The following is a 62,275-nucleotide window of genomic DNA, read 5'->3' as shown; positions in this document are numbered from 1 at the left end:
TCCTCCTCCTCCTCCTCCTCCTCCTCCTCCTTCTTCTCTCTCTCCTTCCCTCCCTCCCTCCCTCCCTCCCCCCTCCCCCCCCCTCTCCCTCTCCCTTTCTGGCTTTCTAACTTTCGATAGGGAAAATGTCATCTCTGTGTGTTTAGACTTGGTGTGCTATCAGTCCCTTTACTATTGAATTTCTGAATGGGCAGCAGGTAAACATCAGCAGTTTTGGTGGGGGAACTCTGACTTGATTTGGAGTAAATAAGTTACAACCAGAGGCCCTAGGCATTTTCCCAGTTACTCAGTGACCAATCTTGCTGTTACCCTGAGTTTGTGATAGAAGTAGAAACAAGACATCAGCAACCTGGCTAGAAATTTAACGGAGAATTGTAGACTCCATCGGGGAAGAAAATCAATTCAAACTCTTCTACAATATATTTGTGTTAACAAAAAAATCTGCATCAACAGGAATTGCACAAAATCATTACCCACTTAAACTCTGGAAAAGAATCAATAGAAAGTGTTATAGAGGGAGCCTTAATACACAAAGACGTCAACACAGCTTCCCTAAATGTGCTTCAGTCACTAAAGAATACCAGTTTTCAAAATCAGATGAAGGTGTATGTGCACAACATTTTGTAAAAACCAAAATCACTGATGAAGAAATGCCACTGAGTTGCAGAATTTAAAAGTGAACAAAAGAATTTTGGAATTAAGAATGTAAGGTGAATCGGAGAGAAAATTAAATGAGAAACAAGCCACTAGTGACATGAAGTCCACTCTGGAAATAAGCATGGAACTGAAATGTCAGGTGTAAGAAATCAGACTGCAGCATTTAGGCTGGGGTAGTTATAGGCTGAAAAGGGGCAAGAGGACTGAACTATCCCCATTTTAATTCCTGGTTGGTTGTCGCTAGTTAAGGAACTTCAATGATAGATCAATGCTGTGTGATAGATGAATAAACACCACTCTTGGCTGCCCCTTATCAGTGGTGATAGGGTGGAGGAGAGGAAGAATCTAGAAAAAGCTAGTTAGATACTGGAATTGTCATTGTTTAATCAAAATAAGTGGGCATTAGAACGGCCCAGTGGGGGCAGACGGAGGAAGTGCCACTATAATGAAAGATATACAAAAAAGACGGAAGAGCAACTGTGTGTGTGTGTGTGTGTGTGTGTGTGAGGAGAAGCAGAACTGGAGACACTCAATTGTGAAACTTGTCTTTGCCTAGCGGCTCCATGTGCTGCAGTCTAGAGCTTGCACAGAGGCAGACTCAGCCCCCCTACCCCCCCCCCGACACACCTACCTGACCGTGGGATCCTTCTGTCTCTGGCAAAAGACAGAGGCCTTCCAAGGACCAGAGTGGCAGTTATGACACTGGAGGCCATGTTGGTGTCTGTGGGCCATGCTGGGGTTTCAGGCTGTGCTATGGTCCAAGTTCCTTGTGTATGTCTGGTCTGTGATGAATCTTGAATCCGTGTTGATGATGCTACCATGGGCCATACTAGTATGAGTAGTCTGTGCTGCCACTTGATTCTATGGTGATGACCACAGGCTGCCTCTGAGAGTTTTGTCTCGGTCTATTGTCCTACTGAAACTGGGGACCTTGTTCAGGGTCTATGTTGTTGCCAGAAATCATGTAGAAGCCCGTGATCTTTGCTTCTACTGGCTGCAGACACACAGATGAGAAAGAGAGACGTGTACAGCTTCTGTGGCCACCCCTATAAATCCCCCCAACTCAATAGTAACAGCCTGAACAGGAAGCCTTTGAAGAGAACTCTTAGAAAGTGTGATAAGGATGGTAAAGTGTAGCTTTCACTGATGGTTTATAGTGGGCATGAGGGACAGAAAGGGCACAGCTCTATTTAAGGGCAGGCCACTTATAGTTTGACTATGCCCCAGTTAGTACACAGCAACATGATCTGAACTCTATTGCATCAGGTAGTACCTATGATGGGAATCTCCCAAAGAATCAAAGAAAAAAATGTTGAATAAAAAATGGAATAGAAGCGAATAACATCTGAAATGTAAATAAAATACTTCTAATTTAAAGGAAGAAAAAGAAAAACCAGGAAAAAAAATCTGATTGTTGTTGATGTTGTTGTGGTGGTGGTGGTGGTTGTTTTTATTGTAACTTGAATGAGAAATTCCCTCAAGAGACTCAGCATCAGACTTAAAATGGTAGAAGTAAGTAATCAACAGGGTATTCTGAATGAAAATATGTCACGCGCCCACGCTTCCCACCGCTAGGAACAGGCGTGCAACAAACAGATTCTTCTGCGGATAACCTTTATTGTACAGCACTTTGAGCAGGGGGCTTCTTGAGCAGGAAACTTCTCTCTGAGCCGGGGACTCCCTACCGGGTTCTACTGTCTAGGCGACCTCTCACGCTCAGTCTCCCACGTGCGATCTCTTTGTCCAGTCTCTGTCCACGCAATCTCTTTTATCGGGTCTCTCTCCACGTGGTATTTCTCTGCCATCCCTCCACGTGGGGTCTCCCGCAATCTCTCCACTATCTTCCTCTCCCTCGTGGGGGAGAAAATGCACTGCTATATATGCCTAAGAGACTTGTGTTGCTACCTGATTGGTGCATCCTCCTGTAGCTCAATCACGTGCCCCAAGAGTGGGCTGTGACTATGTGGTTGCCAAGCAACACGAGGGGAAAGGTTTTTGTAGGCTGAACAATGGGCGGGAAGCTGGCGCCATCTATTGGCACCAACGGCTTCCTACAAAAATATTTTATCTGAGAATTGCAATATGAAAAAGCATAATAAAAATACTCAGGAAATGTGTGGTGCTTTTGAGCATACCAATATATTAAGTAATAGCTGCAGCCGAGGGTAAAGGATACTAAAATCCCCAAAGAAATGTTAGGGGCTCTGTCAGTTGAGAGATGGCTTGCCACATAAACTAAACCTTGTGATGCAAAATTAAGATTTTAGTACTAATGAGGAGGAGACAGGAAGATCAGAAGTTCAAAGATAGACTAACAATATCCTTGTTTTAGGCTAATCTTAAATAGTGGAACCATTTCTAAAATTAATAAATAGATAAAATCTGAAGTGGACATTTCCGGGTATGTCACGTGACACAGACTTACAAGGTGTTTTGCTGAGCCAAGGCCTGTGGGAGGACACTGACGTTTGCACTTGTGTTCCTAGCTTTGCAATGCTTCCTTGGTCAAGTCTTCACAGATCTTCGCTGATCTTCATCGAGAGAGGCATCCTCAGTCTCGGGTGGATCTCCTGCTGACTCATGTCAATTGGGGGAAGTCTCATAGTTTCTGCTAGATTGTTCCATTGCTGCTGATTCCAGATTGACACTGCTGAACAGGACTGCTGGTGTCCTGACAAACAGAGATTAGAATCGCCCCAAGGAACTACTTTTAAACAGGTCCATATCCCCTTGTCCTATTTACCATCTTTTCTCCCCTACCTTTGGACAGTGGGCTAGAAAGTGGGTTTGAAGTGTTTGAGAACCTTTATTAAAAATAGGTTGAATTAGGGAAAAGCTGGAAAAAGCTGAGGAAAAGGGTGACCCCATAGGATGACTGGCAGTCTCAACTAACCTGGACCCTGAGATCTCTCAGAAAATGAGCCACCAGCCAGCCAGCATACACCAGCTGATAGGAGCCCCACTCTCTGACACATACACAGGAGAGGACTCCCTGGTCCAGACACAGTGAGAGAAGACACACCTATCCCTGGAGAGAATTGAGGCCCCAGGGAATAGCGAGATCTGGTGGGGTAGGGGTGGTGACTTCCTCTGGGAGACAGGGGGTGAGAGGAAGAGAAATGGGATGATGAACAGTCAGAGGGTAGACCAGGAGGGGGATAACAACTGGACTGTAAAAATGATAAATAATAATTATTATTAATAATAATAGTAAAATAGGTTTAAATAAAATCTAGGCCAATAAAAATATCTAGGCCTACAACGATTAAACAGCAACAGGAAGGCAAGAAACCTGGATGAGAGACACCCACATGTGTTGAAAAGTTCAGCTTATACAAGCAAAAAGACCATGAAACTCTTGATAAAAAAAAAAAAAAAAAAAAAGACTCTTACCTTGCATACCAAAATTCAAGTTATTGAAAGGCCAAGACAAAATTAAAACTTAGAAAATGCAAATTCACACACCACACACAGAAGTAAAACAATATAATAACTGAATTTTATATTACACTAGTATCTGGAGGCAAAAGCCCGTGAAGAAATGATGTGCTAAGAGGAAGAAAAAGGTCATGGAACCTATGCTCAGCAAATATACGAGCCAAATGTTTTGGTAAGGTAAAGACACATGCAGATAAAGACTGAAAGAATGTGTCTTCTCTATTATCAGAAAAAGAGAAGACAGAATGAAAGCGGACACAGTTTTAACTAGTTCATAAAAAATATGAAGAGCTAGGAAATATTATCACAGAGTACATATTGGCTGGCTACCTTTACATATGTTTTTCTTTTCCAGATACAATATCTGATAAATGCAACTTTAAAAAGAAGCGATGAAAATAAGAGAAATTTAAGCTATACAGCAAATAAATAAATACATGAAAACTCCGCTGAGCAAGTTTGTTTTTTGCCTTTTGCCAGGAATGCCAGAAAGGTCTGTCAAGAGGTAATGATTTAGATCCTGATTTCTGATCTACTGTGGAACAAGACCGGGAATGCCAGAAATGTTCTCCTAGTGTGTACTAGAATCCCTGTTATAGGATATAAAGATTCATGGACAATTTATTGCTGAGCCAACTAGACTGACCAGTTCTTCCTATACCGCAGTCCAATTTCTTCCAGAAATTCTAAGAGAAGTCCCACACTAGCAGCTCAGTGATGCCCACCGCCACCTCCTCTCCTGCTGCATAGGCACTCTGTTTTTATCCACAGCTCCCACCTACAAACCTGTAATACATTCCTTTGTAAATGCTCACACTTCCCGTGCATAGGCTGGGTAATTCCTCCTTTGAATTTATGAGACAGGAACTCATGGCCACACAATGTAAGTTCTATTTGACAATGAACTTCTTGGCATCCTGACTCTTGAGTTAAGGCAATCAGATCAGAGAAAGCCTCCTCTTGCTTTAGATGGGTTCATTTTATCTCATGGTTGGAGGAGAGGGTGAAGGCATCCCAGTGATTAATACATGAAGCACTCGGTCTACACTGGGAACCAAGAAGCAGAGAATGAATGCTGGTACTAAGTTCATAATTATTTTTAGTTCTTAGTTTTTGTTTCTGTTTTTGTTTTTAGTTTGTTTGTTTGTTTTCTTTTGATTTCTTTTGTTTTTTAATTCAGCCTGGTCCCAGCTGACTACAATGCTGCTGTCCACATTCAGGATTGGTCTTCAGTGAAACCACTCAGTGAAACAACTTCAGAGACACACTGAAAGGTATGTATGTCCCCAGGGCTGTAACCAGTCTAGGTAGGACAACAATGTAAACTTGACAGCACACAGAGAAGAATATAAGATTATATTTTCTCATTTATTTTTACATGCAGACATGCTAATTTTCCACACACAAAACAAAGAAGTCAGCCAAGGCATCATACCACATGGAAAATTCAAATCGTATTTTAAGTATATAACAAGTCAGAGGAACAGAGGAAAGCTGTGTTTAAAGCACTAAGACAGAAATTAAAGCATAAACCTTCATAATTTGTGATTACACAACAGTCTTCTAAACACAAGATGGAAATCCCAGTGACTGTGTGTGTGTGTGTGTGTGTGTGTATGTGTGTGAGAGAGAGAGAGAGAGAGAGAGAGAGAGAGAGAGAGAGAGAGAGAGCATATGCATATCTCTTAGAGATCTCTTAAGATTCACGAGTGGAAAGGCACATATACAGATGAAAATGAGCAGATGTTGACCAGCCCTTTCTCTAGAGGAGATGGATAGAACTGGCTGTAATGGTTCACATCTATGTCACATCATTGTGGCTCAAGACGAGAAGGTAGGAAGATTATGTTTGGTTCCATAACATGTCTTAGGCTAAGCAAGATCCTTTCTCAAAACAAACAAAAACCAAAGGCAAGATACTTTGTTTACCAAAAGAGACAAATTTAATATAGAAAGTGTAAAAGAAATAAATACCAAACTTTCCCCCAGCCCCTGCTCCAGGAATGACAACTCTGAGACTAATCATCTATTAGTAAATGCTAGGTCATAATCTTCAGCTCCTTTCTGACCAGTTTGTAACTTATTTAACCCATGCACACTATCCTATGTCTCCCACATGGTTAGTAATCGCTCCTCCGTTTCATGTACTCAGGTCGTGACGGATCTCTTTATTCAATCTTGAGTTCAGCTACCTGCTGGTGTCTATCTGTCCCCTTGCTGTTCCCTGCCAGACCTCCCCTTCATTGTATCTTAAGTTTCTCTGTGTGGCTGGTTATCTCTGCTCAGCCCCTATACTTCTGACCTCCTCTATGTTCCCCAGGAGAATCTTCACATCGCCCACAGTTTCCCAGAATTCTCTCTCTTCCTGCCAGTGTTCCACTTCCTATTTTGTGCCTTAGCTCATTGGCCACAGGCTTTTATTTTTTTAATACACAGGTGATGCTTGTAAGATTCTGTCTACCATGAATCATGTCATTCTTTCTAAGCCTGAGCTCTCTAGAAAAGTGGCCAATGCTAAATTATATTGTGGTCCTTAAACTAAGTGTGGTTCACGATAGTTATGAATGTGGACCAACACAAATTGCATTTATTTTAAATGTCTTTGTTTCTTTTTTTATTTGTATATGTTTAAACATTGTTCTTTATTTCTAAGTTTTAAATTTAAGAGAATACAAACACAATTTGGAGACGAAAAGAGGAGAAAATATTGGAGCATTTTTCTGTGGTCTGTAGCTTTAATGGGGCTTCATTTTTAAATGTAGACACCTTTGGGAGAGAGCCAAGTGCGATGGTAGAAGAGGAGAAGAGGTCTCAGGAAGCTGGGAAGTAAAGGGAAGGGAAGGGATCTTTGTTAAATGTCACCAGTTCTTTTAGCGAAGCAGCAAAATCATTACAAGATGCCACTTGGTAAATTCTTTTTGTTTTCTGCATTTAATGAGCCACTTCAGCAGCCATATGAATGTAACACTACAGGATGTTCCGTGCCGTGCTAGGAGAATGGTAGGGCTGAGCAGATGCAATCATATGTTGATGACAATGTGAGACATTCTAATATGGGGGCGGGATAGATTCGGCGTGATCATGCTGTGGATGGTAAAGACAGTGGCCACTGTGATGCGTTCTGACACATGCTCAGCATCTCTTCTGTATCGCAGGGATTGCCATCCACTAGTACAGAGCAAATGACTGCTCACACTGTCAGCTTGTAGAGTTCTCTGGCTGCTCTTTTTGCTGGTTGTCAGCACAGCCATTGTCTGCATATGGAAAGGAGAAAGAAACAACAGCATCAGAGTGTCTGAATGTTTCTCCTTTTCCTCGTCCTACGATTGGCTTCTTTTTGTCTTGATTATATGGATTACAACTATTCTTGGCTTTCCTCTCATATAAGGAAGTGATGAGGGAATAGCTAACTTGCCATTTTGTTGTTGTTGTTGTTTTGGTTTTGGTGTTTTGAACCAGGGTTTTCTTGCGAAGCTCTGGCTGTCCTGGAACTTGTTCTATAGACCAGGCTGGACTTGAACTCACAGAGATATGCTTCCTGGGTTGGTCTGTGGATCTGAAAATGATAAACCTTTTGCAGAATACTGCCCACAAAATTCACTTTTGAGAAAATGGAGTTAAGAGCAGATCATTCTGGTGAAGTTGAGCACTTACTGCCAGTCACTGTGAGGACAGGAGACCGAGCTTCATGTAACATAACTTCCCACACTGTTGTCTACAACAGCATGTCCCCACACAGGCTAACCCCAAATTCCTGGCTTAAAATCAGAAAATAATTGTAGGATAAGCTGCTATAAAATAGACCTGAAATTTATCACTAGAGATTTTAATGTAGATTCTAAGCAAGGGATAAGAAAAAGACTGTCACCACAGTATAAACACAAATACACCCCAAAATAAGGATGTGGTCTTCTCAGAGGGGGATTCAACTATGCTGTCTTTCCTAGAGTCAAACATGCTTTAGTCTCAGCACTCAGGAGGCACAAGCAGGTAGGTCTCTGGGTTCAGCCTAAGGCCAGCCTGGTCTAACTTAGAGTTCCAGGATGGTGAGAGCTACACAGAGGAACCCTGTCAAGGAAAACAAAACAACAACTACACCAAGAGTCATATATAGGATTTTGGAGTTTTCTTCAATAAGATAATTATAATTGTATTTGAATATTTAATTGAAATTCAAGTAATTTTTAATGAGATCACAGTGTGATTACTGAGCATACCTGACAGAATTAAACTGCTAAAGGAACATTCTAGAAAACCAGACTATAGGAAAATCACTGCAGCCTATCCCAGAAAATATCTGGGAAAGGTGTGCAGAAGTAATTGCCATTTTAATGTAAAAGATCTGCATTTGAAAGAAACTTGTCTTAGTGTGGGCAACTTTCACAGCACATTTTACTTGTGCTGGATAATTGCTTCTCCATTGATGTGAAACATTAGCCAGCCTCAAGGTGAGAGAGTCTTCCCCTTCTTCCTATTAACCATGTTCCCATAATATTTCCAGTCTTTCTGTTCTACTTCAGTATTGCACATCTACAAAATACTGTGGAATATGACACATGTATTACATTTTATAAGACAAAGACAGGGAAATTATATTATCAGGGACCAAAGTTAAAACTGTAAAGAATGTCCTCCAACTTGGGGTTGAATAAGCAGTAAGACATCCACACAATAGCATATGAAACAGGAATCAAAACTATTGATACCTCCAGTGATATGGAACTCAAATCTATAATTTATAACTCATTATTCTCAATAGTTACATACTATTATATTCCACTTTCAATTCCTTTCAGGAGTCAAGCTAAAAAGTGAAAGCACAAGTCAGTGACTGTCAGGGTGAGAACAAATTTGACTATAAAAGACCAGGCATGGGGGAGGGGGGCTAATAGAATTCTTCTATCCTGTGTTAATGATTACTCGTCTTTACCCATTTATCAGACCTTATACATCTGCATCTATCTTGAATGGCAGGTTTAAACGAAATAATCTAAATACTTAGTCCCATAAAATAAGCCCCCTGTGTGACTTCAACAAAGGACCAGGAAAGGTCTGTGCCTACTAGGACCCGAGGATGGGGACAGAACTATAGGACAAGGGGACACAGTAAGTTTGGGGATAATGCCACAAAAATTCTCTACTTGATTATGGTGGCAGACCATCCCTGTTGATAGGTGTCCAAACTTACAGAACGTAAAATCATAAAGTACGGGATTTACTGTATTAAAATGATTTTTAAGAAAAGAGTAAAGACCCAAGAACTTGTTTTAAGAATAAATATTCACACATGACAGCAAACACTTGCACTTGGGAAGCTGATCAGTGGACTAAGACGTGAGGCCCACACTGGGTGGTATGCGGGAGACCCTCTCTCTGCGCATGCACCTGCTTCCCCTGCCTTGAGATACAGTAGAGTTGGAATATCTAGAGTTCTACATTACTGTGTCTTGCTTTGAGACTGCCTCTTCCTCTGCAGCCCATGCTGGACTCAGCTTCACACCATCCTCCTGCTTCAGCATTCTGACTGCTTGGAGTCCTGGTGTGAGCCACCGGCCTTGTTTTCTTTCTATTTTATTTTGGTATGATGATGTTCCAAGAATCTAGATGCTTTTATTTCTAATACATTATTGTCTACTGAAACTTAAGATGATATCAGTGGATTAAGTTGGACATCATTTAAAGACATTTAGGAAGAATAGTTTTTTATAATATACTACTTTATTTTAAACAATAGAGAAAACATATTTTAAATACATGATAACAGAAAACACTACAGAGTGGGGATCCTTTGCTGAGAAGGCAAAATAACACAAAGCAAAGGCCAGCATACGACCTGACTTAGACTCCTGTGTTAACCCAGCGCACCACCACGTCACGGTGAGGTGAGCATGTTCTGTCAGCTCCTTGAGCCTCACCCCTTCCTGGTGGGAAATATTGACGGTTAAAGGCAGAGTTTAGTAGTTTTTGCTCAGCCCCTAACAGTCCAGAAAACAGGTACAGTCTACATTTCCTGAACATCCTGCAGCCAATGACTTTCTACGATTCTAGAATCTTCATCCTCAACCCTATCTCCAGACACTTCCACAGACAGAAGACTCACCACTGCCCTTCTCTACTTCTACACTACCCAGATGAGGACCTACCTATTGATTTGGAAAATACAAAGCAAGAGGCTTGGCATTGTAATCTTGTAGGGCAATAAAAAAAGGGGGACAGACCACCGTCCAGGGACAGTCATCACCTCTGCCGCCATCAGGTTTCTCAGCTGTCTAGCCTTTAGAACATTAACCTAAGAGGTTAACCCTTATCAGCCTACTCACAGGGTAGGTCACAGGAATCTAGAGCACAGGGTGCAATGTCAGCACTTGGACTCTGCTTATTTGCTTTCTAGTAATTACAAAATCCTTTTGTTGTTTCATTGCTCCTTTTTTAGTGCAGCCCAGGAGGTGCTGGAACTTGCTCTGTAGACCAGGCTGGCCTGAAACTCAGGAGATTCACTTGCCTCCGCCTCCCGAGTGTTAGGATTAAAGGCATGTGCCCAACTACACTCTGATTATTTGCTTTAGGCTCTGCTGGATAGCTCAGGCTGGCCTATAGCTTACAGTCCTCCTAGCTCAAGGCTCCCAAGTGTCAGGGTTACAGGTATGTTGCCACCATGCTGAGAGTCTGCTGACATTATTTACCTTGTAAAACACAGCGGGAGCTGGGGATGGTGACAAAATCCTGTAACCCCAGGACTGGGAGGCTGAGTGAGCAGACTCCTCAATGCTAACATGGATGGCGATGATGAAAACACTACAGCTTGGTAATAGAATGGCTGTCTAACATGTGTGAGGATCTATTAGGTTCAATTCCTGGCACCATGCACAGACACAGAGTTATTTTCAAAGACAGGAAGGATTAGGTAGAGGGTATTGGGGTTTGGCAGCTCCAGACCTTTGATAAGAACGGACAGAACCCCAGCAGAATATACTTGCTATGAAGGTGTTCTAACGTAAGTACATCAGGGAGAAAGGGAAGGCATCTGGACTCTCCCGTCCCACAGGAAGCAGCAGCACTTGCAGTATGAGGGGAAGGTCAGCTGCTCAGTCACCAGCACTGTCATCAGAGTAGCCAGAGAGGTCAAGCATAGACATCCTAGAGTCAGACAACTAAGTGTCAATTTTTGTCTGAACGCTTCTGCACTTTTTTCTTATTCTTAAAGAAGATGCCAGAGCCTGGCCTCGTTGAAGTGGGTCTGTCTCCAGGATCCTCTGCAACATCCGGCGACGGTCCACGGAACTGACTTCCATTACACAGTTATTTTGGGGGCCATGGTGGTCCACATTGCTTTAGGCCACATCATCTGATGACAGTTGAGTTTCATGCAATACCCAGTGAGATTTCCAATCTTCTACACAGTGGTTTTATTTTCCATGGCACCTGCTATTTTCACCAGTGGAGAACGGAGCCACCTGACCTCCATTTCTTGTGAGTCAGTGTCACCCAACAGCTCATCAGAATCTCCCACGGCTAAGCATCCCATGATGTCTTCGCTGGCCTCCTTAGTATTTTCTACATCGAAGACCTTAGTCCTTAACAGTCTCAGCAGTGAGATGGGTGGGCAGAGTGGGAATGGGTGGTGGTGGTGTATCGGAACTGATCTTCCGACTCACTCAATCATACAGCACAGCTTTGGCAGCCTGTTCTTGACGCTATATACCTGCCTTCTTCTCTCCCAAGCAACGGGCCACTGCAGACAGAAAAGTGCTCAGTGGTCTGCAGTTGGGAATCTCCAGCCTGCAGCGCTGAAGGACGGTCTCCACCGGGGTCACACGGTCTGCCAGCCTCTGCACATTTACTCAGAATGGATCCTGGGATAATGCCTGGTGCATCCAGCAGCCCGATAAACTTGTCTAGGTAGACCTCCTGCATGGATTCTGTGACACCAGGAAGAGCTCCCACACTACATGCACGGCTGAGCTTCAGGCTATTGATCAGACTGCTCTTCCCTCCAACCGGAAGGCCTACAACATTCAGGAATGTGGCTACGTTCTTCCCCCAGGTGGCAGCAGTTCCCCAGAACCCTCATGATGTTTTCGGCTCCAGAGGATGCTCAGTTTTTTAATAGGGACTCAGATGCCTGTTCCACTGGGATTTTTGCACAGAGTCAAGCTTTTGACCTGAAGATACAGGATCCTGGCCTTGAAAGCCACAGCTGGCAGTTCGCTGCGAAGGTATTTGAGCCACTTTCCCACACTCTCCTTGGGAACCCGATCTGTTTTATTCAAGACCAAGACCAGCTTCTTGGTGCCTTCTGACCAGAGGACAGTCCTCCATCCGGAATAGCAGCAGCCCATGTGTCTCTGGTATCTAGGACTTCAGTCATCACATCAGGGTACTCTACCACCGGTGTAATTCCTTCTAGGCCTTCCTTGAGGCCTCATCATCCAACTGAGGAAACATATTTAATTCCTGAAAAACATCTTCCCTTTGTTCAAACTCCCGCTGAAGTTTCAGATCATCCTGACAATAACTCTTCATGATCCCGTGTCTTTGTCTCTCTTGCCTCTGGGCAACCTGATGCTTCTCCCTTATCTCCATGACTCTTTTCTTCTTTAATTCACCCTCCCGACTGGCATGGTCATCGCCATGAACAATCTGGAAAATCAGATAATGGCCTGGAGGTTACGTTCTTCCCATTTTGCGGTGCGGGCTTCTAATAACCTTTAGAACCTCTACCTGTGTTTTGTGTTTGTGTCTATACTTCACCGTGATGATCAGTGAAGCTTGAAAAGAGAGATGTTCAGATCTGCCTGCGTCTCCCACACTTCCGGCACAGATCTCGGAGAGCTGCTAGAAGCCCAATGTCAAAGAGTGCGCAGCTAGAATCCCAGCCCAGCTCTTTCAAAGGTAACTTTTTAGATTAAAATGAAAAAAGCTTTTAGATAAATGATTCTAAAACTCAGAAATGATATTTCAGTAGGCAATTTTGAGGCTCTAATTATGAAAAAAATATAAATTTAATAGCAAAACAGTTAAAATTTTCGTTAAGACTGCAATTTTTATTTGACCACCAGGTGGCGGAATTGTTCTTATTACTAGGATAACAGATAGCTTCTTTTTTCTTTCTTTTTTTAAAAATTATTTTACTGGATATTCCCCATATTTACATTTTAAATGTTATCCTCTACCCCCTTCTCACATCTTCCCTCCCTCCCACTTGCTCGCATTGAAGGTGCTCCCTCTCCCAATCACCCTCTCCTCCTCTGCCTTGGCATTCCCCTACACTGGGAAAACACACCTTCACTGGATCAAAGGCCTCTTCTCGCAATGATGCCAGAAAATGCTATCCTCTGCTACATATGCAACTAGAGCTGTGGGTCTCTCGTGTGTGCTCAATTGTTGGTGTTTTAGTCCCTGGGAGTTCTGAAGGGTTTTGTTGGTTGATAATGTTCTTCCTATGAGGTTGCAAACTCTTTTAGCTCCTTCAGTCCTTTCTCTAGCTCTTCCATTGGGGTCCTCGTGTTTAGGCGATGGTTAATTGTATCTGTATGACTCTGGAAGAGGCTTTGAGAAGGCATCCATATCAGGTTCCTGTCAGGCAGCACTTCTTGGTATCAGCAATAGTGACTGGGTTTGGTGGCTGCAGATGGTATGGGTCCCCGGGTGAGGCAGTCTCTGAGTGATCTTTTCTACAATCCCTGCTCCTCTCTTTGACCTTGTATTTCCTCCAGTGAGTGTTTTGTTTTCCCTTCTAAGAAGAACTGAGGCACCCATATTTTGGCCTTTCTTCCCTTTGAGCTTTGTAACATCTGTGAATTGTTTCTTGGGTACTCAGAGTTTTTCTAAACCTGTTTTCTGTTGTCTGCTTGGTTGTTTTGCTGCTTTATGACAGGATCTTCATATGTAGTTCAGGACTGACCTTGAGTTTATAACCTCATTCTCTATTCTGGGACTACAGCTATGAGGAAACAAATCCAGCATCTGTCCTGGTTCATGATTCAATAGTTCTGTCCCTTTTATAGAAATTTCACTTTGATTTTTCTCACCACCATTATTTGTCATTTTCTATCTAATTCTAGGAGAATCATTTTCTCCTTGAAAATAATTGGAAACATTGACAGTTCAAAGAAAATGCAGTACTTTAAAAAATTATTTTGTAAATTCAGCTTTTATAATAACATTTTGTTTTCTTTTCTATTTAAAAATAGAATGGCAATTTCTTTGTTTTTGTTTTAACTTTACAGGGTTTTGTTTGGAGAATCCCCAACCATGGATGTTAGATGCTAGTATTTTAATAATTAACTCATTCATTCATTTATATTTGATTTTTTTATTGACTAATTATATCTTCACTTTATATCCCTGGCATGACTTTCCTTCCCACTTCCACTCTTTCACCCCCCTTCATCTGCAACCTCCCCCTTTCCCCTTGTTTCCTCCGGAAAGGGGAGGCCTCCTGTGGACATCAACCAACCCTGGCATACCAAATCTCACAAGAGTAGGAAAGGACATTTCCATTGAGGCCAAACAAGGCAGCCCAGTTTGGGGGAAAAGACCCAGAGGCAGTCAACGTAGTCAGAGATAGCCCTATTCCTGCCCCAGGACTCCCATATAAAGACCCAGCTGCACAGCTACTGCAAATGTCCAAAGGGCCTGGGTCCGTACCAGTCATGTTTTAACATTGGTAGTTCAGTCTCCTAGAGCCCCCATTGACCAAGGTTAGTTGGCTCTCCATATTTTCTGGTGCTGTCCTTGACCCTTATTGTTTATTCAATCCTTCCTTGTGATGCCTGCACCATGAACAGCTACTATGAATTGGACAAAAACCTGGTAGAGTTTGAAAGAAAGACACAACTCAATTATTTGTGTTACCATAAATATTTTACTCCATCTCCAACTCCAAATCCAACTGGCTCCAACTCCAGATATATACTTAAAAAGCAGTTACAATGGCAGTATGCAAATTTCCTAGCTACCCGGTGGAGGTGTCACCTCCTGGGGTGAAGGCTATATCCTGAAGTAACATAAGACAGAAAGAGGAACATCATGTGGAGTAGGGTTGTGACTGGGCATTAGTATTACAAAGGAAGGTGTGTTTTCCCAAAGTCAAGGCAGGCAAGTGGCCAGTTCTGCCAACCCTTAGCAGATGGGGGTTGGCCATAACTTCCAACACTTCCTTCTCCTCTTCTACTTATTTTTCTAAATAACTATATTTTATAATATAAATATTACTTGGGGACTGAATGATCAAAGGTGGGGTAGAAACTTCCAGTTAACTTGTACCATAATAAGGCTGTTTCAATTTCCTTTTATTCATTGAGACTGGCTTTGTGATGAGTTTATGGTCAATTTTGAAAAAGGTTCTGTGAGGTGCTGAGAAGATATATTCTGTAGAATTGAGATGTCATCTTGGTGGATATTTCCTTTGATTAGTATTAAATTATTTCTCCACATCTTCTGATTAATTTTGGCTCATAGTTTAGTTCATTAATATTAGAATGGCTACTCCAGCTTGCTTCTTTGGTCAGTTTGCTTGGAAAATGTTTTCCAGCCCTTTATTCTGAGGTAATACCTATTTTTGATGTTGAGGTATGTTTCTTGTATGCAGCAGAATGACGCACCCTGTTTCTGTACCTATTCTAATAGCCTTTGTCTTTTTATTGGGAAATGGAATCCATTGATATTGTGGGGCTTTGCCGATCCCAGCTGGCATTTAATAATACAGACACAGATGCATCTGTATAGCTGTCTCTCAGCAAGCCTCTAACTTCACCTGATTCACTCCTCTGCCTCTCTTCTCTGTTCCTGTGTTCCCTTCTATCTCTTTGCATTTGTCTTTCTCTCAGTACTTCTGCCTTAGCTCCAGATACCAGCCTTTTATTATGGAAAACGTGATACTCCTTACTGAGGACTGGAGCAGCTTGCCTTTTCCTCTTGGGCAGATGTGAAAGCACCAACTGTTTACATACCCTGCTAGCCTGGCACCTCTAGCCCAGCAAATACCAATGGAGAATACAGGGACATACCTAACAACATATGTGGGGGTGAGTTATCCCAACACATTAATGTTGAGAGATATTAAAGGACCAATGGTTGTTAATTCCTGTTATTTTAATGTTGTTGTTAGTGGTGTTGTGTGTGTGAGTGTATGTGTGTGTGTGTTTCTTCTGGTGTGAAATTGCTTATTTCCTGTGTTTTCTTGGGTGTAGTTAATCTCTTTGTATTGGAGTTTTCCTTATCGTATCTTCTATAGGGATGAACTTGTGTATATTTATTGTTTAGATGGGGCTTTTGCCTTGGAATATTTTAAAGACTGAACATTTTTCTGGATATAGTAGTTTGGACTGGCTTGTTTGTGTCTCTGAGAGACTGCAAGACATCTGTCCATTCCCTTTTGGCTTTCAAAGTCTGTTGACAAGTCAAGTATAATTCTATTATGTCTGCCTTCATATGTCACTTGGGGACTTTAATTTTCTTTCCTTGTTCTGCATAGTGTTCTGATTATTATGTGGCATGAGCATTTTCTTTTATTGCTCAATCCAATCTACTTTGTGTTGTGTTAGCTTCTTGTATGTTTATAGGCATCTCTTACTTTAGGTTAGAGAAATTTTCTTCTATGATTTTACTGAAAATATTGTCTGGGACATTGACCTGAGAATGTTCTTTTTTTATTTCTATTATTCTTATATTTGGTCTTTCCATAGTATCCCAAGTTTTTTTTTTTTTTTTTTTTTTTGTCAGAAGCTTATGATATTTAAGTTTCTTTGATGTATCAATTTCTTTCATTGTATCTATGTCCAAAATTCTTCTTTCTCATATATTCTGCTGTTGTTGGTTACATCTGAAGTTTCTGCTCTCTTATATACATCTCCATCTCGAGGATGGCCTCAGTTTACAATTATTATTTTAATTGCCACTTTTCCCATTTTTTTAGATCAAGGGCAGTTTTATTTATTTCCTTCCCCTGTCTAATTGTAGTTTCCTGAACTTCTTATAGGTATTTATCCATTTCCTTCTTAAAGGCCTCCATCCTCTGTGTAATATTGAATTTATGGTCATTCTCCTATGGTTCACCTATGTTAGGACATTGAGGGTTTGTTGTTGTAGGATAACTGGGTTCCTGTGGAGCCTTATTACTCTTACTATTGCTTCTGTTCTTATGCTGGACTTTAGCCATCTTGTTTTTACAATTATTAGAGGTTTAGATGCTTATTTCTAAGTTTATCTGAGTGGTTTGTTTCTTTGTTTGCTTGTATTTGGAGGCTATTTCTCATGGCTTCTGTTTCTTCTCTGTCTTCTTTCCTGAGTACCCTGGGGTTCTGAAGGTTAGTGAGTACTCAGGTCTAGTAGGGTCTCTCCCCTAGGTAACTTGTGGTCTTTATGGCCTCTGTGGTCAGGTAAGGATGTGCTTCAGGTTGCCTTCATGGTCACCATCCTTTAGAATATAGAATATGTTCTTTGTGCTACCAGGCCTCCAGTCTGATTCTCTCTTCAGGATATCATAACTACAACCCTTTAAGGGTTCTGTCAGAAACTGTGATAGTCTAAAAAAGAGAAAGGCATATACACATTTGCCTCACTGCTGGTATCAGACTATTGAGAAAATAGATCCCAAGGACCCAGAATTTCACAAGAAGTCCTATGCTTGGAGGGAGGGGAAAACTGAAAGACTGAAGCCTGTTTCTAGCCAGAGAAAAAACTTGTTACTAAGAAAGAGATTCCATATAATTCAGACAAGTGATTAGAACACTTTGGAGGTGTGTGGTTTACACCTTGACCACAACTGCATAGGTAAACATTTGTTGTGCCTTTTGTTTAAATCTGACCTCATGACAATATCTAGAAGACAAACTCGAGGGTTATTTTATTGCTTTATTTGGTTTTTTTTTGTTGTTGTTGTTTCTTTTATGTGTTTGTAAAAATGATTGCTAATATTCTGTACAATTTAATTAATGCTGAAAATTAATATATTGGCAGTTATTCCTTAACCAATTAGTTCCCCAAAAAGAGTCCTTTTAACATTAGTGTGGGCCTTAACTGGGCAGACTCTTAACTAGCTGATCTAGGTTAACCTGACCACCTCACCCCATCCAGCCCTGTGACTAGCTATAACTTCCTGAGATGTAGTCATGTCCATCTCTTTTCATGTCTTTTGGAAAAAGGTCTTTCCCCTTTTTTTCTTCCAAGAGTTCCTTTACCTCTGTACCAGGAAGTCCCACCTTTCTCTCTTAACTGGCCAATAACAAGCTTTAGACTTTATTGACTAACCAGGGAAGCAAGGTTTACACAATGAAAGCAGCTGTACATAAGAATTTGCTAACCCCAGAAAGCTCTGAATAAGCAAGAAACAATTCACAAACCTTACTAAACTCAAAATCAAGGAAGGCCAAAACATGGAAGCTTCAGTCCTTCTTAGAAGGAAGAATAAAACACTCCCTGGAGGAGGGACAGGATCAGGTAGAAGAGCAGGGATTGAAGAGGGGATCATTCAGGGGCTGCCTCACTTGGGGATCTACCCCATGTGCAGCCACCAAGCCCAAACACTATAGCTGATGGAGGAAGGTGTTTGCTGGCAGGAACCAGATAGTGGTGCCTCCTCCAGGGCTTCACCAGAGTCATGCAGCTGAGTATCATTGCAGCTAACTATCACACTGAGCATGGGGACCCCAGTGGGTGCCTGGGTGGGGGAAATAAAGGAGCTGAAGGGGATTGCAGTCTCATGGGAAGAACAACATTGACAACCATCCAAATCCTTCATAGCTCCCATGGACTAGAACACCAACCATTGAGCACAAATTGAGAAGCCCATTGCTCCAATTGCATATGCAGCAGAGCATAGCAGTGTCTGGCATCAATGTGAGAAGAGACCTTTGGTCTAGGGAGGGCATATTTTCCCAATGTAGGGTAATGCCAAGGCTCTGAGGTGGAGAGAATGATTGGGAGCTAGTGTACCTTTGTGAAGACAAGTAGAGGAAGATGAGGAATGGGAGCAGGGTGGGCAAAGGGGATAACATTTCAAATGTAAATGCAGAGAGTATCTAATAAAAATAATAAATTTGTTCCTGTTGGGCAACCAAATTGAAGGGTATAAAATTTGTTAGTTGGATATATAGCAGCACTAGATCAACTCTAACACCTTTGTTCAGTGTGGTATTGCAGAAAAAAATGATTTTATCTGTTCTTCACTATCTTTAGTTAGTCATGGGTGTTAGGGCCTAGCTTGTTAGTGATACCAATACCCAACAAAGAAAGAAAACTTCAGACCAGTTTCCCTTATGAATATCAATGCAAAAATGCTCAATAAAACTTTAGCAAACTGAATCCAATAATACATCAAAATGACTATACAACATGACTAAGTATCTTGTATATTGGCTAGTTTGATCTTTGGAGCTGATATTTACTTATCAGGGACTGTATACCATAAGTGTGTATTGGTGATTAGGCTACCTCACACAGGATGATATTTTCTAGATCCATTCATTTGACTAAGAATTTCAAGAAATCATTGTATTTCATAGCTAATTGGTACTCCATTATGTAAATGTACCACATTTTCTGTATCCATTCCTCTGTTGAAGGACATCTGAATTCTTTCCAGCTCCTGGCTATTATACATGAGGCTGCTATGAGCATGGTTGAGCATGTGTCCTTGTTGTATGTTGGAGCTTCTTTTGGGTATATGCCCAGGAGAGGTATAGCTGGGTCCTCAGGCAGTACTATGATCAATTTTCTGAGAAACCTCTAGATTTATTTCCAGAGCAGATGTTGAACATTTCTTTAGGTACTTCTCAAGAATTCAATACTCAGTTGAGAATTCTTTGTTTAGACCTGTACTCCATTTTTTAATAGTTGTTATTTAAGTTGCTAAAGTCTAACTTCTTGAGTTCTTTCTATATACGGGATATTACCCCTCAATCAAATGTAGGATTGGTAACGATCTTTTCCCAATCTGTTGGTTGTTGTTTTGTCCTAATGAAAGAGTCCTTTGCATTCCAGAAGTTTTGAAATTTTATGAGGTCCCATTTGTCCATTCTTGATTTTACAGCATAAGCCACCGGTGTTCTGAAAAATTTCCCTGTGTTGATGTGTTCAAGGAACTTCCTCTTTTTCCTATTTATTAGTTTGGGTGTATCTAGTTTTATGTGGAGATTATTGTCCATTTGGACTTGAGATCTGTACAGGGAGATAAATATGGATCCATTTGGATTCTTCTACACGCTGACCACCACATGAACCTGTATCATTTGTTGAAAATGCTGTCTTATTTCCACTGGATGGTGGTAGCTCCTTTGTCAAAGATCAGGTGACCATAGCTGTATTCGTTCAATTCTGGGTCTTTGATTCCATTTCATTAATCTATTTACCTGGCTCTGTACAAATACCATCAGTTTTTATCACAAGTGATCTGTAATACAGCTTGACGTCAGGAATGGTGATTCTCCCAAAAGTTCTTTTATTCTTGAAAATAGTTTTCAATATACTAGGTATTTTATTATCCAAATAAATTTACAAATTGCTCTTTCTAACTCTATAAAGAATTGAGTAGGTATTTTGAGGGGTATTACATTGAATCTATAGATTGCTTTCTGCAAGATGGCCATTTTTACTACATTCACTCTGCCAATTTATGAGTATAAGAGATCGTCTATCTTCTGAGATCTTCTTCAATTTTTTCTTCAAAGACTTGATGTTCTTGTCATACAGGTATTTTATTTGCTTGGTTAGAGTCAGACCAAAGTATTTCATATTATTTGAGACTATTGTGAAGAGTGTCATTTCCCTAATTTCTTTCTCAGCCTGTTTATGCTTTGATTAGAGGAATGCTACTGATTTGTTTGAATTAACTTTGTATCCAGCTACTATGCTAAAGTTTGTTTATCAGCTCTTGGAGTTCTCTGGTGGAATATTTGGGACCACTAAAGTATATTATCATATCATCTGCAAATTCTGATATTTTGACTTCTTCCTTTTCAATTTGTATCACATTGACATCCTTTTGTTTTCTAGATGCTCTGACTAGGAATTTGAGAACTATACCGAATACATTGAGAAAAAAGTGGACTGCTTTGTCTAGTCCCTGATTTTAGTGAGATTGCTTAAAGTTTCTCACCATTTAGCTTGATGCTGGCTACTGCTTTGCTGTTTGTTGCTTTTACTATGTTTATGTATGGGCCTTGAATTCCTGCTTTTTCTAAGACTTTTAACATGAAGGGGTGTTGAGTATTGTCAAATCTTTTCTCAGCATCAAATGAGATAACCATGTGTTTATTTTTCCTTTTGAGATTGTTTGTATAGTGGATTATGTTGATAGATTTCTATATATTGAACCATCCTTGCATCCTTGGGATGAAGCCTATTTGATCATGGTGATTGAACATTTTGATGTGTTCTTAGATTTAGTTTTCAAGAATTTTATTGAGTCTTTTTGAATCGATATTCATAAAGGAAATTTGCCTGATGTTTTCTTTCTTTGTTTGGTCTTTGTGTGGTTTAGGTATAAGAATAATTGTGGCTTCCTAGAAAGAATTAGGTAGAGTTTATTCTGTTTCTATTTTGTGGAATAGTTTGGTATTAGGTCTTCTATGAAGGTCTGACAGAATTCTGCACTAAACCAGTCTGGTCCTGGGCTCTTTTTGGTTGCAAGGCATTTGATGACTGTTTCTATTACTTTAGTGGTTATGGGGCTGTTTAGATGGTTTATCTCATTCAGATTTAACTTTGCTACCTTATTTAACTTTGGTATCTATCTAGAAAATTGTCCATTTCTTTCAAAATTGCCAGGTTTTTATTTTTTTAGTATAGGCTTTTATAGTAGGATCTGATGTTTCTTTTTAATTTCCTCAGTTTCTGTTGTTTATGTCTTCCTTTCCATTTCTGATTTTTTTTTTATGTGAATACTCTCTCTGTGCTCTCTTTTTTTTCTGGCTAAGAGTTTATCTATCTTGTTGATTTTCTTAAAGAAATAACTCCTGGTTTTGTTAATTATTTGTATAGTTCTTTATGTTTCTACTTGGTTAGTTTCAGCCCCGAGTTTGATTCTTGTTGTTCTAGAGCTTTCAGGTATGCTGTCAAGCTGCTAGTGAATGCTCTCTCCAGTTTCTTTTTGGAGACACTCAGAGCTATGAGTTTTCTTCTTAGCACTGCTCTCATTGTGTCCCATAAGTTTGAGAAGGCTGTGCCTTCATTTTCATTAAATTCTAAAACGTCTTTAATTTCTTTCTTTATTTCTTCCTTGACCAAGCTATCATTGAGTAGAGCTTTGTTAAGCTTCCATATGCATGTTGACTTTTTGTTGTCTTTGTTGTTATTGAAGACCAGCTTTAGTCCATGGTGGTCTGATAGAATGCATGAGAGTATTTCAGTCTTCTTCTTTCTGTTGAGGCCTGTTTTGTGAACGATTATATGGTCAATTTTGGATAAGGTGCCATGGAGAGGTGCTGAGTAGAAGGTATAATCTTTTGTTTTAGGATTAAATGTCCTATAGTTGTCTGTTAAAACAATTTGGTTCATAAATTCTGTTAGTTTCTCTGTGTCTCTGTTCAATTTCTGCTTCCATTTCCATAATCCGTCCTTTGATGAGAGTGGGGTGTTGAAGTCTCCCACTATTATTGTGTGTGGTACAGTATGTGCTTTGAGCTTGAGTAGCGTTTCTTTTATAAGTGTTGGTGCCCTTGTATTTGTATCATAGATATTCAAGATTGAGAGTTCATCTTGATAGATTTTTCCTTTGATGAGTAAAAAGGTGTCTTTCCTTATCTTTTTTGATGACTTTTGGTTGATAATCTGATTGATTCTGTATTAGGAAGTCTACTCCAGTTTGTTTCTTGGGACCATTTGCTTGGAAAAATTTTTCCCAACCCTTGACTCTGAGGTAATGCTTGTCTTTGATGTTGAGATGAGTTTCGTGTATGCTGCAAAATGCTGGATCCTGTTTATATATCCACTCTGATAGTCTATGTCTTTTTATTGGGGTATTGAGTCCATTGATATTAATAGATATTAGGGAATAGTGATTTTTGTTTCCTCCTATTTTTGTTTTTAGAGGTAGTATTATACTTGTGTGCTTTTCTTCTTTGGGATTGTTTCATGAAGATTAAATTCTTGCTTTCCTAGTGTGAAGTTTCCCTCCTTGTGATGAAGTTTTCCATGTATTATCCTTTGTGGGGCTGGATTTGTGGACAGATGTTGTATAAATTTGGTCATGCCCTGAAATATATTGGTTTCTCCATCTATGGTAATTGAGAGTTTTGCTGGATTTAGTAACCTGGGCTGACATTTCTGCTTTCTTAGGGTCTGTATGAATTCTGTCCAGAATCTCTGTCGTTCATAGTCTCTGTTGAAAAGTCTGGTGTAATTCTCATTTGTTTGCCTTTATATGTTATCTGTTCTTTTCACCTTACTGCTTTTAGCATTCTTTCTTTTTTTGAACATATGCTGTTTTGACTAGTATACGTCATGAAGAATTTCTTTTCTGGTCCAATATATTTGTGGTTCCGTAACAGTCTTCTATGTCTGTGGTCATCTCTTTCTTTAGGTTAGGGTAGTTTTCTTTTATAATTTTGTTGAAAATATTCACTGGATCTTTTAGTTGGGAGTCTTTGTCCTCTTCTATACCTATTATCTTTAGATTTGGTGTTCTCATTCTGTCCTGGATTTCCTAGATATTTTGGGTAAGAAACGGTTTGATTTTCTTTCACAGTTGTGTCAATGTTTTCTATAGAATATTTTTTCCTGACATTCTATCTTCTATCTCTTGTATTCTGTTCATGGTGTTAGCATCTATGACTCCCGATCTTTTTCCTAAGTTTTCAACTTCAGGGTTGTCTTCTTTTATGATTTCTTCATTGTTTCTATTTCTGTTTTCAATTCCTTCACCTTTTTGCTTTCTTATAATCTTGTGCTTGCCTCTTGCCATCTTGTTATTGGTGATGCTAGGTCATCGTGTAGTCTCTAACTGGAGCTTATCTCTCTTGTGGGTCTGTGGCCCATGGTCTCTGGAGCAATATTGCTCCTGTGTGTTCGGCTCTCTGTGAGTTTAGATGGCAGTGCCCAGTCCTGATGCAACTGTGTCAACTTTGTCCTTGGGCCGGCTCTGCTACCTGTGCCCTGAGAGTTCCATGTGACCTCTCCCAGGGTAGTCAGTGGAGAGGGCATATGGACTTACCCCTAAGCTCAGGGGTGAGAGCACTCCTTCGGTTCTTCTGAGTGTCCAACAACCTGCTGGCAGGCTGCTAGACTTGATGAAACTTTTTATGGATATATCTTTTTTTAGGTTAAGAAATTTTTGTTTTACAATTTTGTTGAAGATGTTTATTGTCCCTTTAAGTTGGGAATCTTCCCTCACTTCTCTACCTACTAACCTCAGGTTTGGTCTTCTCATTGTGTTCTGGATATTTTGCATGTTTTGGGTTAGGACTTTGTGCAGTTTGCATATTTTGACTGTTGTGTCAATATTTTTTATGGTATCTTTGCACCTGAGATTCTCTCTTCTATTTCTTATATTCTGTTGGTGATGCTTGAGTTTATGACTCCTGATCGCTTTCCTAGGTTTTCTACCTCCACTGTTGTCTCCCTTTGTGATGTCTTTCTTGTTTCTTTCTCTGTTTTTAGATCCTAGATGGTTTTGTTTAGATCCTTCATCTGTTTGCTTGTGTTTTCCTGTGTTTTTCTAAGGGCTTATACCTGTTTATTTGTGTTCTCCTGTATTTCTTTATGGGATTTATTTTTGACCTTTTAAAAATCCTCCAATATCATCATGAGTTATGATTTTAAATAATAATCTTGCTTTTCTGTTGTATTTTGGTACCCAGGACTTGCTGTGGAGGGGAAACTTGGTTCTGCTGATGCCACATGGCCTTGGTTTCTGTTGCTTGGGTTCTTAGACTTGCCTCTTACCATCTGTTTATCTCTGGTGTTAGTTGGTCTTGCTGATTCTTACAGTGGCTTCATCCTCTTGCAATTCTGTGTGTCAGCACTACTGGGGGAACAGTTCTATTCCTTAGGTTCTGGGTAGACATAGCTGTGGCACAGGGTCAGCACAAGATGTAGATCAAAACCTGAAGGATCCTTTTATAGACTGCTTCTCTGTTCCTGTTTCCTCAGAGCTACTGGCAGGACTCACAGAGCAGAAGTTGTGGTATTACCTGTGCTCTCGGGGGTTTTGGCACCTATGGGAGATCAGCACTCTCCCATAGGGGTCTGGGTATAGAGAACTGTAGCACAGAGTCATTTCTGGGAGCAGGAGGAATCCAAATAAATCTTGTCCCAGACTGCTCCTTGGTTCCAGTGTCCTGGTGCTTGGGGTGGGTTCCTCATGAGACAGGAATTTGAGCAGTGATGGTCTCCTTTGTGCTCTCAGATATGTCAGTGCTTTTGTGAGACTGGTTCTCTCTCAGGTGTCTGGGTCCCTAGTCACTTACATTTATTATTAAGAAATGATTTAAGAAAAAAAAGAATGACATGACATTTATTTTAATTTTTTCACTAAAACAAATATAACACATTTCAATGACTTCATTTTGTTGAATGAATTTTTATCACTATAGAACTATGAAAGTCATAAATCCAAGCATTTTAAAATATATTGGTGGGTACATCAAGTAGGCAGGTTACAGAAAACTGAGGGAACCTATGCTATTGCTTGAAAACAGTATCTGATAATGCTAGCATTTGGGTTGGTCTAAGCTAGTGTCTATTAAGTTGATGAATTTTATAGAGGCTTACCTGCAAGTCCCATAGATGTTAGGTCAGAAGAGAAATAGACAATGAAGAATTTTTTAAGAGGGATAAAGATAGCACAAGATAAGTTGTCCTTAGATTTGCTCATTTTAACTTTCTCCAATCATCTGAATAGACCTGTTTTCATGAGGTAGTGGTTGCATAGGCTTTTACTTCCAGCACTCAGGCAGATCTCTGTGAGTCCCAGGCCAGTCTGGTCTACAGATTGAGTTCCAGAATAGCTAGGGACACACAGAGAGATCATATCTATAAATAAATAAATGAATGAACGAATAAATGAATGAATGAATGACAAAAAAGGAAACAAAACAGGAATTGTCTTGGTCTTTTTCCTGTTGCTATGATAAAACACCATAGCAAAGGTAACTTATAAAAGGAAAGGCTTATCTGAAAAAAAAAAAAAAAAAACCTGGTAAAACTGAGCTAAGGCCAGTTGCCCCAGCTACCCTGAAGGGACTGTAGGAGTTTCTCCTGCTCCTGATACCAGGCCCTGTCACATAGCTACAGCTTCCCATAGAGATATTTGTGGCTATCAGTTATATAGGGATATCATCTCCAAGCCTTTACATATAGAGAAGACATCGCTAATGTCTCAGACCAAGCCAATAGGAAGCACCTACTGGAAGACTCCAACCTACCTTAAAAGTGTATATAAGATTCTATTCAGAAGGAATAAAGGTGTGTAAGAATTACTCCATCCTCTGAGAACATCTGTCATAATAGATGTAATACTGCCATACAAGAGAACCACTCTCTCAAAGCTTTCACTACCAGAAGCTCCTCTGCACTCCCCTTGCTAGCTAACTGGCCCTCTACTGGGTCAGCCTAGCTTCAGTCAGTGTAGCATCTCTGAGTAACAGCAGCTACGGGGGCAGTGGCACCAGAGTAGCAGCAGCTGAGGTGGTGGAGGTGATTCTTCCTCTCTACTCATGCCCTTTCCCTTTTGCTTGAACCCTCCTGCTAGGCTAAGCCAGAGGTCTCTGCAGATAGCCTCTGATACGCAGATCAATAGTTTTAGAGACATATGGTCTATCATCATCCCTAGGAGAAGCATGGCAGCAGGCAGGAGTGGAGGCAGAAAGAGCAAGGTGAGAGCTCACATCATAAGATACCATCAGGAGACAGAAAGTGAAATGGGGTTGGGCCTAGAGTTTTTAACACCTCAAAGCTCACTGCCAGTAATATCCTTCTTCTATCAAAGCCATCTTCCTAAATATACCGTAATGATAGATAACAATTATTAACTATTATACCAGAATAATAGATCCACAAACTGGGAGTTAACTATTCAGACTTGTGAGCTGATGGGGAACATTCTCTTGCATAATAGAATATTTGACAATGTATGGCATTTTTCCCCCCCTAGGAACTTTCTTAGGTGGCATACATTCTTACGTGGCATAATATTTATTTTCAAGCAGTATTTACTTCATGAATATATGATAATTTAATAATATAAAAGTAATCTAATAATATAAAAACTAATCTCTTGGTGATCTAAACTGAAAATAGAAGAGCTTATTTTCTTGAATTCTTATTCTCCAGCTGTACCCCATCCTGCTGATTCTCAGAGCCAGTCTTGAGAAAAGCTATGAAGAAAAACTGATGTTTTTCAATATGCTTTATAATTTTATCATCCATGGAAGTACCAGAGCAGAAACTATCAAAATTAAATGGGAAATGAAAACTGTATGCCAAGCCATTGCAACTGGGAAGGAAGGACAGACCATAGCCTGAACTTAGCTCTGATGAAACAAAGGTGTTTCCATTTTCTGAAAGTAGGTTTACATTGTAGAACATTTTATATTGGCCTGACTTTAACAAGTGGAAAAGTAATTTCTTACATTTCCACGACAGAAGGCAACTTTACATGCTGCAGTGCAAGTTACTGAAGGTTTGCCACTGATACCTCATGGGGCCTACCAACATAAATGAACACCTTCTTGATAGTTTCACAGTTGGATAACACTGGAGGCTTGAAGAAGGGTCTCCCGTCTCAGTCTACACTGAATTTACAGCTTAAAAGAACAGAGTGTCAATGTGACAAACTCTCTGAAGCAAAAATTACATGAGAGGGACAAGTGAGACAATCAGAAAGAAGTTATTCTACCTACTGTCATGCTGAAGGAAATATCAAAGCTCTTATGGTTTAGAGACGCACACATTCTTTGACTTGGCTTAATTGGCCTGCAAGTTGCACTAAGAAGCTTTTATTCAATATTATCTGTGATCACTTGGCATTTGAGTTTGGATTCAGGACCTCCGTGATACAAGAGCCCTTCTTAAATTTTAGTCTGACTTATTGTATTATATTTTTAATTAAACAGCCCATCTGTCAATGGATTTGTGGCCTTAATCAGGCAAACCAAATAGAGCAATTAGTTACTCGTGTTTGAAAAAAAAAGATAAGCCACAGTGTTCTCAACAGACATTGATCCTGCTTTTATGTTTATAAATTCTGTTGCTCAGAATGGTAGTCATAAAAGACCCACTGTGAAGTAAGAAGACAGCGATAACAAGGCTCACACACACTGAAGCTAATTACCTGCAGTAAATGGTTTGAATGTGGGCCAATACAAGATCAGGGAGTAAGCATTTAAAGCCACTATAATAGAAGACATGAAATGAGACAAAAGAAATGAGGGATGGAAATGTAATGTGTGGAAAAAAATCATATGGGAGATTAAGAAAATTACATTGCTATTGTGTTTTATTCCAGTGCAGTCAATGACCTTCACTGACAATGGTTCATAAATTGAGCCAGAATGGCACACAGGTTAACTCCGTTTTGTTTCCCCCTGTTTCTTCCCTTATCTTTTCCCCTTTATGAGTTGGATAATTAGCTGCATTGCACGTACACAATCCATATACAGGAAGCCTCAGTGAATGGAGATGAAACAGGCTGTGATTATCTAGCTGAAGACAGGAATTTTTCAGTGGCGGATCCTTTGTCAGCTACCTCACAGCTAGCCGTGTGTATTAATAACTACTTAGGTGAGGAATGCAAGAGTTGTCAGAGTGTTCTCTCATATTTCAGTGAATCGCTTCCCATGTGTGTTATGATCCTTTGCTGGCCGGATGTTTCTATGTGGGTAGAAGGCCTTTTTTTTTGTAATTACTCCAAGCTCATATACGTATAAGTATGAATAATAAGCTTCTTCCTTTTATAGCACTGGACACAGACATTCATATGGGAAAATGAAAAGTAACTTGGCACTGCTCTGAGTCTTTGTTTTTTTTTCCTACAAAAAGATGGTTATCTTAGATCCATTTACAACTCAATGAATAGTCAGTTAACTTGGAGAAGCTGAGAGGGAGCAAATGCCTTTCTATAATAAGACACAGACCCAGTGATTTAACTATAATCCTGAACAGTAGACCATCAGTGCAGAGATTAGGCTCTGGCTCATGAGTTTGATGCTCAGCTCACCTAGACACACAAAAAGGGTTGATATTTCTGCTTAATAACAAAGTTAGTGCAAAATAAGAATATATTCACTTCCTGAAGTTTAATAGTTATTTCAAATGGTACCACACAAAGATTCCATTGATGATAGATGTTCCTATAGGATTTTATTTGATGTATTGCATATTGATGAGCCACGTTACTACACTTTCTTGAATTCAAAACTAAGTACATTTGTTTTATTTTTAAATAATAACAGTTCCTAACATGTGTTCATAATGGATCTTCTGCAGCATCCCAAACTTTGAAATAATATTTGACAAACCCATCCTTTTTTCCTGTCCCAAGTTGATTTTCAGAGCTAATTGCTACTATTTATTAGTTATTTTAATTTATTGATGAGACAGATTTGCCAGAATGTTTATAGCCATAGCTACTTAAGCTCAACCACCCACTCTTGTTGGGCTAATTTTAAAAGATGATAATAGTGAAAAACAGAAGAAAGATTATTCCATATGGCCATGTTGGGAAGAGGAACAAAGAAACTCTGCAGCTCCATCTCCATCTCTTTACCGTCTTGGCATGAAGTTGAGATTAACGTAGAGGGCCAGAGTGAGCTATACATCTTTTTTATTTTGTTTTTTAATACCTTGATCTTTGCTTACTGTTTGTTCACATTTACATATTCATGGCATTTGACAACCAATTTGAAATTCCTTGGCTTTAGGTAGCTTTGGTGCCTGTTGATAGTCTGTTGCCGTAACTCCCTGAGTTAAGGTCACCAAGACCCCAGAGAGATTCTTTTGATCTGAAAAAATAAATCATTGTCAATAGAATAAGATTTTTGGAGATGAGGACCATGCAGGCTTTTGGCATTCATTACCTCAGTGGTCTAATAACCAAAAAGGAGGAACACAGTTTCTTTTCTTCAGAATAGCTCATTTGTTCTGGGATGGGTGTAATAGTGCCTTGCTATGTGGCCCACACTGGCTTTCAGTTTGCGATGGAGCTCAGACTGGTTGTAATCTTCTCACTGCAGCCTCTTGCCTGTTGAAATTATAGGTGTGTTTCGCCTAAACACAGTTGAAAAAAAATTGCTTCTTTTTAAAAAAAGAGATTCCAAAATATGAAACTCTGTGAACAATGGTATCACCTAAAGGAAAAGAGCAGTTAAATGTAAGGAAAGCATTCTGTAAGGTGGCAATTTATACACACAATAGATCTCAGTGCTCTCTTTTCCTAAAACTTCTCAACCCTGGAGGTCCCTGTGAATTTGTAGCTGCATGCTAAGATGAGGTATGACAAACAAAAACTCGAAACAACAAACTTTCCTATTGAAACAATAGAAAAATGTTGTCTTATTTCTTCTTTCAAACGATTTCTTTTAGGAAACTGAGATTATCTTTTTCAAAAATATGTATCTTTGAAAAGCTAGATAAGTGAATCCAGGGATCTTGTCCCTCCTCAAAAACATGGGAACCATTTCTTTGAAGTAAAATTATTAGGGCAGAGAGATCCATTCTCTTGGTCTTTGTTCAATTGCTGATAAAAGATGCCATGACCACAGCAACTCTTATAAAAGAAAATAGTCATTTTGGGGTAGCTTACAGTTTCAGAAGTTGAGTACATTTTAATCATGGACCAATAGATTATTACTAGTGGACAAGGCAGTACATAGGCAGAGATGGTCATGGAGAGGTAGTTGAGAGTTCTATATCAGATCCTTAGGTATTAGGAAGAGACAAGAGACCTGGCTTGAGCATTTGAAAACCTTAAGTCCACCACAAGTGACACACTTTCTCCAACAAGGCCATACCTAATCATTGTCAAGTAGTAGCACTCTCTAATACTAAATATTCAAATATCTGAGCCTATGGCGGCCACTCCTATTCAAACCTCTACAGACATTATACTAGTTCTTATGAGAAGCCTAAATTGGTCAGGAGCCTGTTGCTCACAGTACCTCCAGGTATAAAGATAAGGGTGTACCTTTTCCTGTGAATTTTCCCACAGATCACTACGGTTTAGGAATTAAACTTCCCATGGTCTATATGATGCTATGTCCTTGAGAAGTAGTTATTTTTATCCTGAAACCACACAGGCAGTGGGTCCTACCTGCTTGGCTAAATAATGTACTGGGGATTTTTCCTGCCGCATATTCTCTTTGGGGGGCTGGGCTGTGGTGTACATCATAGTCTGGTTTTAGTGTGTGTTTAATAATAAAATGGTTCTTGCTGTTTCTTCTTTTGTAGAGAGATTTTATTTGCTTGTTTTTGATTTTTAATTTTGGTTAAGTGGAGACTGTTTTCAAGTACATTTTCCCAACCCACACTTTTATGTTTACACTGAGGAAAAGGAGTTCTAAGTTAAAACACACAAACAAAAAGAACAACATGTCAATCAAAGCAAGTCATAAATACATCACCACAAAAGTTGGAAAATAAAGAAACATAATTATATTTTTGGCTTTATAACCCTTGAAGATATAAATCATAAGTAAATGAAAAGATAAATATGATGAGTGGGTGATTATAGAGCAAATATTATAAGAGAATTAGTATTTCCACTCACGCAGTGAGGGTATGTTCAGTAGATAGCAGCTAGAACTGATAAGCAAGGAGGCATTGATTAGTTCCAGAAACTATAATTGGAAATGGATATTAGATGTGAGTGTGTGACTTTTGTTGCACAGATGGTTGCTGAGGATTAAAATAAGAGGGAAATGTAGGCACTGGCTGTAAACTTTTATCTTCATCAATAAAGATACTTACTTTGAAATCCTTGAATATTTTATTTATAGAAATGATAGTTTAAAATCTGTAGATTCAAAGAGGAAACCTGGATTTTTAAAGTAAAAGCCTTGACTCACAAAGGAAGGATTTTTGGATTTTCAGTGGACTGTATTAAACACACTTTAAAATTTTCTGAACTTGATGCCCTCTCTCTTGCTGTTTTTTTCATTCTATTTCTCCCTCTACTTCTCCCAGGATCTGAGGGAAAGGATGCTCAGAAATCAGTGGATCTTAAGTTGAAGCATGCATTTTAAAGATGTAGGCCAAAGTGTCCATTTGTGAGCATTGTGACTTTCTGACACCGTGTCTACATTTTGAGTGGTGCTAAAACTATCAGTTCTGGAGGGACAGTCAGCCAGTTAGCTTTTGACAACTGTTCCTGTCCTTTATTTCTATTTTGTGCACTTACATTCAATGCTTTCTAGCACTAATACAGAAGTTTTTGAAATTAGATTGACTATGGATCAATTACATGTCGAGGTTCAGCTTGGGTACACACATATATACGACTTCCATAAGCATCTATTTTCTCACAGACTGTTAGGATTGAGGATCCTTCCTTAACCACAATAAAAAATGTATATAGAATTGTTGTAGTAAATATTAAAACATATTAAAATTGTTTTATCTCTTTACTGTCCCTGAGGTCTCACTCCTCAGGCCCGGTTTTAGTTCCGAGCCACTCGCACCTCTGGCACGTGGTCTAAGCTGCCCTACAGCCCAACTTGTCCGTGCAACTCCCTTCCCTGGCAGTTTTCTACCACCTGTTCTCTGCCTCTGTCCCCGGGGTGTTTCTCTACCCCAATATTCCACATAAATACAACTCTACAGCCCGACAGCTTTTCATACAGGTTTATATATTTAACTCTCAATCCACAAACCCTCCACACAACAAGATTGCGTCAAATAGACAAAGATACAAACTGCCCTTCTGTATGAGATACTAGACCTATAAAATCCTTAATGTTTATAACTATTTAATCAGTATCACCTGGGTCTAGCTGGTCCTTGGGAACCTCTCCTCATCCTTTGGTGTCCTCAGACCTTTTCTTCTCTCCACCTCCCTCACCCCACCCAGTCATTGGCTTTCCTTTAACTTACTAATTAAAATGGGAAGGTTCAAATGAAGTCACCAGAAGAGTGTGTGACTAGGCAGCCCTTCTTGGGTAAGTGGGGTTAACATTAAAATACAAACAGCTTCAGGACAATATACGTAAAATCACTATAATTCATTTTTAATTATTAAATATATTCTTCTGTCATATATTACATTCTGAGCACAGTTCTTCCCCTCCTCTTTTCTCATGGTTTCTATTTCTCATATATTTCCCTTCAAAAGAGGGTAGCCCTCCTAGAGATAACCAAATACAGAATTTCAGATTTGCAATAAGACTCAACACCTCTCCTCCTGTTAAGGCTAGATGCTTAATGAGGCCACCAAATAGGCAAAAATGGGTCCCAAAAGCAGACCAAAACATCAGAGACAGCCACCACATCTTCTAGCAAATGCCAAGGTACAAAATCATAGTATATACAAAGAGGGCTAGATCAGTCCCATTCAGGATCTCTGATTGTCAGTTCAGTCTCTATGCTTCCCTATGAGCCCAGTTCAGTGTATTTTGAGTTTTCTTGTGTCTGTGATCTCTCGGTCTCCTACAATCCTTTCTCCCCTTATTCCTCAGGATTCCCCAACCTCCTAATTCTCAGATACAGATTTCAAACAAATGTTTGGATGGAAATTAAATAGTGGCTTTTTATGTCATGAAAAGTCTCAGGAGTTGTCAACAACAACAACAAAAACAACAACAACAAAGATGGGCTTTACAGTTTAGTTGTATGTGATAAATTTTAGCTCAGTGAAGAATTATTTCCTTCATCTGACTTTATTTATCAAAAGCCTGTAGCTAAATTGCTATAAGGCATTCTGAAGGAAATAATATAATCAATATATTTTTATTGCTAAGTAACTGTAAGCTAAAAATGACTGAAAATGAGAATTAATATACTCAAATCATCAGTTGATTTGATACTCGGATATCAGAAGCCTTGACATTAAACCATTAGGAGGAGATGAATTCATTAACTTCTTAAGGTTCAATGATCAGAGGTAACATACCCCAAAATCCATGACTCAGGTTCCTTTACCCATTTTCCTATAACTATTCAGTGGGTGTGCTTTTATTGACTTATATTCTTTTATGTCTCAAAGCATTTGAGCATAGAGAACTGAGGACAGCACAGATGAAGGAGAACATGTCCAATCCAAGCAGTGGTTCCTGCTGCAGAGATGTGAGTTAGAAAAAAATAGATATGTGTATGTTTATGTTTGTACTTATCTATGCATGTGAATGTGTGTTTATGTATATGTATGTGAATATGTATATGCTTATGTGTATATAAATGTATATACAAACACTATGTGTGTTTGTGTGTGTGTGTGTGCGTGCGCGCACGCTTAAGAGTCATTTGGATGCAAGGATGATATGATTATGCTGTATATATCAATGAATATAATAAGAAACACAACCTCCAAAAATTTGCTTTTTAATGTTTAAAGTTTTACTATCCATGTATTCTTTCTATATGTGTGCTATAACAACAAAAATTTACTCTCAGAAAGTTACATGTATGCACACAATATTGTTTATTATTCTATTGCTGTACATTAACTCTCTAGAATTAATACACCTTTCAGAATTAAAACTATGTGCAAAAAAATTGCAGATATTTCTGGGGCTAGACACTTTTTGTCTTCATCTGTGCCAAGTGCTGGGGCTGACCCACCACCATTGGGACTCAACAGCTGCCCACAGAAAGCTGATCTCCCAGGAGTACTTTCACTCTTAAGCCCATAGGTGATACCTCAAATTTCCTCCAATGACTGTCCAAAGAGAGACCCACCAGTAGTGCACAGGTCACAAGAATGGTGGGACTGACTGGAACTGGATCCTTCCGATTTCCATCTTCGCCCAGATCTGGAGCCAACCCACTGCCATCAGGACAGAAATCTCTGAGGAGCATTCTGACTCCTCAGCCCACAGGCCCACAGTCTGACAGACTCCAGTCAGAGATAACAAGACCAACTAATATCACAAATAACACGATGGTAATTGCAACAACTAAAGCAACAAAAATCAAGACAACTTGGTTTCATCAGAACCCAGTTCTCTCACCACAACAAGTACTGGATATCCCAACGCAGTAAATGCAAGATTTGGATTTAAAGTCATACCTCATGATGATGATAGAGTGTGGAGAGCTTTTGGGATCATTTGACAAGAGTTTGACATTGGGACAGGACTGGAAAGTAAGCTCAGAGAAGAATCTGATTTTAGGCTAGAACAAAGAAATATGCTTCAGGCAATAATTTGACTTTGGGCTAGGACAGGGAAGTAAACTCAGAGAGGAATCTGATTTTAGCCTACAAAGAGGTAGGCTTTAGGCAAGAGTATAACTTTGCCTAGGACAGGGAAGTAGGTTCAGATAATCCTGTCATCTTTATAAACCCTTATAAACAATGATTACAGGATTTTGTTTATGACCTTGCTTGTTTTCTGTTTGTGTTCATTGTCTTGCTTGTTCCTTTAACCTAGAACTCACCTTATTATTGCTTGCATGGAATTAAAATGGTATAAAAGAAAACTGGAAGGAATAAATTCCCTTTTCAGCCTCAGAACTGGCTAAGGGTCATGCTGCAATTTTGTCTGTCTTTTTCTTGTTCAATACTCACTCCTGCCCTGGGGAACGTGTTGTTTAACTGAGCCAGTCGTGGTCAATAAAGAACATTAAGAAGAATAACTACCTTAAAAGAAATACAGGAGATGATTTCTTCTGCTGCTTGCATTCAATCTGCCAGCATATCTATTGGAACCTACTTCTTCAGGCATGTTTCCAGCTTATGCAGAAGTCCAGCTGAGACACCCAGCCTCCTTGGGACTGAGCAACTGCTAGATTTTTGGACTTTTCCTCCACAGCTGCCCATTGTTGGGATAGTTGGACTGCAGCCTATAACCCTGACAAACACAGATTTTGGTACCAAACGTAGTTCCAGAGGACCAAAAGTATAAGGATGAATATTTAAGTATCTGGAACAGACTTTATAATTCAGCAGCACATTTAAATTCATCAATACCATCAGCTACTAAAACCTTTCCAGTCACTCTTTCTCCTGGAAGCTTAGCGGTTATTGAAAGCGCATGGTGGAAACTATATTTCAAAAGCAAATGCCTTTCATTATCTAAATTCATCTGTTATGAATGGCAATGGGTTCAGCGACCTTGTATATGAAACTTTTGACAGTTTGGTGGAAAATAAAGAAAATGGTGGTGCTGCTTGGTTGCTTTTAACGTGTCTGGATAAATTGATGAAGGAAAGGAATGGGCTGCGTGATAAAATTTGCTGGCTCCAGATGCGAATAAACAACCTAAAGGACAAAAAAAAAAAAAAAAAAAAAAAAAAAAAAAGATCATGGGTAAACAAGTAGAAGCCCTTAAAGAGAAAACACATAAATCCCTTAAAGAGTTACAGAAAACAAAACCAAACAGGTGAAGTAATTGAAAAAAAACTCTATTATTTAAAAATGGAAATAGATACAATAAAGAAATCACAAAGAGAGACAACCCTGAAGATCAAAAAACTAGGAAAGAGATCAGGAGTCATAGATGCAAGCATCACCAACAGAATACAAGACATAGAAGAGAGAATCTCAGGTGCAGAAGATACCATTGAAAACATTGAAAGAATAGTCAAAGAAAATGAACAAAGCAAACTATTCCTAAACCAAAACAGCCAGAAAATTCAGGACACAATGAGAAGACAAAACCTAAGGATAATAAGTGTAGAAGAGAGCTAAGAAAGACAACTTAAAGGTCCAGTAAATTTCTTCAACAAAATTATAGGAGAAGGGCTGGAGAGATGGCTCAGTGTTTAAGAGCCTGAGTTCAAATCCCAGCAACCACATGGTGGCTCAAAATGAGATCTGCTGCTCTTTTCTGGTGTATCTGAAGACAGCCACAGTGTACTTATAATGAATGAATGAATAAGTAGATGAATAGATAAATAAATAAAAATTATAGAACAAATCTTTCCTAACCTAAAGAAAGTTCTGTCATAAACATATAAGTAGCCTAGAGAACTCCAAATAGATTGGATGAGAAAAGAAATTCTTCCCTTCATATAATAGTCAAAACACCAAACACACAAACAAAGAGTATTAAAACAATAAAGAAAAATGGTTAATTAACATATAAAAGCTGACCTATCAGAATTACAGCATAAATCTCAACAGAGAATATGAAAGACAGAAGAACATATACGGAAGTTACATAGAACCTAAGAGAACACAAATGCCAGCCCAGGTTACTATATCCAGTAAAACTCTCAATTAGTATAGATGGATAGACCAAGATATTCCATGACAGAAACCAAATTAACACAATATGTTTCCAGAAAACCAGCCTTACAAATGATAATAGATGGAAAACTCCAATGCAACGAGAGAAACTACACCCTAGGAAAAGCAAAAAAAAAAAAAAAAAAAAAAAAAAAAAAAAAATCTTTCAACAAACCTAAAAGAAGATAACACTCAAATATAATTCTACCTTTAAGAACAAAATAACAGGAAGCAGCATTCATTATTTTCAATATCTTTTAACATCAACAAACTCAATTTCCCAATAAAAAGACATAAATATGTAACATAACAGACTGCATATATAAACAGGACTAAGGATTTTGCTGCATACAGTAAATACCTCTCAGTGACAAAGACAGATGCTAACTCAGATTAAAAGAATAGAAAATTATTTTCCAAGAAAATGGGCCCAAGAATCGAGCTGGAATAGCCATTCTAATGTAGAATAAAATCAACTTTCAACCAAAAGTTATCCAAAAAGTTAAGGAAGGACATTTCATATCATCAAAAGAGAAGTCTATTAAGATAAATTCTCAATCCTGAACATTTATGTTCCAAATGCAAGGGCGCCCACATTCTTAAAAGGCTTTCCTGAAGCTCAAAGCATATATTGCACCACATACAATAATAGTGGAAGACTTGAACAGCACTCTCTAATCAATGGAGAGATCATGGAAACAGAAACTAAACTGAGAAACAGGGAAACAAACAGAAGTTATAAACCGAATCGATTTAACAGATATCTGTAGAACATTTTATTCTAAAAAAAAAAATTATACCTTCTTTTCAGCATTTCACAGTACCTTCTCGAAAATTGATCATATAATCAGTCACAAAGCAGGTTTAAACAGTTACAAGAAGATTGAAATAATCCCATGCATCCTATCAGATCACCACAGACTAAGGCTAGTCTTGAATAAAACACAAATAACAGAAAGCCCACATATACATGGAAGCAGAACAATGCTCTACTCAATGATAACTTTATTTCAAGGATGAAATAAAGAAAGAAAGACTTTATTGAATTTAATAAAATTGAAGGCACAATATATCTAAACTTACAAGGTACAATTAAAACAATTCTAAGAGGAAAACTCGAGTGCCTCCAAAAAGAAACTGGAGAGAGCATATGCTAAACTTTGATAGCATGCCTGAAAGCTCAAGAACAAAAAAAAAAAAAAAAAAAAAGACAAATGTACCCAAGGGAGTAGACAGTGGGAAATAAAATCAACCAAGTAGAAACAAAAAGAATGATAAAAGAATCATCAGTACCAGGGGTTGGTTCTTTCAGAAAGTCAACAAGATAGATAAGCCAGACTAACCAGAGGGTACAGAGACAGTATTCAAATTAACAAAATCAGCAATGAAAAGGAAGACATAGCAACAGAAATTGAGGACATTCAAAAAAATCACCAGATTCCACTACAAATGTCTCTACTTAACAAAACTGGAAAATCTGGGTGACATGGAAAATTTTCTAGGCAGATACCATGTATTCAAGATAAATATCAATCACATTCAGAGAAACCATATAAACTGTCCCATAACACCTAAAGATATAGAAGCAGTTGTTTAAAACAACAACACCAAGACCAAAAAAAAAAAAAAAAAAAAAATAGTAAAAACAACCAGAATTCTGTCAAGCCTTCAAAGAAGTCCTAATATCAATACTCTTCAAACAATTCTACAAAATGGAAACAAATAGAACATTACCCAATTCGTTCTTTGAAGTCACACTTGGCTTATACTTAAACCACACAAAGACGCTACAAAGAAAGAGAACTTCAGACCAATTACACTCATGAACATTGATGTAAAAATACTCAATAAAATTCTTATACACCAAATCCAAGAACACTTCTAAACTATCATTTACCATGATCAAGTAGGCTTCATCCCAGGGACACAGGGATGGTTCAATATACAGAAATCCCTCGATGTAATGCACTACATAAGCAAACTAAAACAACAAACAAACAAACAAACACATGATGATGTCATTTGTTGCTTAGAAAGCATTTAACAAAATTCAACAACTCTTCATGATAAAAGTCTTGAAAAGATCAGGAAGTCAAGGCCCACACCTAAGCATTGTAATAGCAATATACAGGAAAGTTAACAGCAAACTAAATGGTGGCAATCTTGAAGCAATCCCACTAAAATCAGGAACCAGACAAGGTTGATCACTCTCTTTGTACATATTAAATATAGTATTGGAAGTACTACCCAGAACAATTAGACAACAAAACGAGGTCAAAAGGATATCATTTGGAAAGGAAGAAATCAAAATATTACTATTTTCAGATGATATGATAGTACCCTTAAGTGACCCCTAAAATCCCACCAGAAAACTTCTAAACCTGATAAACAACTCCAGCAAAGTGGCTGAATATAAAATGAACTCAAAGAAATCAATAACCTTCCTCTACTGAAAAGATAAACAGGACAAGAAAAAATTAGAGCATCTACTCCCTTCACAATAGTTACAAATAATATAAAATACCTTGGTGTGATTCTAACCAAGCAAGTGAATTATCAGTATGACAAGAACTTCAAGTCTCTGAAGAAAGCAATTAAAGAGAATCTCAAAGGATGGAAAGATCTCCTATGCTCATGAACTGGCAAGATTTATATAGTAAAAATCATCATGTTGCAGAAAAGAATCTGTACATTCAGTATAATCCCCATCACAAACATCACAAGTTATACTCCTCAAATGACTCGACACCAGAGTCCAAGGATCATATAGAACAATTGTAAAGACCATATGTACAATTCTTCCTTGAGAACCACATACTCATACGTTTGAGAACTTCTCTTGTATTAGCCACAGTATTTAAGATTTGTGACAAAGGTAATCCTTTAATAGGCTCCACAGGCTTCCCATTTTGTTTAAACATATAGAGATAAATTAAAAACCAAATTCTCTAATAATATAGTGGAGAGAACAAAAACAAATCTGATGAAGAAAAAAGGGGGTAAAAAAAGGAAAGATTAAGCAAAGCTTAAAATTAAGTAAATTTTAAAATGAAGTGAAATATGTAGGCTGGTGTGCTTATTCTTGTTATTGTAAATAAGTCCTCTTTGTAAATAAAGCCACATGGGAGTATTGTGAGGTTTGTTCTTACATTTAGAAATTAGACTGATAGTTAATATAGTAGAATTCTCTCCTTAACTATCTTTTTAATCCTACCTCAAATAACATTTCAGTGAACTGAGAGATGCACACATAAGTATATCTGGAATACTGAGACTATTATATCATATAACTATATAACTATATAACTATATATATATATATATATATATATATATATATATATATATATATATATATATATATATATATGCTCATACTTTCCCACCATGATTGTAACAGTTCACATTTCTACCAGTTTTCTGCATTGGTATGATCAAAGAGTTCCCCCCATGGCCAGTATTCATTATCTTTTTTTTTCTGTTAGTGATTATTTAAAGTGATGTGAGATCAGATATTACTGTGGTTTGGATGGACATTTCCAGGTGACTGGTTACTAGTCATCTTTTCACAAACATCTTGAACATTTGCCTATATTCTTTAGGAAGTTCTGCACTTTTATATACTTTGTTTTTTTAAATCATGTTATTATGTTAGTGAGCTGTACATACTTTTGAAATGATATAACTGTTTTTCAATCATAGTGAAATTACCAGAAAATATGGACTTCATGATAAAAGATGGTTTAAATTATTTAAATGTACCTATTAGCTGGAAAAGTTATGGCATCATTGAATAAGACTTTTCAGAAGTAAGAATCAAAGACATTTCTAGCTCAGAAGTTCTGCAATATTTACAAAGTTTTTAGCTGATTCCCTTTCAAAGGTGCATGGCGGGAGTCAGCTGGAAAAATAGAGCTTTGTTGTTTTTTGTTAGTTGTAGCATTTTAGAAAGTGGTGCATGACTTTGATGACCAGTTGAGAAAAGCTGATTTAGAATTCTACAGATTGACTTTCTGGTTTCTTTCATACCCTTCTGTGGTACAAAAACAGCAGGATGTACCATCAGGACAACTTAATTTAAATCCAGAGCAAGGCTACTTCTCTTAGGGTTTCTACTGCTGGGATAAAGCACCATGCCCTCAGGAAAGTTGGAAAGTAGAGGATTTATTTCAACTTAAAGTTCCATATCACCGTCAAGCACTGAGAGAAGTCAGGGCAGGACGTGTCTTACTGACTTTCTCTCTCCCATGATTTTCCCAGTCGACTTTGTAATACAACTCAGGACCACCTGTGTGCAGTACCACTGGTCACAGTGGGATCAGCACTCCTACATCAATTATTAAGGAATAAAATGTTCTACAAGCTTGTCCACAGGATAATCCAGTAGGGACGTCTTTTTAATTGGTGTTCTTTCTTTCCCAATGAGTCTAGCTTTAGTCAAGTTGGCAAGGATCTATCCAGAACATTATCCATGGTGAAAAAGTTTCTTCCCACAAATCACATGTTCTGACTGTCCTTTCATAGTATTCTCATGCTTTGATTTTGTCATTTAAATTTTACAAGTAGAAAAAGGAGCATTAAAAGAAAAGAAGCAGATTCTTATGCTTATAAATAAAATCTATTGCATAATTAGGTTTCTAGTTCTGAGGACAATAATATTATACGTTCAGTTTTCTCATTTCTTATCAGAAAGATAGGAAAGTCATTGATCTTAACCTCTGTATTAATCTTAGGTCTAAATGAAGGATATTGCCTTGGAAAGTGTCCTGGCTGATTTTGTGTCTACTTGACACAAGCTGGAGTCATCACAGAGAAAGGAGCCACCCCTCAGGCAATACCTCCATGAGATCTAGCTGTAAGGCATTTCTCAACTAGTGATGGGTTGGGAGGACACAGATCATTGTGGGTGGTGCCATCCCTGGGCTGGTAGTCTTAGATTCTATAAGAAAGCAAGCTGAGCAAGCCAGGGGAAACAAGCCAGTAAGCAACATTTCTCCATGGTCTCTGTATCAGCTCCTGTTTCCTGACCTGCTTGAGTTCCAGTTCTAACTTCCTTTGGTGATGAACAGAGATATGGAAGTATAAGCTGAATAAACCCTTTACTTGCTTCTTGGTCATGATATTTGTGCAGGAATAAAAACCATGACTAAGACAGGAAGCTTTATTTGTTTTTAACTTAACTCTAAGAAGGGTATAAAATCCTTAGGTAAGGTGCTGGTTGGACTAACATCTTTATATCATGACATATTTTTTTGGAATGTGAAAAGTAGCTTATGTAAAATCATATAGAAATTTATTTTTGGTAAGGATTTGGTAAAGCCACATTTTCCTATCTTCCTATAATTTATCTCCTCTATCTATCTGTTAATGCCTTGAGTATGTGGAATAAAACAGAGTCCCCATTCTCCTACCTTTATCTTTGCATGTTAATGAACAATTCAGTGATCTTGCTTGAATCCAAAAGTTTAAGACATTTGTGTGGGGTCTCAGTATTTATTCTCTTGGCAAAAGTCAGTGTTTCAGGAAGTTTTTTTCTGTGGCATCAGCTTTGTCAAAATGGCTGCTGGTGATGTGAAATGAGGCTTTTACAAACTCCTGCAATCAGGAAAAAGATTGTGGAATCAAGTGACTGTCCTGTGGACTGACTGGTCTGTCCCTTCCACTAAGGTTGACCGCTCCAGAGGATCAGCAGACGTTAGAGACTGTGCCAATGCTGACTATTCCACATCTGGTTTGTGCCTCTTGCCACCTATTGCACAGTTCCTATACACAGCGTTCTTTCATATCCAAACCACTTTTGCTTTTTATATTTGATAGAATTTTACTTCCAAGTGTTTAAGAGTGCCACTGCCTCCCTTCCACAATCTTTCCAGTTGGAGGAGATAAATTAAATGTCTGTCACCAGCAAGACAAAACATGGAAGGAATTTTAGACTAAGCTCAGAACAGAAGACAGTGGAAGAGAGTTAACAAGATAATAGAATTTTTGAAACTTCATTTTCTGATGAGTGTATTTGGAATTGACACAATGGTAGTATAAAAACTTGTAGGACATAGCACTCTTTATTAATTTTTAAGTTTCTAATGTTGCAATATAGCAATCTGAGATGGAAAGTATTTGACTTAAACAACATGATATTTCAATCTTTAGATTATAGTGGAGAACTGTATCGAAGGGCTGCTAGAGTTTAAGATAAAAAATTCTATGCACTGAGGAATTTCATGTTTTAAGTGATGCCATTTTCACCATAACATTATAAAGAGGATAAGATAGTACATCTTATATAGTATTCGGGAAGGCAGGATCCTGAGCTGAACTGTGCCAAAGAAGATGCTGTAATGCAGTAACACTGCCGAATTGATGTAATCTACATACAATTCACACACTTAATACCTACTAGAGAATTGTTTATGGTGCAGAAAGACTGAAACATTCGTGTAATTTACACACAATCCACACACTTATTAAGTACATTTTACTAGTGTTTTTAATCTATATATTTTAGTAGTAAATGAGCAATGTATTTAGTTTATTAATAAAAATAATGTTTATACCTTTTTGGGATGCCTTTCTTGATAAACGTTATATTCAAGTGTACTATCTCACGTCATGAAAACATTCAACATGCCACATTTTCCCCCATTGGCAACAGTAGTTCAAGTCCTTCTCTTTACATGCTTATACCTTCACATCTACCCATTTCACACCTTCCTTTTTACCCCTTCCTGCCCCCCTCAGAAGCCGCTCCAGGCAGTAAGAGGTACAAAACTCTATTCCTCAGACTCTGATGAGATTTTCTATTGCTTCAGAAGCCTGGCCTCCAGCCATGCTGGAGAATTCAATGCAGGAAAGAACCTGAAATGCAGTCTACTCTCTGCTTCTTCCAGGCTAATGTGTTGCAGAAGAGAGCTGTACTAAAAATCTGGTTCTCCTTCCAAACTTTATTACCTCCTATAATCTTAAATGATGCGTCTCCATTTAAACTCCTTTGCTTCTTATTCGCTTTGGCATAACTTCCTAAAACCAGAAAGTGAGATCCCAGCCTCTGTGAAAGAAGCAAATGCTGCACTACAAACTGGCCTTTCAGGAGGCCTGGGACATGGCTTATTTGGTAAAGATCTCGCCACAGAAGGGCAGTGACTAGACTTCAGGGTTATGGAACTCACAAAAAACGGTGGTGACTTGTATTCAGTCTCAGGGTACAGATGACGTCTCCAAATCCCAGGATCAAACTGTCAGAGTAGCACAAAGCGTGAGCTCCTGATCCAGAGACACAACTTTTGCATTAAATAGGGTGCTAGGTGACCAGAGAAGACCTCAGTATCTTCCTGGGCCTCCACACATGAACACATCTGCAGATGCACACCTGCTTGGCAATGCTTCTTGTGTCTACACACATATAAAACAAACCAACAAGCAAAATTTCGAATTCATTTAGCCTCATGGTATCTCTAACATTGGGTAAAACAACAACATTGTTTGTCCTGAAAGTCATCTTAATATTACCTCACATTACAAAACTGTATATATTCATTCTGCATATAACATAAAGCATATAGTTTACAGAAAATAACTTACTTTGTCTTGCACCATCCAGCACACAAGACTATCTTTCCAGTAAAATAATCAGATAACTCCTTTTCTACATGAAGATGCCTTATGTTTGGTAAATCCAGATTTTACACTTTAGAGTTTAAATGACCAGTAAATCCATGAAAAGGTACTCAGTCCTTACACCATGTAGGCAATCGGTGAGCAGAATCTGTCCTGTTTCTTTGCTTATGCAACAGGTTGTTGACACAGTCCATAGGATAGTTAAGAGTACGTGTCACAGCTATGCCTTGTGAAATGATAGAATAGGATTCGATCAATAACATTGAAGGCAGTTTTAAAGTATGAGTTGTATTTTTCCTCAGGTGAGTGTGGATGAAGCTGACCATCTTTACCATGGTATATCTTTACTTTTCCCAAGGCTTTGAGAACAATGACTGAAGTTTATCGAAGATGCAAAAATTTGTCTTTATCTTGTCTATACAGGAACTGTTGGATTCTCCACTAAGGATTTCTGAGTCCTAGGCCAGCACAAGCCCAGGCTCCAATCTCCTTATATGAATCTTTCTGAGCTTATGTACTATTTTTTTTCTGAAGTGCCCATGAAAGTTTTATTTATTTATTTATTTATTTATTTATTTATTTATTTATTTATCACTTTATGTCTCAATGCCAGCCCCACAATCTGCAGTCTCCCCCTCCCACAGGTCTCCCCTCCAAAATTCCTTAATCTACAGGAATAAATATGGCATTTAAAACTGGCATTTGAAAAATCAGTATGCGCTCAAACCAGAAGGCATAGAACATGAGTGGGAGACAGGCAGGCCACAGTGCATAAGAATTAAGAAGCACAGAGTATGAGCAGGAAGTGGGGTGGCATATAAAATTCCAAGTCCTATTCCAGTGACACCCCTACAAAGGCTCCTCATGTCAAGGTTCTACAAAGTTCCAAAGCAGCCTCACTAGCAGAAACCTGGTGTTCAAAGACAGAAGCCTCTTCAAACCTCACCTCAGCCTCCCGAAAGGCCCCTTGCTTAGAAACCCTCCTCCAAATGTTTATGATCATGAAGGCCTGATGCCTATTCCTGGGCGAAGGGTTGGGATTATACGAAAAGTAATGCAATGTGATGAAGTGGGAGAGGGTGGTTGGGAGAGAGAGCACCCTCATGGTGGCAATGAGAGGGAGGGGGGGATGAAATTGGTGGAAAGAAATATCATTTGTAATGTAAATTCAGAGAATATTCAAAAAAAAGAAAAAAAGTGTCACAAAATTTCTCCTCTCTCTCTCTCTCTCTCTCTCTCTCTCTCTCTCTCTCTCTCTCTCTCTCTCTCTCTCTCTCTCTCTCTCTCTTCTTTCTCTTTATCTGTCTCTCTGTCTCATCTTTCTGTCTGTTTCTGTCTCTGTGTCTCCACTACTTCTATAGGTCTCTCTGTCATCTCTGTTTCTTTCTGTATCTGTCTGTCTCTGTATCTCTGGTCCTGTCTGTCTGCCTGTCTGTCTGTCTGTCTCTCTCTCTCTCCCCCTCTTTCTCTTTTTCCTCCTTTTTTCCTACCTCCAGCCTCTTCCCAGACTCTTTTAGGATTGCTAATTTCTCATACGTACTTTTCTTTTCCTGTTCCAAAACTGAAATATCATTTAAGTTGGGAATTCCTGTGATCATCTTCAGTCACATTTTCCCTAAGTTATCTAAACAAATGCCCAAGTCTCCCATGGGTACTATACATCTATCCTTTTCCAGTTTAATCTGTGCCCCTCTGAAACACAAATATTGATCAGGAGGCAAAGTTATTTCTCACTCCTGAAAGTGACATGATTCTCTTCCCATATGTAACTTTCAAGCCAGAATCGCTGTTTCTGAAGTACTCACAAAAGGTTAGTAAACAAAACATATTTTCTATGACTTAGAAAAAAGATTTATTATATTTAAAAGAAGTAATGATGCACCCTGTTAAAAAAACAAAACAAAAAACCCCACACCATCCAAAAGCTCTAGCTTCTGCTCCGCCTGTAAAACATCCAGTTTCCTCCATTGTGACACAACCACTATGCCCTGTAACTTCAGAAGCATTTTGTATAGATATATAATTTAGTGTGAATAATCATAAATATTCACATATACATTCAATCTTATGGATACTGAAGAGCTCTGAAATTAGAATAAGTTTAAGTGGTGGTAATGGTTTTGCTCACAGTACTTGTAGTTGCTGGTTATGCTTTATATATTGTTTAAGAGTCATAGTTATTGACTGTGTGTGGTGTGTGTAAGTAGTGTGCAGCATCTCTGTGTGTGTGTCTGTGTTTTTGTATGTGTAAGTGTGTGTGTGTGTTTGTGTGTGTAAGTGTGTGTGTTTGTGTGTGTAAGTGTGTGTGTGTGTGTGTGTGCAACATATCCCACAAGACATGCAGAAGTCAAAAGAAAACTGAGAGTTTGTTCTTTCCTCTCACCATGTTAGTCCCAGGAATTGGTCACAAGTGATCAATTCTGGGGGTAAGCATCTGTTAAGTGCTGAAATACATCTCCAGCTATTTTGCTTTATTTTTGGTGATATTTGATTTGATGTGGAAACTTCTGGTTTCTTTAAGAACCCAGCTTTGTCACATGAGGTTTTTCTGGAAGCTGTCATATTAGAGGGCATGTGATATTTTAAATGAAAGCAGACATTTAAGAGGGCACCTGATGTTTAGGAAGGATATAAATGGAACCCCATAGTGAGAAGACACTCTTGCATTGCTATGTGCTGAGTAACACGTCACCGGTCACTGCTGCCCTTCACTTCATAGAAACATGGCAGAGAACTTCTTGCCGTGTTCTGGCTAATTCCGACCTCTTCTGTGGAGTCTTGCCAACTCAGTGGAGCCTTGTTGATTTTGCTGGACAGTAGGGCTGCTCCTGATTCTTGTATGGTGTTTGCTATTAAAGTGGACGACTGTTATCCTGACAACAAAGAGTGGCATTGCCCCCAAGGAACTACTAAACAGGTCCACAGCACTTTTATACTATTAATATTATTTTTCCCCTACCTCTTTCTAGTGGGTTAGAAGGGAGGTTGAAAGACTTAAGAACCCTAAATAAAGTAGGTTTTGAAAAAACTATATGCCTACAATGATTAGAATATTTAACAAAAACAAAAAAAAAAAAAGAGTAGAACAGGCATAAGAATCAAATGTGAAAAACAGTATTTACTTGAAAACATTTTATTAATAAATTATGGAATATGTAAGAGTCAGTATTAATATCTGTAGAATATTTTGAAGGAATCGTCCAGAGACAACTGTTTAGAAAGACTTGGGTAACAGCTTAGCAGGGTGGAATCTCTTGTGCAGGTCTGATGACCAGATTTTATTCTTATCTGCCACTAGATGGCAGTAGAAGAACCAACCTCAAAATTACCCTCAAACTTTTACTTATGGACTGTATAACAGAGCACTGAGCACATGTATGGGGTCAGATAGACAGACAGACAGACAGACACACACACACACACACACACGCCTGCATAAGTGCACAGTCCTGTTATATGTTCTAGGGAAAGAGGACTTTATGTGAAGAAAATTTGAGTAAGTCATTTTACTGTCTAAATATGATTAGGAAAATTACATGATCAAAATATGTGTTTAAGAACAAGGTTGATGGTTCAGCTGGTAACATGTTTGCTGTACAAATGTGAGGCTTGGAGCTGAAAACTTTGGGACTCATGTAAAATAAATAAAAATCTCATGTGGGCCTGATGTCTTCTTGGAATTTGAGCTCTAGAAGCTGGGACAGATTATCCCACAAGAAAGCTGTCTAGGCAGACCAAATTCTGAAACAGCTACCAACTCAATGTGAAAACAACTCTCCGAGAATTTTTCTAATGGGATTTCTGATTTGGTCAAACGTCCCAAGAATTACTTAGAGAGCTGATACAGCTCTGTTAGAAATTTTCTGGCTCTCTGGTTTTGATCATGGAAGCATCCAGACAGCTGTTAGAATTTTTTACTGGCAGAGAGAGCTGTCTTAAACACAGAGTTTTTAGAATAGTAAAAAAAAAAGCTGTCTAAAGCACCACACACACACACACACACACACACACACACACACACACACACTCACTCAGAGAGAGACAGAGAGAGACACACAAAGAACGACAGAGGGACAGAGAGACAAAGACAGAGACACAGAGAAAAGGAGACAGAGACACACACACAGAGAGAGAGAGAGAGAGAGAGAGAGAGAGAGAGAGAGAGAGAGAGAGAGAGAGAGAGAGAGAGAGGAGCAGGAAGAGAGCAAGCAGCCAGAAAAGCTAGCTCAGCAGAATCCAGCTGCCTGCTTGAACCCACAATTTGACTTCGGGTCATTCTTGTTGCCACTCCCAGACACCCCTTCTCTCAGAATCCCCTCCATGCAGAAGATGGCCCCTGACAGCATAGGATGTAACAAGTTATCCCCCAATTGTCATTTTAAAGCAGCAAACTTTGTTACATAATTCTGTTGGCTTTCAGTTTAGGTGAGCATTGCTGAGACTCTCATGTCAGATAGGAACCCTCATTCCTCACAGGTCATTTATACATTAACCAGACAGTCTGTTTCTGAAACTTTAACTATAAGCCTCTAGACTCTAGCTATTCATGTTTAAGCTTATACATTTGATACACCCACCATGTGTGAGTGGCAGTGCCGGGTAGATAAAGCTGACTTTTAAAATTCCATAAATCACATAATCTAGCTTATAATTAAGGATGGTGTATGGGGTTGAGTGGGCTTGGGGGTACTAAGTTCAGAGTGGAAGATTCATGACGTTGCACTGCATACACAGTGGATACAAGCTAGGTGATTATGTTTAAATATGACCTAAGTACTTAGAAGGATGGCCAGGCTAGCCTGGGGTACATAAGGAGGGCGGGGCAGCAAGAGCTACATATCACAACACTGCCTGAAACAAAACAAGTAGTTACAAAAGGGAAGAGTGAGAAACTAAAGACATCTGTAAAAGTATCTTTCACCTTAGGCTTTGCCTCCCTTCGTATTCCCTTGACATTCTCAAGATCTTATAAAAACTTTAATATTTAAAACATTTTGTCATTATTAAGGTGATTTTGATACTAGAAAATAGTGTAAGGTGAAGGTGGAAATCCTATGATAAGATGTTTAAAAGATCATTTTTCTGGGACTGGAAAGATTTTTCACTTTGTGAAAAGGTAGGCATTTGAACTGTAAGACTAAATATTCATAAGCTGCTTGCAAAGGTTCAGAGCACTCTTGATTTCCTTTGTGTATGATGAATAGAAGAATTAAGATAATTTAGCCACAGCTGCCTAATCGAGATAGAAGTAGAGCAGTAAAGGGAACATGATGCTCATTGTTATGAGAAAGAAATAGAATATAAATGGGGATCAAGATGGAGTAACAGCTCTATACCCAGACTAAAAAGATGAAGTCACAGGTCAGAGGCACAGCAAGCTCAGGGGAGGGTAAGGGAGAGCACTTCACATTTCATTGTCCCTGCTTTCCACTACGAAAACACATTTATTTCTTAAGGGCAAAATCAACAAGAAGGTACATTGCACAAATGGTCCAATAATGACATTTCAGGGCTGCTCTGGTGCCCAGCAATGGATGAATAACTCAACACAAATTAAGTTCAATGGTATTTATGTAGACTTTCTGTCTCATATCACGTTGAACATTTTCTTTCCCTTTTGTTTTCATTTCTTACTGTTCTTTAAAAAAAACATTTTGTTTGTGTGTTATGGTTTCCAATTTTGTGTTTTTATGGGGTTTGTGTTCTGTTTTTTTTTTTTTTTTTTTTTTTTTTTTTTTTGTTAAAAAAATCTGGTGCTTTTGTTTGTTTGTTTTATTGTTTTGTAAAGAGAGAGACAGGTGGGGTTGGGTAGACGGTGGGTAGGAGGGTATGATCTAGGAGGAGTTGGGAGGAGGGGAAACCATACTATGAGAACATTTTGTTCATAATACAATCTATAGAATATAAAGGTCCATTTCATCTTCTCAAACTTGGTTCTTTTGAATTTAGAATGGTGTGTCTTATGACTTTCTGTGGAAGTACTTGATAAAGCCATTCATTTTTGTAATTGACTTTAGTAACTATTGAAAAAATAAATTTTTATTGGTTATATATAAAAAATAATTTAGAAAGGATATCAATAAATTATATTACAAGATATCTGTCACATGAAAGCTGGAGTTCTGTGGCTTCCCAGATATTGGATGTCAATAACAGGCCTCTAATGAAAGCTGAACACCAGCAGTTTCCTTTTGGCCCATTATTGTCTCGGTAGATGTAGATGTATGAACTCATATTATTTTACCATTTCTCTAATCTTGGATCTTTTTTCTTTATTTTGGCAAATGGTAGTTAAAAATGAGAAAGAAATATGAGATGCAGTGGATCTAATTGAAGAAAGCCCATGAATGTAATCAGAAAATAAGGCATATTATTCCAGTGCTCTGTATCTATAAACCAATTTTGATTTTTCATATCAATTGCAGTGTGAGATTAAATGAATATATTTTTGGTGTTTGAACTTTGAGCTCAGCTGATTGCTCCAAAATTAAGTTACATGCTTTCAAATGAATACACATCACCAACAATGAAAACTGTGAAGTCTGAATGAACTTTGCAATTAAGCTGATACATAACAAAGATGAGAGCAAAAAAGCCTGCTCCACCATACCGACTCTTCTTGGAAAGTAGGTGATGTGCATCTCTATGACTCTCCACATTTATGAAGCACTGATACATTTCACAGAGATAAAATTTCAAGCCAAAGAAATGAGGTTATTAGCTGATGGATGCTTCTGTAGGTCAGAAAGATTGAGTTGATCTTGGGAGGAAGTACTGTCTCCTGGACATTACGGGACCACTGTATTCATGGCTGTCTGCATAAGACCCATACAAGGTTAGACTAGCCAACATTCTGGCATGTAGCAGAAGGGAGCTCATGAGCCCCTATCCCTAACTGAGGAGCTATTGGCAATTGTTTCCCTAAAAAGTGAGAGTTTTGTCTAAGGGTGTGGCCACTAGGAGGTCTAGTATGTTCCAGTTAACTCTATACCCATGAATGTTTGGTAACCACAAACTGTACTGGATACATCTTTATTTCTATTTTTTCAATAGGACAGGGGGATGGTGGTTGTTAGAGAGGTGGAATAAGCTTGAAAGGAGTTTTGGGAATGATGAAAGCAAATATATTTAAAATATATTGTATGAAATTCTCAAGAAATTAATAAAAACATTTTGAGTAAAGACAGAAGCCTTGGTCTTCATTAAATGGTGATATTACTGCCTAAGGAGAGGAGGACAAGGAGGCAGGAGAAAATCCTGGTCTTTCTGCAGTTACTGTGTAAACATCCATCTTATTTTTCCTTCTGCAAAAGAAGGCCTTTCTAAGATGGTCTTTGGCTGTTAAAGCCATAAATATATGTGTTTCATTGATGTGATCCACCAAAGACAATATTCTTATTGTGTTAAGGCTAGGAGTCTAGGATTCACAGAGCTGTATTCCAGAACAGTGAGTGCTGGGTAGTTAGTAGAACTGAAAAGAATGTTGATTTCTGACTCAAGCTTATATTTTCCTACCCAAGGGCTAGAGTAAAGTCTATCATGTTATCAATTCTGTTCAATCATATTTGCTCACGATGTCCAGTACCAGCTCAACCTCCTCTGTGTGAATGGACTGAAACTTCATGCCTCAGCTCAGCACAAGTCTACAAACTGATATTCATCTCTTCTAGCACAGAGCAGACAGGTCAGAGTAACTTTGATTCTCAGCCTGAACAGAAGGCAAGGAGTATGTCCATCTATGAAGAAGATATACTTCTTCATCTTAATGTTTAACTCAAACAGGCACTTTGTGGAATTATAATACAAATGTTGCAATACCTGGTGTTCTTACCTACTTGAATTTGCTTCTTTGACAAATTGTGTTAACCAGGGATGATGATGTCAGTTAAAATGGAAGCTAATATTCCACCTTTCTAGAATGGCTCCTCGTTATAGATTGTTCTCTATTTTCCGAAACCAGAAATTTCTTCAGTGATACTTGTCAGTATAAGATTCATCTAAACAGAGGCTTTTTAGAGCCATATTTGAGATATATGGAATTTCCCCTTCCATTGAAAAGATTTCTTTTAATCACCATCTCTATTTCAAGAGCAGGTCAGTTTTATAAATGTTTCTAAAAATCCATTGGCCTGTGTCAAGCATGTGCCCTAACCATCAAACTATAGACCATTATCTGGAATGAGTGATGGCGATGAATCAGGTAAGTGGGTATTCATATGAACAAGCCCAGTAAGGTTCTCTAAGGCCCAGGATTAACTATTTTTCTTATCAGGCAGTAATACATAGAGAAAGTAAAAACCATTTTTTCAAACAAAGATATAGATATGGCTTTTGGTGCAATTTTATAAGTGATAATTTTTTTTATCCTGGTTAGCTCCCTCAAAACATGAGACAGAGACTACATGATTTATTTAATCAAGATCTGTGGCACAGTAGCTGAGCAGTATTAATCTATTTTACTCCTCTAAACTGATGTGGCTACGTCTCACCCAAAAATCTCAATTTTAGCATTGATCTGTCTCTTTCTGTTTGAGGTGTATTCTCATGGTGTCGTTTTGACCCTCTCCACATAACAAATCCTCCCCACCACTGCCACCCCAGGTGGGTCCTAAAGTCAGCCTTATCCTCTCCTCTGCTGAGGCATTGGCTAATCAACTTTTATTGACAGATCAGACAATACATGGGGGCAATGTTTATGCAACACTGAGGCAGTAGATAGAATAAGCATTACAATGCCATGTCTGGATTATAACCAGATGTGGGAGCAGAGAAGTCAGCATTTGAATAATACAAGGATACTTGTTACACACTGTGCAATAACATTATGTCTACATATTTCCTATTGTTTTTCAAAAACTGTATATAGAGAGAATTAATAGGAGACAAGAACCAAGAAATCATCATTTTAAAGTGTAGAGTAAAATTAGAAATTTAAAAGAAACAGAAATTGCATTTTAAATCCAGCACATAGTGTTAACATTTCCGATGATAGATATCTTGACCACCTTCAAACTTAGCCAGAGTTTATTAGGCTGTAGAATTCTCCCATAATTAATATGGTTTTGAAAGTAAATACAACATGTGTGGAGAACTCATATGAAGTAGTAAACAAGCACATAAACTATAAAGTCTGAGCCTCTTCAGCTTCATGGTGGTTCGGTTCCTTAGGAACTGCCTCCTGCTCTGTAATGGTCTTTTCCCAATGTCATGGCCACTGACAGGGCTGAGATTGCAAACAATCTCAAGCTAAGGTAGAACAGCCAGTCTTTTTGATTCTGATACCTCGATTTAAAGGTCTTTGTTTCCCACTTGGTTCCTTCTGGTTGTCCTGCATCTTTTCCTACTTCTCTTCAGCTAACCCAATGGGAGCGACTTTGTCACTCAGTGACATTATCTTTTAATTGAAATTTATCCTGCTCTGGAATTTTTTTAAACTAATTTATGGTAAAGTCAGAGGTACAGAAATGATGTGAGTGACCAACTAATGACTGGTTTATTTTGAGACCTATGCCAAGAGAGGGAGCCCACCTGTGGCATTGCCTGAAGGACCAGGAACCAGAGTCTGGATAGCTTGGGGGGTAAAATCAAAGATTCCCAGAGAAATAAAGAGAGAATAGAAATTAAAAAAAGAAGGAAGGAAGGGAGGGAGGGAGGGAGGAAGGAAGGAAGGAAGGAAAGAAAGAAAGAAAGGAGGAAGAAAGGGAGGAAGGAAGAAAAGGAGGAAGGAAGGGAGGAAGGAAGCAAGAAAACTATGAGAAAAATAATTCCTAATGATATTTTTCTATATATGTACACAGGAGTCTATGTATAATTATAATCATCATCATAGAGGTTCCGTCTAGAAACTGATAATAATTGAAGCAGAGACCCACAGTTAATCATTAGGTAAACCCTGTGGAAGAGTGGTAGGAAGGATTGGAGCAGCCAGAGAGTTCAAGACACCACAAGAAAACTGAAAGAATTGACTAACCAGTGTTCATGGGGGCTCGCAGAGGCCGGGCTAATAACAGAGCCTACACAGGTCTGACCTAGGCCATTTGCATGTATGGTATGTTTATGTAGTGTGGTTGTCTTTTGGGACTCCTAAAACACTGCATCAGGGTTACCTCTGATATTTTGCCCTACTTTTAGGTTGTATCATTCACCTATAATATGAGGGTGTCTAGTCTTACTGAAACTTGATATGCTGTAGTTATTGATATCAGTAGGAGGACTGCTCTTTTTTGAAGAGAAATGGAGAAGAGTGGATGGAAATGGGTACAGAGAAGAGGTAGAAGAGAGGAACTCAGGGGAAGGAGGGAGGGGAAACTACAGTTGGAGTTGTGGCAATTGTGTTTGAAATTAGTATTTGTTCCAGAAAAGGTCTCTGTGCAGCCCCTGATTCATCCAGGCAGAGGAGAATGCTTTATATAGACTAGCCTGTTTTCACTCTGACAGGAAGTGAGTATATATCTAAAGCTAAAATATGCTATTAGGAATATATATTCTGTGGGTGTTAAATTAGAGAAAATTGTAAATGTGCCAAGGCAGATGTTGACATGTGGGCCTTTCTGGAGCATATGCTGTGTTTGAAAGCAAGACAACTCCGGCTCTCAACTTGGTTTTGTCTTCTATGCTTAGCTTAGAATGTGACATTTCCTACCAAGCAACCACAAACCTACCTTATATGGAAATTTCCTTCCTGCATAGTATCCTATAACTTCTTAGTGAAGCCCTGGCTGTTAGATGACCTCATACAGTGGGAGAAGCTTCAGTGCATTTCAGGCCACTTTAGTTTCCTGTTCCATCAACTGCAGCCACAAGATGTCAGTGTGACAATAAATTGAATAAAACCAGAAGTTAGTACACTTTGGTTTCTTAATAAACAAGTGAAAACCACATGAAGCAAATACTTTACCTGAACTGGGAACTGTACCCCACAAACATTAATATGTTTGTGTTGTGGTGGAGAAGATGGGTGACCTCCAGTTAGAGTGATTCAGGCTGGACAAAATATAACCACATCTCCAGCCTCGTCTCCTTTCTCAAGTGCTCGATCATGTATAATGGTTCTAAGCAATAATGAGAAAGTTTCAGATGTCATCGGCTGGCATTGGAGGACAATGTCAGACACTTTGATTTTATTTCCTCCCATGTGAAATAGAGAGAGCAAAATTTCACCAGGAAACTCTCTTTCACAGGGCAATCGATCCCATGTATTTACAGCTAGGTCACTTAATAATTCCTGTAAAGCTCACTGCTGGACTCAGTGGGTGAATGTATGATTAGCTTTGCATTATGGAAAATTTATGACTTAGCTCCTTGAATCTGTGTTGTGGAATATTGAAGGATTCATTATAGAGAAAACTTTCACATGTTTGAAATTTGCAAATATGTGCTTATTTTTACTAAGTGTAAAGACATACTTTCGTCCGTATGACCCAGAACTGGGTGTTGGTACCTTGCACACACATGTGCAAACATATAACTACTGAACAGAAGAGTTGTAATGATTATAGGAATAATTTTTCAAAACACAGTTAGGGCTTAGATTTTAAATGATGCACTACTACAATTATTATTATTATTATCGTTATTATTTTGAATTTTTCCTTTGGTTAGTAATGTTTTCTAAGTCTTATGATTTATTTTTCTTTGAAGTCTATTTATTTTTTAATTAAAATTTATTTTAAAAAATAGATATAAATGTACAGATTTAAAAAGAATTTTTACATAAATTATATGAATATATTTTTTTAGTCAGTATTTGAGTTTTTTTAAAAGCTTGGATAGTATGCATTGAAATCTTACTAGTTACAATGAACATAAAGTACATATAAAACAAAATGTAACATGGAAATAGTCAAAAGTTTTCTTTTTGTGTAAAGATTAAACATAATGATTTTTAAGTACCAAGGATTGCCACAAGGCTGCATTTTTAGCTCTTGAATTATTAATGATTTAAGGTCTAACTGTACCACAGTCTAAGAGAGGGAAAGAACCCAGATGTCCTTCAGTAGATGAATGGATACAGAAATTATGGTTTATTTACACAATGGAGTACCACTCAGCTATCAGAAAAAATGTCTTTATGAAACTTCTAGGCAAATGGATGGAACTAGAGAATATCATCCTGAGTGAGGTAACCCAGTCGCAAAAGAACAGACATAATATGCAATCACTGATAACTGAATACTAGCCTCAGAAAACTCTGAATACCCCAGAAACAACTCACAGACCATATGAAGCTCAAAAAGAAGAAAGGCCAAAACGTAGAAGCCGCAGTCCTTCTTAGAAAAAAAAAATAATTGTAACACAGTACTATTATAAAATTGGTTTTGCTATGCTCATAGCTATTGCTACTATGGCAGAAAGGAATTATCTTGTCTATGTCTGGAAGCACAGTTGGTTTTTTCCTTTCCCAATTTTCTGTTTTGGAAATGCAAAAATAAACATATAACAATTACTTAGCATTGTTGGAAACTTTAAAGTGTGTGTTCCACTTGAATGAACAAATAATTCTCTCAATAATAGAAGACAGATAGTGTGTGTATGTGTGTTTGTGTGTGTGTGATATTTGAACTGTGTTTCTTTGATTTATACCTCTAGTGTTTATACTGAATCTGATCCTTGAAAACAGCCAGGATTTTTGTTTCCTTCAGTTTTCATCTTCATAACTCTTTGATGAATCTTGTTATTTTGTCTTCATTTTTTTAAGATTATTAAAAATTTTTCCTATAATATATGAATACTGTGGCTATAACTATTTTCAGTGTTGGGGATGGACTTTAATGCTAAGCTCTCCTTGGAGGTGAGAGACTCTCAGGGCTCAAAGCTAGGGATCTTAGATGAAATTCCCTACAGCAGTGAGAGGGAACTTGTGCAGACCACCTCCAGCAGAAAGACAGAGCATCACGTAAGAGATGGGGTTGCCTTCCCATATTCAAAAACTCTGACCCAAAATTGTTCCTGTCTGAAAAATCTTCAGAAACAACAAAAGAAGAACCTGAGGAAAGGGAGGTCCAGTGAAAGCCCCAAATTGGGATCCAGCTCAAAGAGACGCCCCAAGGCTTGATACTGTTACTGAGGTATGGAGTGCTCACTAAAGGGAGCCTATCATGACTGCCCTCCAAAAGATACACCAAGCAGCTAAGTCAGACACAAATATTTACACCCAACCAATGAACAAAAGCTGCTGAGCCTTGTTGCTGAATTAGGGTAAAGCTTGAAAAAGATGAGGAGGAGGGCAACCCTATAAGAAGACCAGCGATCTCCACTAACATGGACTCCTGAGATCTCTCAAACACTAAGCCAGCAACCAGGCAGCATACACTAGCTGATATGAGGCCCCCAACACAGATACAGCAGAGGACTACCGGGTCTGGAGAAGATGAAACTAGTCCTCAAGAGGCTGGGGGCCTCAGGGGTGTGTAGAAGTCTGGGGAGGTGGGAGTACGAGTGTGGGATGAGGACACCCTCTTGGAGACTGGGTGGGTAGAAGGTATGAGGTGTGGAACAATCAGAGGGTGGTTGGGGGGGGTAAAATCTGGATTGTGAAACAGATTAAATAATAAGAAAAAGAATATAATTTATGACATTTTCATGACAATTTAACTGTGTCTGGGACATTCTTTTATTTCTTATTGTCTCATAAGCTTTTGTTCTAAACTGAAAATATTGAGTAACACATTATAGTAATATGAAATACCAACCCACTCACCTTCTGCTACTTTTTGCTCTTTTACTCTATGTCTCCCTCACTCTGAGTCCCTAGGGGTAGCTAGCAGAAATACACTGGGTGAGTGTTTAGTCATCTTATAATGGCCACAGTTCTTGCAAAGTCTGATGCAGTTTTTATTTTTATTTTTCATTAAGCTAACTTCCTCATTGGTATCAGATACAGCTGTTAGTCTCCTGTAAATAGCAGCTTGTTTTGCTCTCAACAGCTGCCTGGACAAAACCTACTTCATCCTTGTCTGGGATCCTTTGCTTTTTATGATTTTATGAGATAATTCTTCCAAGGCTTCTGTTTTTGGAAGTCATCCACTGGTTTGTCTTGTTCTCACAGTGATATCAGCCACTGTTTACTTGATTTCAAAGCCACTCCCCAGTGGGTCTTCATATGTGTGCCTCCTATGTTCAAATTATTTCCATTGGAAATGCAATATACTCTCCCTTGCTCTTAGAAAAGGTTAGAATGATGTCTCCAAAGCTGGTTACAGGGGTGATCATACAACTAGGATTTTACAGCATTACCCACCTTTTGTTCCTATCCTAAACTAGATGTTTGTGCTTTCTTGTCTGATTCATATGCTGAGCTTTTCAGCTCAAATGTAGAGGAATCGGGAGATGGAGCCTTTGGGAAATGATTAGGTCATGAGTGTAGAGTCATTATAAATGGGAATAAATATGCTGTCCATGGGGTCTCCCTCACTTCTTACTATTGTATAACAACACAGAAGACAACCATTTATGACTCAAGAAATGGGGTCATGAAACAGCAAATCTGTTCTATACCTTAACCTTGCACTCCTAACTTCCAGAACCTCAAGAGATAAATGACAGTTTGTAAGACTCCCTCCATGTTGGTTGGAAGGTTGGTTATGGCAGCCTAAGCAAAATGAAACACCTGACATTCCTGGGGAAGACGAGTTAGAGGGCGAGTTTGAGGTGATGGGAAGAATGGCACCTTTGGTTATTGGCTATAATCACCTGTAATTTAGACTATACTTTGAGTGGCTTGAGACTCAAGTTTCACTGATCATCAGACCTTCCTCCAAGAGTTACTTTATTTCATATAAGAAATGTTTCTTCCTTTATAGTACTCCTCTAATGAATTTGACATATTTATTTATTTAGGTTGTTTTTGTTGAGAAAAGTTCTCACTACGTTATCTGGTTTTCCTAGAACTCACTCTGTAGACCTGGCTAGCCTCCAATTCACAGAAATCCACCTGACTGCTTCTCAAATAATGAAATCAGAGGCCTGAGCCACCACACCAATCCTAAGTTAACAGATCTTTCAGTAGCTACATGTAACAAATTTTAAGCCTTTGTGAGTTTTTGTCCTGAGAACTTGTCTACAGCATTCCCCACTTTGTCATTCTGAAGGAGCAGCTCTTACAACAAGCATGGATCAAGTGCTGTTTGAATGCTCTCCAGGAACAGATTCTTCGGAGCAACCTCATCTCATTGTCACAAGCATCCTCGGAGCTATACATCTGTCACTGACCACTGATGTCATTGATGGAAGATATTCCTGAGACTCTAGTCAGAAAAGCTTCTGCAAAGTTACACACAGCTGGATATTGGTTCCTAGGTTATCCCTGAAACACCTTCCTATAGCTGCAATAGGCAGCCATTGGGTTCTCTAACCACTCAGCCTTGTCTTGTGTTGGCTCGGCCTTACGTAAGGGGCCTGAAACTGATGGTACAAATGCCTTTTGTTTTCACTTATCCCCAGAAGTGGTAATATCCTCTTCAGATTGTAAGAGATGCTGGCCCAGGGACAACAGGAAATTTATTCTGACAGGGTTTGACTTCGTTGATGATGGTTTTACCAGTCACTATATTTTGCTACTATAGTCATTTCTATTCTTTTTATAATTGTCGTTTGTAGAAAGGAATTCTTTAGTTAAAAGAAAAAGGTATTAAACAATACATCCATTAAGGTACTGTCTCAGCTGACTGTCTACTGAAGTTTTGGTTATTATTTAAAGGGAAAATAGGGTGGGGTACTTATATTTAATACCAGAGTAATATTTATTTTGTTGAACTTAGAATCACTGGCTTTTTAAAATATTTATAGTTATTTTTTTCAAGTGAATTTCAAATTGAACGATAAAAGCATAAGTCCTGAATATGTATAACAAAGTATTTTGAAATATACATGCTCTTTAAAATGATCAAGCACACACAATTTATGCTACCATTTTAATATTGAGGTCTGTTGGTTGCTAATGTTTAAATTAAAATAGTAGCATACTTCTTGTCAGTATAACAATGGTCCTACCTTTTCCCCTCATGATCACCAATTAAGAGCCCTTAAAATTTACCTCCTAATCACCAGGGTATAACCCACCCGGGAAATAGTAAAGAAAGACAAATATTTTGTATTCTATGTTGAAACAAGTTACCATCTAGTTTAGCCTTACTTTATTTTTATTCATGTGTCTCTGTGTATATTTGGCTGTAGATATGCACACATGAGTATATCATGTACATGGATCAGAAGAAAGCATTTAGTTTGTTGGTACTGGCATTGTGAGCCACCCCGGTGAGTGCTAGGAATTGAACTCAGGTCTTCTGCAAAAGCATTATGAACTTTTAACTGTTGAGTCGAGTTCTCTATCCCCTCAGCTATACAGGCTAAACAGCAGATCTGTGTTTTCTTAGCTTTGGAGAATTGAAATTTGAATCTGAATTACTGGACCAAATTCCAGGGCTATGATCCCTGTGTGGTTAATAAAGGAATCTGTCCTTCACTGCTGATTGTTTCTTATGGCTGTGGCGTCCTCTTGTGACTGTAACATACTCTGTCTCTGAGATCACATTGCCTCTTCCTCTTCTATGTATATACTTCCTTTCTGTTCCTCTGAGGACAGACTGAGTGATTGCACTCAAGTCTGACACACATAATTCCTGAAACGTGGTCCAAATCAAGATATTCATCATTCCTGTAAATACCACCTTTCTTACTATTATCATTTATAAATTCTAGAAATCAAGGAAATTTATCCTAGTAAAACTGATGTCCTCATAGAATGGTTGGCAGTGAGAAACAGACTGTAAGAAAGCCAGACAGAAGGCTTCCTGCAAACCAAGCTTGCCAGACCTTGGATGGCTTGGCTTCACTGCTGCTGAATGTCTGTCATGTCTGCAAGCCTAGGGTGTGGTGTTCTGTGTGACAACACAAACCAATTCACCTGTTGGATGTTTATTATCCCTGCAAATAAACAGTTACAGTGATTCCACCCAACAACAGATATCCTCCCACAGGGCCCTGTTTCCATGGAATGAGCATTTGAACCATGTTCCCAAACAATCCACCAAAGCCATTGAAGGTGGTGGGGAGTTGGGGAAGCAGAAAAAGAGAGGTAGAATTAACATCAGCTGTGGCTTTCCAGAATAATGTGTGTCTCTTGTCCCCATGGAAGTAAAAGTCTGAACTCTTTTTTTTTTTAATTAAAAAAAAAAAAGATGGTATTTACTTAGAAGCATTTAGAATGTCAATAAAATAGCTGCATTTTTTTTTTTTTTTTTTTTTTTTTTT

At 38.6% G+C, this 62,275-nt stretch overlaps 1 pseudogene across 1 annotated transcript; it reads right to left on the bottom strand.

Annotated features, from left to right (window-relative positions):
• Positions 1-11,180: 11,180 nt before the first annotated feature.
• Positions 11,181-31,417, bottom strand: LOC308433268 (guanine nucleotide-binding protein-like 3-like protein; annotated as a pseudogene). Its single transcript has 2 exons — positions 31,343-31,417; positions 11,181-12,735 (listed from the first exon to the last, which is right to left on the bottom strand). The product of its transcript is annotated as a guanine nucleotide-binding protein-like 3-like protein (transcript).
• Positions 31,418-62,275: the final 30,858 nt, after the last annotated feature.

Source organism: Micromys minutus, assembly GCF_963924665.1.
Source record: "Micromys minutus genome assembly, chromosome: 19".
Taxonomy (NCBI): Eukaryota; Metazoa; Chordata; class Mammalia; order Rodentia; family Muridae; genus Micromys; species Micromys minutus.
The sequence above is the reverse complement of the archived record's forward strand: the minus strand, read 5'-3'. Positions and strand labels throughout refer to the sequence as shown.